Source organism: Pistacia vera, unplaced genomic scaffold, assembly GCF_008641045.1.
Source record: "Pistacia vera cultivar Batoury unplaced genomic scaffold, PisVer_v2 Contig503, whole genome shotgun sequence".
NCBI lineage: Eukaryota > Viridiplantae > Streptophyta > Magnoliopsida > Sapindales > Anacardiaceae > Pistacia > Pistacia vera.
In genome coordinates, this window is record NW_022196339.1 from 1,240,613 (window position 1) to 1,308,223 (window position 67,611).

At 33.7% G+C, this 67,611-nt stretch overlaps 4 protein-coding genes and 3 long non-coding RNA genes across 18 annotated transcripts in view; 5 read left to right on the plus strand and 2 right to left on the minus strand.

The window, feature by feature from the left end:
* LOC116105694 overlaps nt 1–3,956 on the plus strand; it is a 4,896-nt gene extending 940 nt beyond the window's left edge. The window contains exons 2-8 of the mRNA XM_031392104.1: nt 231–315; nt 427–496; nt 614–755; nt 1,070–1,527; nt 2,556–2,940; nt 3,080–3,138; nt 3,531–3,956. Of these exons, the coding sequence (XP_031247964.1) occupies nt 231–315; nt 427–496; nt 614–755; nt 1,070–1,527; nt 2,556–2,940; nt 3,080–3,138; nt 3,531–3,956 (1,625 nt within the window). The remainder of the gene's footprint in view (nt 1–230; nt 316–426; nt 497–613; nt 756–1,069; nt 1,528–2,555; nt 2,941–3,079; nt 3,139–3,530) is intronic.
* A 15,466-nt stretch (nt 3,957–19,422) lies between these two features.
* LOC116105696 lies at nt 19,423–32,829 on the plus strand. Its single transcript, XM_031392108.1, has 13 exons — nt 19,423–19,637; nt 19,763–22,187; nt 22,292–22,783; nt 23,051–23,569; nt 23,916–24,644; nt 25,771–26,427; nt 26,682–27,200; nt 27,547–27,654; nt 29,833–30,465; nt 30,583–31,080; nt 31,247–31,759; nt 32,493–32,666; nt 32,803–32,829. The coding sequence occupies exons 1-13, from the start codon at nt 19,423–19,425 to the stop codon at nt 32,827–32,829; spliced, it is 7,509 nt and encodes a 2,502-aa protein (XP_031247968.1).
* A 108-nt stretch (nt 32,830–32,937) lies between these two features.
* On the plus strand, nt 32,938–34,911 carry LOC116105749. Of its 2 annotated transcripts, XR_004124120.1 has the most exons (4): nt 32,938–33,092; nt 33,257–33,417; nt 33,599–34,513; nt 34,749–34,911. It is a non-coding gene; the product is annotated as an uncharacterized LOC116105749 (long non-coding RNA). The 2 variants fall into 2 exon arrangements; XR_004124119.1 differs by having other exon boundaries at nt 33,257–34,513.
* Nucleotides 34,912–35,542: 631 nt separating this feature from the next.
* Nucleotides 35,543–39,099, plus strand: LOC116105748. 6 transcript variants are annotated; one of them, XR_004124116.1, is made up of 7 exons: nt 35,543–35,686; nt 36,058–36,207; nt 36,304–36,341; nt 37,204–37,263; nt 37,503–37,662; nt 38,103–38,228; nt 38,333–39,099. It is a non-coding gene; the product is annotated as an uncharacterized LOC116105748 (long non-coding RNA). The 6 variants fall into 6 exon arrangements; XR_004124114.1 differs by having other exon boundaries at nt 36,074–36,207; XR_004124117.1 differs by having other exon boundaries at nt 36,074–36,180; nt 36,309–36,341.
* Nucleotides 39,100–42,287: 3,188 nt separating this feature from the next.
* On the plus strand, nt 42,288–45,844 carry LOC116105757. Of its 6 annotated transcripts, none has more exons than XR_004124129.1 (7): nt 42,288–42,431; nt 42,803–42,952; nt 43,049–43,086; nt 43,949–44,008; nt 44,248–44,407; nt 44,848–44,973; nt 45,078–45,844. It is a non-coding gene; the product is annotated as an uncharacterized LOC116105757 (long non-coding RNA). The 6 variants fall into 6 exon arrangements; XR_004124128.1 differs by having other exon boundaries at nt 42,819–42,952; XR_004124131.1 differs by having other exon boundaries at nt 42,819–42,925; nt 43,054–43,086.
* Nucleotides 45,845–49,747: 3,903 nt separating this feature from the next.
* LOC116105697 (putative receptor-like protein kinase At4g00960) lies at nt 49,748–52,699 on the minus strand. The gene is made up of 8 exons (XM_031392109.1): nt 52,420–52,699; nt 52,302–52,334; nt 51,986–52,114; nt 51,696–51,888; nt 51,125–51,336; nt 50,730–50,967; nt 50,402–50,552; nt 49,748–50,086 (listed from the first exon to the last, which is right to left on the minus strand). Exons 1-8 carry the CDS (start codon nt 52,697–52,699, stop codon nt 49,781–49,783), a joined length of 1,542 nt encoding a protein of 513 aa, XP_031247969.1. The 3' UTR covers nt 49,748–49,780.
* A 1-nt stretch (nt 52,700) lies between these two features.
* LOC116105698 (putative cysteine-rich receptor-like protein kinase 16) lies at nt 52,701–53,132 on the minus strand. The gene has a single exon (XM_031392110.1). The coding sequence runs from the start codon at nt 53,130–53,132 to the stop codon at nt 52,701–52,703; it is 432 nt and encodes a 143-aa protein (XP_031247970.1).
* Nucleotides 53,133–67,611: the final 14,479 nt, after the last annotated feature.

Here is a 67,611-nt window from a genome sequence, read left to right on the forward strand (position 1 = left end):
CCAATATCTTATCTTAGCCGCTCCTCAATAGTTTGGTTAGAATTTTGGTCAATCTCCATATAACAACAAGCCACCTGCCTTTGGAGGAATGTCACATGGCAGGGACAGAGGTTGAAATGCTGGGAGAGGCAAATTGATTTGTCAACTATGTAATAAAATAGGACATTCTACTAGTTAGTGATATCACATGTACAACTCTGCCTATAATGGCATGATTCAACACTTTGCAGCTAACACATCACAACAGCCAAGCCTCCACTATGAAAGTTCACCTCTTCCACAACACAACAGCCACTTTCACTATAATGCTCCTCAGTATAATAGCACTGGATAGAGTACACCTGGCAATCTTCAATATAGTCGATCTGGAAGACTGCCTCATTCTCAACAATCCTATACTTCTCATTTTGGAACTCCATCTGACAGGTTTAATTCTGGTGTTGTTCTATCCACTAATAATGCAACTGTTAATGGTTTTGGTGTCCCTCGTCAACAGGTGCCTAGTCAAAGCCAAGCTCATTTTGTAAATGCTAGTCCTCATTTAAACTCAGCACCTGATTAGCATTATCAATCTTCAACACCTCCTGCACAACCCTTTCCATAACCATAGCAGTTTGCTCTTACTACATCACTCACACCTCCTGATCCAATATGGTACATGGATTCGGGTGCAACTGATCATGTTACCTCAAACCTCAATCATCTGAATTTTAGCAAAAACTACTCTGGAAAGGATCAACTTCAAGTACGCAGCGGTGAGTGTCTCTCTATTTCCCATACTGGTCATTCTACTATTCCAAGTGTTTTTCATTTTAAGTATTTACACCTTAAAAACATTCTATGTGTGCCTAAGATAACAAAAAACTTACTTAGCATCTCTAAATTCACCAAAGACAACAATGTTATTGTTGAATTGACTCTAACTACTGTGTTGTTAAGGACAAGTACACATGAGCAATTTTACAACAAGGGGATCTTAAAGGTGGTTTGTACCAACTGAATTCCTCCTCCACTCAGCCCTTACTTGTCCCTCATTTGTTGTTTGCCACTGCATCATCCTCTAATGTAGCTTCTACTAATACTTCTGCTCTTGCTTCACAAGGTCTTCAATATAAGTCAATACATTGTAGAAATCCCTTTGTTTTAGTTAAGTCTAGTACTTCATTTGTTTCAGCTGAACCTGATGTTCAAGGTCACTTTGATGCTTCTTTCATGTTAGTTAAGTCTAATGTTCAGGGTCAATGTGACCTTAATAAAAACTGTAGTAATCCTATTAGTTACATTGAGTCTGATACTATTAATCAGTATGTGTCTAGCAAAAATAATGATGATGTAGTCCATAATTCTAATATTGGTCAATGTATTTCATCTCTGAATAATAAAACTTCGGGTTCTGATAAATGTACTGCTCAAACACATACTTTTGATTCATGTTCTGTTTTTGCTAACATCAATGCTTGCATATTCACTGCTGAAAATTGCATTGCTCACACACTTACCATTGCTCCACATTGTTTGACAGCAAGTGTTAACACTAATGTTTACTTACTGTGGCACAAAAGATTGGGTCATCCTCACTCACAAGTCCAACATCACATTCTAACCAATTTGCATATCAAGTTTCCTTCAAAACTAAATACTTCAGCTAGTTCTCATGTTAATTAATTTTTGTGATGCCTGCCAATTAGGCAAATTACACCACACCACTTTTCCAGCTTCACATTCTCATGCCTTAGCACCCTTAGAGTTAGTGCACAGTGATTTTTGGGGTCTTGCCCCTTTTACTTCCATTGAATGCTTTAAATACTATGTTCAATTCCTATATGACTATAGTAGATCACATGGTTGTTTCCTCTCAAAACCAAAGCTGAAGTTAGGTCAGTTTTTATAAAATTTCAGCACTTAACTGAGAGGCAGTTTTGATATAAGCTTAAAAGCTTATAGTCTGACCAGGGAAGAGCATATAAGGCTTTCCTACCCTACCTAGTTGACCAAGGCATCCAAATTAGAGAATCTTGTGCCTATGTTCACTAACAAAATGGTAGAAGTGAGAGGAAACATAGGCATATTGTAGAATCTAGATTAACATTGCTTGCTCATGCATCTATGCCTCTTCAATATTGGTGGCTAGCCGTTGAACTGTTGTATATTTGATAAATAAAATGCCTATGGCCACTCTTTTTAATACATCACCTTATCAAAAGTTGTTTAAAAAGGTTCATATTTATGATAGTTTGAAGGTCTTTAGATGCACTTGCTTTCCCTACATGAGGAACTACAATAAACACAAGTTTGACTTTCATACCATTAAGTGTGTCTTTGTAGGGTATAGTTTGATTCATAAGGGATACAAATGTCTAACTCCTGATGGTAAGATTGTAATTACTCCTAGTGTTCAATTCAATGAATGTGAGTTCCCTTTTGCTGTTAATTCTTTACACTCTTCATTTCAACCTTCTAGCTCTACACCCTCTAGTTAAGTTCATAATACTGATACTTCCACAAATACACACACTTCATCTTTTCACTTTTGGTCTATCCCTTATCCTTTGCAGTCTTCAATAGCCACTGATCCTTTTGCAGTAAACATCACTCCTGACAACCATGTTTCAGATGATACAACAATTGGTAAGAATTCTTCTCCTCTTAACTCTTCTTCCTTTAATCCAAATACATATTCTCCTTTACTACTTGCTTCCACTAATTGTAATAGTCCATCCTCACCTAATGTTACACCATTACCTCCAATTAATACCTCTCTTGATCAGTGTCCCTTACCCTGTAACAAACCTGGTTCTTCTGAAAACACTACTGCCATTAACCCAAAAATAGAAGCTGCTATCCCTACAAGGTTTGCAGATTGCTCGCTCATACCATGTCCGCTTGTAGTTGATCTTACTTCTTCTCAATTTGCTGCTGCTTTAGCTGGTTCAAGTCTGGGTACACAATACAGTCTCATGTCCTACTACTTCTGCAGCTGTCAACATACACCCTATGATTACCAGGTCTAAATCAGCTACTCAGACCTGTTGTTCACCCGATTATCAAGATGACTATCATTTAGCCTTTTTTGCTGAAGAGTTAGAGTCTACTAAACTGATTGAAGCTGAACCTACAACAGTCTTTGAAGCCCTTAAAGTACCAAGTGGAAAGCTACTATGCAATCTAAATTTGATTCACTTGTCCAGAATAGTACTTGGACTCTTGTGCCGTCTTCCTTTGATATAAATATAGTAGGAAACAAATGGTTTTTTTGCACCAAACTCAATGCTAATGGAACACTACAGAAATATAAGGCCAGACTAAAGGGGTTTCAACAGACCCCTGGTCATGATTACTTTGAAACCTTCAGCCTAGTAATCAAACCAGCCACTATACGAATATTTTTTACTCTAGCAGTAACTAATGGATGGGATGTGCAACGGATTGATGTTAATAATGCATTTCTTAATGGAGTGTTAACTGAAACTGTCAACATGAAGCATCCACCTGGTTTTGAGAATCCTGTCTTTCCTGATGCTGTGTGAAAGTTGAACAAGGCTCTCTATGGCCTTAAGCAACCTCTTAGAGCTTGGTTTGACAAGTTGAAAGCTGTCTTACAGCTCAAAGGTTTCCAGAATTCAGTCTTAGACTCAAGTCTTTTCACTCTTCAGCAAAATTCTAGTTATATATATGTTCTTGTATATGTTGACAATATATTGATTAGTGGTTCAGATGAGGCCTTTATAGCTCAGTTGATGAACGATCTTAATGACCATTTTGCGTTAAATACTTTTGGCTCCCTTAAGTATTTTCTAAGGCTGGAAGCAACCAGGAATTCAAATGGTATTTACCTAAAGCAGTCCAAGTATGCTTCTGACTTGTTGATAAAAACTAAAATGATGGAAGCACTTGCTTGTTCCACTCCGATGGATGTTGGTGTCAAGCTTAGCTCCACAGACAGTGAACTTTTTTAGGATCCTGGATTGTATCGCAGTACTGTAGGGGCATTGCAATATTTAACTCTTACTAGACCAGATATTAGCTTCACAGTGAATAAGCTAAGCCAATTCTTACAAGCTCCTACTGAGTTGCAATGGCAAGCTCGTAAAAGGGTGTTAAGGTATATAAAAGGTTATTTGCATTATGGTCTTCATTTTAAACAAGCAAGTGCTTTACATGTAGAGTGCTATGCTGATGTTGATGCTGATTGGGGTGGTAATTTAGAAGACCGCAGATCAACCAATGGCTGTTGTGTATACTTAGGACCGAACTTGATCTAGTAGAGTTCTAGGAAATAGAAAGTTGTTGCTCTTTCCTCCACTGAAGCAGAGTACCGAGCTCTTGTTCAAACTACCACAGAAGTAGCATGGTTACAGAGTATGTTCACTAAGTTAGGGCTGTCCTTTCATATTGTTCCTGTGATATGGTGTGACAACGTTAGTGCTGGAGCACTTGCATCCAATCCTGTGTTTCACTCCAGAATGAAACACATTGAGATTGATGCTCGTTACATTCGAGAACAAATTTTACAAAGAAAGTGGCTATTCAGTATGTTCCTTCCAAATTACAGATTGCAGATTTTCTTACTGAGGCATTGTTAGCTGCTTATTTTAATGAGTTAAGATCCAAACTAAATGTGATATCACTTGATGATAGCTGCAAATGAGTGTGAGTTTGCTGTATGTTAGTATGTTTTCAGTAGCCTTTACTGCAGTTAATTGGCTGTCTATAGACCAGTTTCACTTGGTAGTATTTTGCTCTGCCATCATAGTCTACTACAATCTTAAGGATCTATCAGTTGCTCTTCATTTCTGGTGAACTATTTCAATTTCTCTCTTATGGTCTGCAAATTTCTCTCTTATGATCTACAAATTTCTCTCTTATGATCTGCAAATGGTAGTTTTCTACTCTGCAATCATAAGTCTGATCCAGCTCTTTTGGTAGTTGCAAAATGAACAAGTAATTGATCTGTTGTGCAAGTTTGTGCATGCTTTAACAATATTTCCACAGATTGCTTATTAGTCTGCTTCAAGTGTTCTCTCAATAATCAGAAAGCTGCTGATGATAACAGCTCAGGTTATTGAATCAACATTTTTATTTAGAATAATTGAATTAGATGATTGAACTAGCGGTTTTAGAATTGTTGAATCAGCTCAGAAGGGGCTACCGGTAGAAGCTCAGATTAGAGGTAGTTTGGTTTAAGGTGGAATATTAACCGTAAAAAGTTAATACTCTCTAAATGAGTCAAAGTGTTAAGAATTGCACTCATACGCTGTCGTTTGGCTTGTTAAGAGTTGTATTATACACTGTCCTTTTGAGAATCAGCTAAGCTACTGAAGTAGCTATTGAGCTATACTTTATAAGTGTAACTGCTTTACTCTTCAATCAACTATTAAGAAATCATTTTACCCTTTTCTCTGTTCTTTTTCTGTTTCAATTCGATATCCATCTTTTGTACAATGCAGTTGATTTTTGTGACAATTAGTAAAGGGAGAGACATTTTGTATACAAGATAAGTAACTCTTCTGCCGGAAAATCCTGAAAATAGAAGGTCAGATCCTTGCAGCCTAATGAAACAACTTCCTTTAAGCGCAAGTAAGGAGTCTTTCAAAAAGATTGTAAGTAAATGCCTCAGGTTTCTATTTTAAATTTCTTATATTAGTGGAAACCACTTTTCTAGGAGTTCTATTACTATTTTTGTATTTTTATTCATGTACTTTGGTACTGTAGTGCAACACATGATGTACGGTTTTGGCGATGATCCTAATATAAGTAATGGTAACTGTCTTTCAACTTTTTTTTTTTTTTTCCGTCATCAACAGGATTGGGACGCTGAATTGTGTTGATGAACAATCTTAAATTTAATGATTTCGTTTGTTATGCATGGAACTGTATATGCTATTTGATGATTCTGTTATCTACTAATTTTATTTTGGTTCATGTGGATATGACCAAACCATAACTTTTAAAACCAACCTCTAGCATACCTGAATTAGCTCATTTCCTTGCATGCCCTAATTTTCATATGAAATTACTCTCATGTTTAGATTAAGATAATCTAAACATTAGATTGGCTTTAGTAATCCTAGGACAGTTTTTTTCTTCTTCTTTTTTTTCCCCTTAGGATGACTTTTGTTCTTCATTCCATAAAATTACAAATTGCTTTCATTGCTATGGTTACTTGTTGTTCACTCAGTTGACAAGCGGGTTGGTTTTGGGGGATTTTGTGAATTTGGTAAGATAACCTAGAAAATAGTTCACAAGAGTCTTTACATACTTTTTGAAGTTTACCTCAAAATAATGTGAAAATTGTTTGCAATGTTTATTACCTGTTTTAAGTAACCTGTAGCTTAAACTTTTTGTAGTCTGCATAATCTAGAAATGAAATAATCTTTTTCAAACCTCTTAAATGCATGTCCTGAAAATACATACCTGCATGCATACACATATATTATTCAATGGTGTATATTCTCTCTCTGAACAGATATCAGCTTCTTAATGAATTGATGTATATATCACTTGAATGACTATTTCATGCCATTATAATAATTCATGCTTCATTAACAACTAGAGACCTTAGTCTCCATGTGGTCAAATTTTACTTTTACATGATTCATATGGAACTGTTGTTATTTTGTTATTGGAATGTATAATGATATGCTTTCTGCTCGTTTAAATTTTATGTCTTGTTTGATGTATGTATGAATTTCTTGTTTTGTTTCACTCAGCCACTTCTAGAGACTTTGACACTTGTGGAGGACATAGTTGTGGAATATGTCACAGATTTGGTATGCGTTCTTTCTTATTAGTACTCATCTTTTTAATTTATTTGATAATATAACATCGTACTATTTATGCCACTTTTTGTAGAGGCAAATAAAGCACAGGGTATTGGCTCAAAGAGAGGAAAGTTATCAGTTGAGGATCTTCAATATTTAATCAGAAAGGTATCTTTCATGAGAGCTTGTTTAGTTCACCTTGTTATTAATGGAAAGTTGATTTTCCCACGTGGGGTTTTATATTTATTTTCTGCTTATCCAAAAAAATAAACTTCAATGCACCTTCATAAATAAACTTTCTCTAATAAAAATATCTCCATTGTTATGCCACCAGATGTCCATTTATTCTATACTGTAAAAGTATCTTAGCACAATGATTAAATTATTATCTTGAAAGATTTTAGTATGAGATATTTCCTTGGCTTTTGTGGGATATGGAAGGTGGTACAATGCAATTGTCTTTTTCTTGCTTTTTGTATTTGAGGAAGTTTGGTGCTTTAAAACTATACTTTATGGTGTTATTGAAATATTGGTTGAAATTTTATTGATTAACCCGACAGGATTTGCCAAAACTTAATCACTAAAACAAGCAAGGAAAGCTTTTGAGGTTGATGAAGAAAAACTGGCATCAATAGAGTGATTGACACATGAGTCAGACCTACAATTTCAATCACAAACAGAAGCATGCCACGCAAAACAAAATCCGTGGATTGTTTGAAAGGGCACTAACATATGAGAAAGTACTCTGGCTTTGGGATATTGTATATGAAGTTTACATTGTATGCAATCTATCTACTGCTAGAAGAAGGTTATTCACGCCTGCCCATGGTAAGAGCTTCTTCCGTCAATGAGGTTCATAATGAATTGTATATTAATGTTAGGAAGAACTAAGTAGGTATGCAACTAACCTAGCAACGCACCCAATTAAAATAATTTAGAAAATGAATATAATACTCATGATGGAAATTATTTAATTTTAATAATCTCAAAGAAGAATAGACAACGAAAGAGAGAAGAAGAGCTATTGATTTTTCATTAACTAAAACAGTTACAATCAGCTCATGCTTTTATACTCAAGGCTGAGCTTAAGCAGAGACGAGTTGAAGAAGGAGATACAAACAAGTTGAAGAAGAAGATTCAAATCAGACTTAGCTGTCGTTACAACCAATGTAAAGCACCAAGAGCAAAACGACATCGTACAAGATTAGTAAAAGCACAAATTACAAGAAGCTCCTCTACTGTTCATTTTATCACTAACAAATTTTCATATCTGCTTGTGCTACTTCATTCTATCTTTAGTTATTGTTTCATCTTCGTCTTCATCATTGACTTGTTATGCAATCTCCTCACTTTGAAATTATATCTTGGAAAGCAAGAGGAAGTCTCTCATTTTGGGCTTGGCTTGGGGGTGACTCAACTTAATTTAATGCCTGTGCTGTTGGGTGTCGGCCTTTCTAAGGTGGGCTTGTAGGTTTAGTGATGGGTGTTGTTGGGCTCTTTTCAAAACAAAATAAATGAAATAAATTCCAAGGTTTAAAAATTAGATTCATGGAATATTTAATTATGTTATAAAAGAAAAGAAAAGAAAAGAAAAAAGCACATGGCTGATGGCTCATCAAACTCCAATGCTTGTCCACTGGCATTCCTATCATATGATTAGTTTTAATCAAATAAGTATTTATATGAAATAATGGAGGTATTTTGATAGCTAATAAATATTTTATAGATTTTAGCTTAAGAAATAAGTGATTAAGAGAGAAGTTACACTAATTCCAAAAGCTAAGCTCCTTTTTTTTTTAATCATCAACATGCTTTTAAGATTTTGATAAATGTTTTATTAAAAAGCTTAATTTAATTAAAGTTACTATCATGTAACAAGATAATATAGTGACTCTAGGGAAATATTTTTATTCTATTTATTTTACTAATTTGTGAGACCTTTTAACCTTTAATTTCTAAAAGCCAATTTCGTTTTTCCTGTTGTAAATTTTAAATAAGCAATATTACAATTACAAAATCTTCTAACAAAGAGTTCAATTGAATATGAAGTGATGTGATATTATTCTTTAAATGACACATCAATTAATGAGTTGTCTTTGTATATTCACTTTACATGTTATATTTTGCCACATCATTTTGTTGAATATTATTCATTTTAAATGCTTGCATTATTAGTATTGAGTCAACACCTCTCTTGTGGAATTACAAAATCCAAAATTATTCTTCCTTTTATTGCAAGTTGGTATGGCAACGAACATGTTCTTTTTTATTAATTTCTAAGAAATTTCCTTGCAATAAATATGTAATTTTGGCAAAGTTAATTTGTTGATGAAGTTGCTGAATTCTCACATTAACTTGACCAAACTTGCATATTATGGTCCACCATCACTTTAACAATCTTAGATTGATTAACTTTGCTGACTTTTAGCAATCTTAGATTGATCAACTTTGTTGACTTATATATATATATATATAAATGATTAGTTTTAATCAAATAAGTATTTGTATGAAATAATGGAGGTATATTGATCATTAATAAATATTTTATACATTTTAGCTTAAGAAATAAGTGATTTAAGAGAGAAGTTACAATAATTTCAACTAAGCTCGACATTTTTTATTTCATTTCATTCTCCATATGATTTGAAGATTTTGATAAAAGTTTTATTAAAAAACACAATTTAATTAAAGTTACTATCATGTAACAAGATAATATAGTGACTCTAGGGAAATATTTTTATTCTATTAATTTACTAATTTGTGGGACCTTTTATAATAACATTTAATTTCTAAAAGCCAATTTCTTTTTTCTTGTTGTAAATTTTAAATAAGTAATATCACAATTATAAAATCTTCTAACAAACAATTCAGTTGAACATAAAGTGATTTGATATTATTATTTAAATGAAACATCAATTAAAGAGTTGTATTTGTATATTCACTCTACCGGTTATATTTTGTCATATAATTTTGTGTAATATTATTCATTTTAAATGCTTGTTTTATTAGTATTATGTACTGATTGATTTAACACAACTCTCTTGTGGAATCACGAAATCCAAAATTATTCTTCCTTTCATTACAACTTGGTCTAACAACAAACATGTTCTTTTTAATTAATTTCTAAGAAATTTCCTTGTAATTCATCTATAATTCTGGCAAAGTTAATTTGTTGATGAAGTTGAATTCTCATATTAACTTGACCAAGACTTGCATATTATGGTCCACCATCACTTTAATTTGATTTTGATATTTATCAATCATTCTTGATATTATAAAATTAGTTAAGGGTCTAATTTATTACCAATTTGAATTGTTTGATTATGTAAAGTTAACATGGTATCTTTCTAAGAAATTTAGTGACACTTTCTCAATAATTTCAGCCAAATTGGTAATTGCTTTCACCTCTAATGAGTTGAATTCAGTCATAAATCAGACATTTCATTTGGACTATTATTGCAATAATTGAATCTATTTGTCTTTTTATATGACTTTATGGGAAACATATTTTCTGATAAGATTCCTTTTTGTTTAATCATCTTTCATGTGGGGAAAGAGAAGATAAGGTTTTGTAGGGGTGCCACCATTTCCATCATCGTTGTTCTTCTCTCCCTGCTTTCATTCCAACACTATCTTACCTACTTGTCCTTAATGGAAAATTTTAAAGGAAGAATTTTAATCAAGTGGGTGACACTGTCGTTTTAAATTTAAGTCATTTACTCTGTTTAATATTTGCCAAGTGAAGAAGGTTAAAATCGTCATTTTATTCTGGAAGCCCTAATATGAAAAGGAAGAATCTTTTTCATATTGAGCTAACATTGATGAAAAGATCAATTTCATTATGATGATTATAGGGAGCTTGAAGATGATATGTAGGTGAAATTAAATAAAGAAGGTAATACGACAATCTCTCACATAGAAAGACACCCAATTTATGTGTTTCGGCACATCTTAGTTGCATCCCTAGATGTGAGTCAAATACTAAAATAAAGCATAATAGTACTAGTCTAATACACTCACGAGAAGCCCAAGCCCATTGTTAGATATATATAATACTTTTTTATTATTAGAGATAAGCTTCAAATTAAACTATCTTCCATTAATATCCATTTTCAGAATATAACTGTTATCAATATTCAGCATTTAATAACATTCTATTTGCTTATTGCTCATATGTCATCCATGGCCATGGAAACATTACTAACAAGATAAAGGAAAACTTGTTCATCTGTGAATTATTTTTTTTCCGAATATAAAGTGCTTTAAGAATACTTCTTGCAACAAGAGTAAGATTATTATTCAGAATCAGAAAAGGTTCAACCGATCTTTTCAGGTATGCTACAACTAATGTTGTGAGCAGCCTTCTCGCAAGCACAATGGATAGATAGTCTAGTGGTTTACTTGATGGTATTGATAATATTGCCAACGCGTCCTTGAAGACTCTATTCAGCCAAGAAGTTTTCAAATTTTCAAATTTTTTATATATAAATGATTAGTTTTTAATTAAATAAGTATTTGTGTGAAATAATTGAGGTATTTTGATAATTAATAAATACTTTATAGAATTTATCTTAAGAAATAAGTAAATAAGAGATAAATTGCAACAATTCCAAATTAAGCTCGATATTTTTTTTTCATCCTCAACATGCTTCTTAGATTTTGATAAAAAAATTATTTAAAAGCACAATATATATAATTTATGTTCCTATCATGTAACAAGACAATATGGTGACTGCAGTGAGTGATATAATAAGAATATCTTTCATATATCACAATCAATATTATATAAATTCTCTTTATTCACACAATTCTCATATTGAATTAGATATATTTGCTTTATATTTGAATTATGTTACTTAATTTAATTTTTCTTAATTAATTACATTAACTAATTTGAATTAGTTTTGTACTAAATATACATTATCAAGGTTTCTTTCATTCTCTCATCTATGCTAAGTACATAATTCTATTTTTTTAACTAATATTTCTCTCAATTATGTCATTAAGGTTCAGTCAATTAAAACAGTAAAGCAAAATCCAAATCCTAGGAGGCAATTTTTTTGTATTCATATTGATGTTTATAAGTTGTTATATTAAAATATTATAAGTTGTTTTGATTAATGTATTTATCATATGGTATTGTAGTTTCATTCTTATCCGTTTTACTTTATATCCACTTATCCAGTATTCATAAATATCCTTGAAAAAATATAAAACAATATCCCATCATTATTATTGACCTTATATATACAGTAAAACCTCTTTATAGTCCTAATGATGGGACTAACTAATTTTATTATTATGAGGAGGTTAAAACTTCATAGAAGTGTAGTTAAAAAAAAAAATTTATTTCATAATTCTTGTTTTAGTAGTACAATATTAGGATTTCAATTCATGTTTTAATAATATTAGGGTTTCAATTCAACGCTTCAATTGCCTACTTTTGAAACGGATAGAAGATCATGTTTTGGAACTAACAAAGATAAATGTCTTTGATGGAATTATAAATGCAGTTGCTGCATGACAACTGATGTGAAACCACAGACAATTGTCAATTGTTTTAAACATTACAAAATTAGGACCCCCGATGTCGATGAATTGTAAGTTACAAATAAAGTGGATGAGCAGAATCAAAGAGTACTCATTGTAGAATTGAGTGATCAAATTCGACAACTTTACTACACTAATCGAACAAATATTAATGTCTTCCTTAATCATCCAAATGAGTAACAAGTCATGTATGCTTTAACAAAAGAAGAAATCATTTCTACAATTAAACAAGAAGAGAAATGAAATAATTATAAGGATGATAGTACGGAAATACAAAAAGTTTCATGTCAAAAAGCTCTAAACATACTTGAGAAGCTAGAAATGTTTTGGCTTTAACAAGAAAATGTTCATGCTAGTGATTAATATACATGTAAGTTAAAAGATGTAATAACAACTCTAAAACATAAATTATTGTCCCAAACAACTTCAGATAAATATTTTATTTCATCTTAAACCTTTAATGTAACATTTTTTTTTTTTACAATATACAGATAATTATTACTATGTAGAGGCAACTTTCCTTAAGACGGAAATTATAACTTATTACAGTATAGAATTTATTTTTATTTATAACAATCCCAAATTGGGAATAGTAATTTTTATGACTATATAGATTTTATTCATATATAGAGTATCATTATAAAGAGGTTTTACTGTATATAGATGTTCCAGTATTCATAAATATATTATAAGTTGTTTTGATTAATGTATTAATTTATTAGAAAATGGACTCACAGATTTTTTTTTGATATCAAGATTAATTGATTTCTTTCAAAAATGTGAATAATTCCCATTTATTTATAACAAATCAAATGTATAAAAGTTTGTGAATAATTCCATTAATATGAATAATTGTTTTTCTTTTTATTGGAAGTAATTAATGCTTAGATACAATTCTTAAATCTCTTATTAATTGTACTAGTAATATCTCACATATATACTAGTAATATATAACATCTATCATTAGCATATGCATGTAATATAACAATCCAGAACACAGTCATAGTATTGTGTATTTATATTTGTCCCTCTTTATTCGAACCTAGGACTTTATTTTTGGAAAAAAAATCACGAGTACCAATTGGGTTACATGTACCAAAGAAATGATAGCAATGTGAAAAGTATAACAAATAAACCTCTTCAGACTTTCAAGCTCATATTAGAAAACGTTACAATATCAATTATGGTTTTTTCTTAAAGTTCTTACGAAAAATTGACATTTAATGTATTTAATGTTGACTAAAAACACGCTATTGAAAAACTTGTAAAGTAAAATCTACAATAATAACACAGACTGAGATAAATTAAAAATAATTGATAAAAAAAGTAGAAATGTAGAGATTAACACGGTAAAATATTGGCAAGAAAGTTCTTGGACAGTTCTCAATTTTTCTTCCACGCAAAGTGTTTAGACTTCGGCATTAAACATCTAAATTGTTCAGAAGTTCTTGATATTGAGCTTATCATTTTTATTTATTTGATTATTTGTTTATTTATTGTCTTCCTTGTATTTAGATCAGTGCACGACCGGCTAAATTTAGTCGGTTGGGCACTATTTCGGTAGATTCCGGCTATCTTCCGGTGATGAGGGTCAACTGTCGGCAATATGTGAATGAGTAAAAGTGTTTTTGTCAATTTATAAACTTTTATTATTAGGGATGGGAGCATTAAAAATAATCTAAATATTTTGAGTTGAATAAAATATGATTAGATTTTAAGAATATTAAAACAAGTACTTTTTTTAATTTTATTTTTAGGATAGGATAGTTAGAAAATAGTGTGTCAAATGGACCCAACATTATTTGTGGGCTCTACAAGCTTAAGCGTGCCAGTTATGATTGGAGATGCTTTATAATTCATTCCTAAAGCCTAGAGGAATAAGATAAACCTCATATACAAACATCTCAGATCTCCTCTCCCCACGTCTATATAAGCGTGTACTCGTATGGTCTTAGTTAATTAATTTCTAATAAATTTCCTTGCAATTAATATGTAATTTCAGCATAGTTAATTTGTTGATGAAGTTTTTGAATTCTTATATTAACTTAACTAAGTCTTGCATATTATGGTCCACCATCACTTTAGTTTGATTTTTATATTTATCAATCATTCTTGATATTATAAAATTATTTAAGGGTCTAATTTATTACCTATTTAAATTGTTTGATTATATAGAGTATGAAAGTAACTAGTTAACATAGTATCTTTCTAAGAAATTTCTTGACACTTTTTCAATAATTCCAGTCAAATTGGCAATTGCTTTCATCTCTAATGAGTTGAATTCAGTCATAAATTAAACATTTCAATTGGACTATTATTGTAATAATTGAATCGATTTGTATTTTTATACGACTTTATGGGAAAGAGAAGATAATTTCTGAGAAGATGGGTCCTTTTTGTTTAATCATCTTTCATGGTGGGGTGTATCTCGTGGGAAAATAAACTAGGATAAGGTTTTGTGGGGGTGCCACCATTTCCATCATCTTTATTCTGCTCTCACTCTTTTTCATTCCAACACTATTTTTACCTAACATTTATGAGCAAGCGTTTGCCACTTGTCCTAGTAAATGTAAGTTCATTAATATAAGTTCATTAATGCAATTATATATTTTGTGTATTAGATACTCAAAACAAAATCAAAGTTTTATTTTATTTAATACAGATATTTTCACTATTGTTCAAGCGTTGGCTAATTGAACTTTCTCCTAGCAAATGTTCCTTACCTTTTGTTTTGGCATTTCCCAATATAAAGTGATGTAAGAATATTTTGTGCAATAATAAGATTATTATTCAGAGTCAGAAAAGGTTCAGCCAAGCATTTCTGGTATGCTACTTGCTAGTAGCCTTCATGTAAGCACAATTAACAGATTGCCTAGTGATATACCTTATGGTACTGATAATGTTGCCAACGCGTCATTGAAGGCTACTCAACCACGTCCAGTGGTTGTTGATTGACATTCCTAGCCGACAAGTTTTCAATTTTTTTTATATAAATGATTAATTTTAATTAAATAAGTATTTGTATAAAATAACAGAGGTATTTTGATAACTAACTAATACTTTATAAATTTTAGCTTAAGAAATAAGTAATTAAGAGAGAACATACAATAATTCCAAACTAAGATCAATATTATTTTTTTCATCATCAACATGCTTTTTAGATTTTGATAAAAGTTTTTTCTAAAAAGCACAATTTAATTTATGTTACTATCGTATAACAAGATAATATAGTGATATAGAACATTTAGTGGATGAGTTCTTGGAGAGAGTCAAGTGTTAAAAGCTCAAATATAGGCGTGCAAACTTAAAATAGTCATAACTTTTGATATAGGATGAGTTACGAGGCTCATAAGATATCAACAAAAAGCTCGTTTCAAGCCCGCCAACGTGGCAACCTTTTCCCTAGGTAGGTGTCGTTTTCAAGCCCAAAATCTACTATTTTGTCATGTTTTAGCGCTATCTAAGTTTTCTGTAAGTTTTTCCTATTTTATTTAGAGTCTTTTTTTATTTTATAATTATTTAACAGTTAAGATTTTATTTTCTTGTTTATTGGGAGTCTTGTTAGGATTGGTTGTTATCAACCTACATAAACATTTTTAGTCTTTTTTTAAAGATATAAAATATTTTCAGAATTTCCTTTAATCTTTGATTTAAGTTTTTACGTTTAAGACTTGTTTATCAGTCCTGAAAGACATAGTCGAGTGCTAGTTTTATTTTTACACTAAGTTGCTGCGTCATATAATGAGTGATATGATAACAATATCTTCAAATAATATTTTTGTCCCCATTTCATTTCATTTAATTTTCCTTTTGATTAGTCAAAAGTGGGCAGCCAACCGGTTGAATTAGATGGATATTTGTATTTTCTTCTTGGATAGTTTCATGTATTCGCGTGCATATATATATATATATATATATATATATATATATATAGAGAGAGAGAGAGAGAGAGAGAGAGAGAGAGAGAGAGAGTCTTCACTTTTCTCGTTTCTCACAACACACAAAATAATTAAATTATCTGTCAGCTTAACATCAAGTAGTGTTTGGTTAAGAGAATTTTATATTGTTGAGAATGTTATATTATTAAGAAAATAGATTACTTTGAAAATTACTGAAAATATTATATAAAATGTATTTGGTTAGATTAGAATAAATTGTTGGGTATGTTATATTGATATGTTTGATTGAAAGGAATAAACAAGTAAGTATGTTATATAGATTACTTAATTGCCTTTCTTAATTAATATTATAATTTAGATTGTTTTCCTAATCTTCTACATTTGAGAATTTAGCTAAACACAATCACAATAAAAGTTTAACAATTAACAAAAACATCCCAACTACCTAAGAGGACGGTCGATCACCAGCGGGCAGTCGGCAGTCAATAATTGTTGAAACGGTGCACGACCAGTCGGATCTGGTCATTTGTGCATCGATTTGGCTAGAAGCTGGCATATCTCTGGTTGTTGTTAACAACCAAATTTGGCCGTCAATGCTGGTTAGAGATCTAGCCGTTAATGACCATAATAGATTTGGCTGTTTCTAGCCAAATCCTCTGCCATTTGGCCATTTTTAACCATTGATCTGGTCGGAAACATCCAACTAGATCTGACTGGTTGTACGTGTTCTGACGACATCTGCCTGTCAGTGGTGGTGGCGACCAAGTTCGACATTCTTGTAAAATATTTTCAATACAAGGGCATTCTTGTCCAATAGTCGTGTGCAAGGTTAAAATAGTCCATAAATATTTTTGTAAATTGTTTGCAAAACAAGGGCATTCTTGTCCAAAACTTTTAAAGTTAAGGATAAAATTGTAACATAAATAAGACTATCAAATAATCTCAGAATACTTAAGAAAATGATGATATTTAGATTACCACCTATATAACCAACAACGATTACTTAGTTTTGAAAGATTACCAAAATCTTATATTACTTGTCAACTAAATATGGTAATGTAAGTAATATAAGATGGCAAACATTTGGCTTTTTGAAATGATAGAAATATCATGACTATGATGTCATTATTTCTAAAATAAATAATCAATATACAATTAAAAGATTAAAAGATAATGATCAAGCCACCAATAGTGGCCATATGGCCGGCTTCGATCTCGTCTAGCGGCCATATCTATGCCATGTCAAGCCGACCATGGCCATGTGGCCCCGCTACAGCCAGAGCTATTTTTTTCAATTTTCTTAATTTTTTTTTTCTATACATTAACTTTTTATCATTTTTTAATTGAAACGTTCACAATTTTATGGACTTTTTTAAAATTATTTGATTTATAAATTTTATTTTAAGTGCTTATTATATATAAGCTTATATTCATACCCTTACCTATGTTAAAGTTAATAGTTTTTCACCGTTAATTGTTTCTTTTTGGAAGAAAATGAAATTTATGTCCTTTAACATTAGTTTCTGAGAAAAGTAATTTTTAGTGAGACTTCATATTATTCAATCAAAGCCGCTCACCTTACTAATTTGGGTCCAATGAATTCTTAAAGACATTTCAAAGTAAGGATAAATGGTCACATATTATTTTTTTCTTGCCAATTGAATCTTCACTAAATCTTGTAGGTAGGACAATGTGTTTTCCAACCTTTTTTTTTTCCATTTTACAATCAACTTTATTAAAGAGAAATTATATTTGACCCCACTATTGTCTCACTATATTCTTTTATAATTTGATTCATTTGGACTACATTAGGTTGAACGGTGATTTTTGAATAATTTATGAAAAGTTAGGGCTGGTTTTTTATGAGTACCCCATATTGGGCATACTGCTAATAATTTTTCAGAACTTAAGAGTGAATTTTGAAATTAATATCATTTCATAGTATCCAGGTAATCATCCTAAACTAAATGCTGAACTTTCTTTTATTGCCATTTCCAAACTTTGATTTAGGTGACCGCATGTTCTTATCCCATGCACCAAGACATTTGTTGGGTGAAGTTTCGTCAGAAAGTGTTGGTTTTCTATTAATGCACAATATTTTATCATAAGGCCAGGCATATAATCCAAGACATTTGCTATGTGAAGTCACGTTAGAAAGAAGAGTTTCCTAATTAATTAAAGATGTTAATTTTATACTTGAAGACAATTTAGTCTTAAATATTCAACGATTTTTAAGGTTAAAGTATTAAAATTGAAAATTCCTATGTAGAGGCTGTTAATAATTGGAAGAGAGTTTATGATACTTTTTTAAGGGGTTTTTGTTAATTTCAGGAAAGTAATTAATACTTTCCAAATATCAATGAGATATTTGCGGCTTAGAATTATCTCAAGCGGCGGATGAGATTAAGCTGTTAATATGCATAAAAATCAATCATTGTCATAAGGGACTATTACAAATTTTGTATTGGTGCATACAATTAATTTCCAATAATTCAATATATGGAAAGAAAAAGATAATATAAAACAAAACCTGAAGTTGAAAATTGACCGAATCAGACGAAAAACAATGATTTGCACTAAGGCCATGAAATGGTACTAAAAGTTTTGAGTGTTGAATATATATTTTTTCTTCCAATCTCTGTTGGTCCTTACTCTCCCAGAAGAAAAGCAAACAGAGCACTCTGGTCCTTGAACACAGCTCTTAGACAAATATAGCGATTGAGGTGCCATTTCTTTATACTTCCAAACAAATTCCTTTGAATACTCTTTAACTATTCTTAATTTTCTGTCATTCTATTAGCCTTGCTTTGTATCCATAACTATCTTCAAACCAAAAAAAAAAAAAAAAAAAGATTTTTTGTTCATCGAGCTTTTTCTCATAAACACATTAGTTTCTGCTGTGGTTTCAATATTATTAATTTTCTATCATATTATTAGCTTTGCTTTACATCCAGTATCAAACATTGTTTTCAACTTCTCTTAATCCTTTTTTTGATCATATTCCCCATATTTCTGGTATCTGGCTTTTTTTTTTATTTTTTTAAACATTAGTTTTAGATTTTTTTTAATCTCATAAACATTTCTAGTATATCTCTTTTGTTAGTATTTTTTTTTTTTCTTGTCCTCCTAAGTAGCATTTGTCAGTGGCTTTCCTTGTTTAAACCAAAAAGAAAGAAAAGAAGAAAAAAAAAAAAAGTTGCAAGAATTAGGTAATGGCTGAAATAGCTACTGCTGCTGGTTCCAAAGCTGTAGAAAAAGTTACAGAGACCGTGTATGATTCCATTTGTCAGAAGATTTCCTATGTGTTCAAGTACCAGAACTATATGGAGAAGGCAAAGGAACGAGTTGAGGATCTCAAAAGTAGAAGACAAGATGTGGAAGCAGAGTCGACGTTGCTGAAAGACAAGGGGAAGAGATTTACAATGAAGTTAAAGACTGGCTGAGAAGCGTGGAAGGTTTTACGGAACGTGTAGTCAAGCTCGTTGATGATGAAGATAAAGCAAAGAGGCGCTGTTTCAAAGGACTGTGTCCTGATTTGATTAAACGATACAGGCTTGGCAAGGAAGCAGAGAAGGTTGCAGAGGATGGTGCCAAGCTCTTGGGCAAAGGAAACTTCGCAAAAGATTCCCATCTCCCTATTCTAAGGAGGACAGAATCCATATTTGTCGGCGAGGAGTGTGAGCGCTTTGACTCCAGAGAGTCCAATTTCCAGGACATCATCGAGGCGTTGAAGGATTCTAAGGTTAGTATGATTGGAGTGCACGGGATGGGTGGTGTGGGCAAAACCACGCTGGTCAAAGAAGTTGCTTGGAGAGCCAAGGAAGATAATTTATTTGATGAGGTGGTATTTACTGAGGTAACACAAACTCCCGATCTTAAACAAATTCAAGCCGACATTGCTGGTCAACTGGGCATGGTATTTAGGGACCAGGAGAGTCTATATGGAAGAGCTGATCAATTATGTGATAGGTTGAAGAAAGCCAAGAGAATCCTTGTAATAGTAGATAATATTTGGGAGAGGATTGACTTGAAGGCTGTTGGGATTCCTTTTAGCTACGATGATAAAGATAGCATCCAGCAATACAGGAAAGAAAGCAACGATGATCAAGTGCGATGCACAATATTGTTAACAGCTAGAACACTAGTTGTATTAAATCAAATGAAAACTCAGAAGTATTTATCTGTTGAGCCTTTAGCTGATGATGATGCAAGAAATTTGTTTGTGAAAATTGTTGGTGATTTAACAGATAAACGTGATATAGCTGCTGAAATAATAAAAAAATGTGCAGGTTTACCACTTGCAATTACAACAATTGCAAATGCTTTGAAAGGTAAGAGTGATCCTGTCTGGAGAGATGCGTTACATCAATTAAAAAGTTATAATCCAAGATGCATTCCAGAAATGAATAACACTTTATACTCAACTATTGAATTGAGTTACGCATTGTTGAACAGTGAAGAAGCAAAATTACTACTTCTACTTTGTGCTCTATTTAATAATAGACATGTCTCTTTCCTCTTGATATTTGGTATGGGGTTGGGCTTGTTTCAAGATGTTCATACGATTAATGACGGGAGGAATAGACTCAAGTCGCTGATTGATTATCTCGAAGATTCGTGTTTGTTGTTGAAAGGTAACAATAAAGAGAAGGTCAAAATGCATGACGTCATTCATCTTGTTGTTGCATCAATTGCCAAAGAGAAACGTATGTTCAATATTCAAGATGCTAATGGCTTTAAAGAAGTGTTGGTGAAGGGAAAGTACAAAGATTCGATTGCAATTTCTCTGCCTTGGATAGACATTGATGGGCTTCCTGAAAGGGTAAACTTTCCGAACCTTGAGTTATTTACTTTGCATCTTAAAAAACATCATTTTCTACAAATCCCAAACCACTTTTTTGAAGGGATGAAGGAACTCAGAGTTCTAGATTTGTATAATTTTCATTTACTACCACTACCTTCATCCTTTCTTTGCCTAACAAACCTTCAAACATTGGGTCTGGTGAATTGCACTTTAAGAGATATAACAATGATAGGAGAGCTAAGGAATTTAGAGATTCTTTGTTTTCTAAATTGTGAATTCGAACAATTGCCTGAAAGATTTAGTCAGTTGACACAACTGAAGTTATTACAACTATCTCAGTGTCCAAAGCTTGAAGTAATGACACCAAATGTCATAGCCAGCTTGTCTCGATTAGAAGAGCTATATATATATAACAGCTTTGAGCGATGGGAAGTTGAAGGACGGAATAACGCTAGTCTTGCTGAGTTGAAGAGATTGTCTCAATTGAACACTTTATGCATACATATCCTGAATCTGCAGCTTATACAACAGGACTTTATCCCTGAGAATTTAGAAAAGTATAAAGTACATATCGGAGATGCATGGGAGTGGTCTTATGAATATGAAACCTCGAGAACATTGAGACTCAAGTGCAATGGAAGTCTTCATTTGAGGTATGGGGTTGAAATTTTGGTGGAGAAAGCTAAATATCTCTATCTAGATCAGCTGGATGGTGTCAAGGATATACTTTCGGAACTTGACAGAGAAGGTTTCCCAGAATTAAAGCATCTCTCTGTACAAAATAGTTCTGAAATTTTGTATATTGTCAACTCAATGGCGTGCATTCCGTCTAATGATGCCTTTCCAATCTTAGAATCAGTGTTTCTTAAAAATCTAAGTAATATGGAGAAGATATGTTGTGGCCTAGTCGATGCAAAATCTTTTAGCAAATTAAGAATCATAAAAGTAGAAAAATGTGACAGGTTGATGTATCTCTTCTCTTCCTCCATGGCTGGAAACATCTTGCAGATACAAGAAATCGAAGTAACTAATTGCAAGGAGCTAAAGGAGATTATTGGTCAAGAAAATGCAGACCATTTTGATGAAAACGAACGGAATTGTAAGGTTGAGTTTAAACAATTGCATTCCCTAGTACTACAATGCCTGCAACAGTTCATAAGTTTTGGCTTGAAGGTATGTTTTGCCTTTTCTTTTCCCTTTTATTTTATTTTACTGTAAAATTAGGTGTTCTTTAATTAGTTTCTACGTTATTTATGGAATGAGATTTGTTTATGCAGGTTGTGTTGCCAAGATTGGAGAACTTGAAATTGTCGTCAATTAATATTGAGAACATATGGGTTGATCAACCTCAACCAAGAATTCAATGCTTAAAAAGCTTAACTGTGGAGGAGTGTAATGGTTTGAAGTTTATGTTTTCATCCTTTATAGTCAAAAGTCTCGTGCAACTCCAAAGGCTTGTGATATGCAACTGTAAGTTGATGGAAGCAGTAATTTTTGACTTAGAAGGTTTAGAAGGAGAAGATAAGATAATTGATTTGAGTTTTCCAAAACTATTCTACCTAAAGCTTGTCGGTCTTCCAAAACTAACAAGATTTGGCACTGGAAATTCAATTGAATTCCCCACCTTGAATGAACTTCACATTGAGAGTTGCTCTAATTTGAAGACATTCTTCCACAACTCTTTTGGTGTAGACACGTTAAAAAAAGAACCTGAAGAAGTGAACTTGGAAAAACATATTACTGATATAAATCCCCTCTTCAATGAAAAGGTAAAGTTATTTCTTATAACTGAAATTTGATGTAGTCTATTGGCCTCAGAATTTTAAAATTCTTTATAGCTATTAATGTCACCATTATCTACAAATAATTAGTAGAAATTCACTTATAACGCTCTTCTTTTGTTTTCATTTTTTCTTTTACGAAAAAGTCCAAATCTATTTGATATGTTTTTATTGTCTAATGGTCTCAAATTATTATTTTATTATCATTGTCATTATCATTATCAAAACATTAACACGAGGAGATGTTTTTTGTAGGTTGCTTTTCCAAGCTTGGAGAAGATGATACTCTTACACTTGGATAACATGAAATTGATATGGCACAACCAACTCTATGGAGATTCCTTTTCCAAACTAAAAGAAGTGAGAGTCGAATTCTGTGAAAAATTGATGACTATTGTTCCTTCTAATTCTACTAAGGGACTTCTTACCTTTCACAATCTGGAAACATTAACTATTAAGAACTGTTGGAATATGAAAATTTTGTTTCCAGTTTCCATAGCTACTGGTCTTTTGCAACTTAAAAAGCTTTGGATTTCCTCTTGTGGGTTGGGGGAAATTGTTGCCAAGGAGGAAGTAGATGGGACCCCTAGATTTTTGTTTCCTCAATTAACCCACCTCAAACTTGATAGTTTACCAAAACTCAAACATTTCTACCTGGAGTTGCATACAATAGAGTGGCCAATGCTTAAACAGTTGTTCGTTTATAATTGTGAAGAGCTAAAAGTACATGCTTCAGATGGAGAGAGCCAACCTGCCCTTTTTTCGTTTGAAAAGGTATGATTCTCCTGTTGCCACTAAAAAAGGCAACATAATCATTTATTTGTGACATTTCTTTCTTTTTGTTATTACTTCATTTTTCTCTTCAAACCAATGGAGTGTGGATTTATTGAACATATTGATCATGTTTTAAAGTAAGATACAAATTTTGTTAATTAATATAGTTCTTATATTTTTAAAGTACTTTATAATCAGGTTGCCTGAATTATATTTATTTGGAACATATAAATAATATAATTAATTGAAAAAGTTAAATGGCTAAGAAGTGGCACCCTTTATATACCAAATTTGACTTGTGAACTAGTTGATGAATGGATATTCTTGTTTGTTCATTAATTTTCAGGTCATACCCAATCTGGAACAGTTGGGTTTAAATGCTGACAACATTGCATCTAGATGCTTGGATCGTATTCCAGCTAGAAGCTTTAAGAAACTTAAATTTCTTAGGTTGGTTAAGTGTGATAATGAATCAATAGCATTTTGGTTTGGCGTTCTTCAAAAATTGAACCAGCCAGAAACACTCTATCTAAGTGCTGGTACTTTCCAAGAACTTGATTACCAGGTTGACACATCTCTTCAAAATCTTCAAACTTTGGGATTACAGAGATGTCATCGTTTGAAATATCTAATGCCATCTTCAACAACTTCCTTCAAAAACATTAAGAATTTGGAAGTCCACAATTGTAATGGATTGGCATATATATTAGCATGCTCAGCAGCAAGAACTCTGGCCCATCTCACAAAAATCAAAATTGAAGAGTGCAAGTTAGTGACAGAGGTAATAGCGAGTGAGGTAGAGACAACGGAAGAGGAGATTGTTTTCAGCCAATTGAAAATTCTAGAGTTTCATAGTTTAGCGAGCCTCACAAGCTTTTGCTCGGCCAATTACGCTTTCGAATTCCCATGCTTAGAACAAGTAATTGTGAGCCAATGCCCCAATTTGAAGATCTTTTCTCAAGGAGGCTTAAACACACCAAAATTGAAAAGGGTACAACTAACAGAGAAGATCAATGGAGAATATTTGTGGAACGATGACCTTAATTCCACTATCCATCATATGTTTACAAATATGGTATGTACTTATTCACAAATCTTTTTCTTTTCTTCTGCATCATATTCATTGCTATTAATCTCTCTCTCTCTCTCTCTCTCTCTCTCTATATATATATTTGTGCCCCTAGCTACCAATTAGCTTAAGCTTTTTAGATAAAGATAAAGTAGTAGTTTAACATTACTTTGGGTCTTACGTGATAAGGTCCAAATGTTATAATGCAAAATTGGGTATTAAAAGTTTATTAGAACAATTTATTACTAAACAATGTACATAAATTTTTGGTTCATCAATTTTAGTGTAGAATGTATAAAGCCTAACCAATGGAGAAATTAAAATTGAGAAACCAAATCATGCTGTTTGTTCTTGTTCTGCAAAATTGCCAGAATAATATCACTTTTGTAATTTTGTACTGTTCAGCATAATGTTTTTAGACATAGAAATGTATTTTATATTCTTCTTTTCCACAAAGTTCCTTTGCATTTGTTGCCGTTGTTGTATATTTCTATTGAACATGCAAAATTTTTTATTATTAATATATTTGAAAATTTACTTTCTCTCTCTCTCTCTCTCTCTCTCTTTTTTTTTTTTTTTTTTTTTTTTGTTATTAATCTGAAAAAACAATGTCTCTATAAGGCCTTGGCATTAGTCCTTCAAACTACCAGTATTTAATGTTTTAAAACCATAGTAAAGGGATCAGAAGTAACTTTTTGGGTGGGCTAATAATATTTTAAATATGCATTAAAATAGTATTAATCTTGTTGATATGAACAAATTGCATTCATAGAAAAATAAGAGAAACACACACTTATATTATATATATAGAGGCAGAGGAAGGTAGGACTAATTAAAAAAAAATAGATGACAAATTTACCAAAAGTATTTGACAAATTAAGGAATTAATTTTTTTATTAAGACCAGGAGATTCCTTTTTAATAAATTAAAGATAATAACATGTAATAAATTCTAAATTTAGATATAATTAAATTTTTAAGATAAATTTTTTTTTTCTAAAATTTTAGGATTGATGTGAATTCATATTGTTAAGCTTAAAATACCTTTTTTAAATTTTTTTACACTTCTGCCTTTTCTAACACGTTTTTACCTTTTTTTTTTTTTTTTTTTTTTTTTTTTTTTTTTTTTGTAGCTTGGTTTTCACAACTTAGAACATTTGAAACTCTCTGAATACCCCAGATTAGGAGAAACAGTTTGGAATGTTCAAGTTCCTTCTGGCATATTCAACAATTTGAAGTCGTTGGTTTTGGACGTGTTTTTAGATACCTTAACTGCAATTCCATCGAGTGTGTTAAGCGCCTTTAAAAATCTGGAAACACTAGAAGTAAGAAGTTGTGGTTCGCTAAAAAAAGTGTTTGATATGGATACACAACAAAATGCTGATGGACATACATTGAAGAAAACTAATCAAGAAGCTTTGGACTTCAACAACCTGAAATCGCTCAAAGTTCACAATTGCTGCAACTTGAGATATATATTTTCTCCGTCTATCATCTCAAGTCTTGCTCAACTCCAAGAGATAGAAGTTAAAAATTGTGCTTTGATAGAAGAAATCATCACGAAAGAAGAAGAAAAGGAAGCACACATTGAGGAAATTAGAATCCCCCAACTAAACTCCATTGTTCTTGAGTCATTGCCAAATTTGACAAGCTTCTGTTCAGGAATTAATGCTTTGGAATGCCCAGCCTTGAAAGCTATTACAATGGCCAAATGTCCAGAGATTGAGACATTTATTTTCACTAATATGAAGGACCAATCTGACAATATTGCACCCCTTTTCAGTGAAAAGGTCAGTATATCTGAAACTCTTTTAGCACTCTTTTAATTTTATTATCTTTATAATTATCTATGTTGTTATCACCATCTACAGTTATTAGAAATTCGATTGTTATGCATGGTTGAAAATAATTTATTGTTTAGCTTCAATATACTTTTGTTCAATGGTTTTTACGAAGATAAATTTTTTTTTTTTTAATTTAATAACCTTAAAATTATCACTTTCCAATATATTTTGGAAAGCTTACCTCGAGATATTTTTTATAGGTTGCTTTTCCAAGCTTGGAGAAGATGATACTCTTACACTTGGATAACTTGCAGTTGATATGGCACAACCAATCCCATGGAGATTCCTTTTCCAAACTAAAAGAAGTGAGAGTCGAATTCTGTGAAAAATTGATGACTATTGTTCCTTCTAATTCTACTAAGGGACTTCTTACCTTTCACAATCTGGAAACATTAACTATTAAGAACTGTTGGAATATGAAAATTTTGTTTCCAGTTTCCATAGCTACTGGTCTTTTGCAACTTAAAAAGCTTTGGATTTCCTCTTGTGGGTTGGAGGAAATTGTTGCCAAGGAGGAAGTAGATGGGACCCCTAGATTTTTGTTTCCTCAATTAACCCACCTCAAACTTGATAGTTTACCAAACCTCAAACATTTCTACCTGGAGTTGCATACAATAGAGTGGCCAATGCTTAAACAGTTGTTCGTTTATAATTGTGAAGAGCTAAAAGTACATGCTTCAGATGGAGAGAGCCAACCTGCCCTTTTTTCGTTTGAAAAGGTATGATTCTCCTGTTGCCACTAAAAAAGGCAACATAATCATTTATTTGTGACATTTCTTTCTTTTTGTTATTACTTCATTTTTCTCTTCAAACCAATGGAGTGTGGATTTATTGAACATATTGATCATGTTTTAAAGTAAGATACAAATTTTGTTAATTAATATAGTTCTTATATTTTTAAAGTACTTTATAATCAGGTTGCCTGAATTATATTTATTTGGAACATATAAATAATATAATTAATTGAAAAAGTTAAATGGCTAAGAAGTGGCACCCTTTATATACCAAATTTGACTTGTGAACTAGTTGATGAATGGATATTCTTGTTTGTTCATTAATTTTCAGGTCATACCCAATCTGGAACAGTTGGGTTTAAATGCTGACAACATTGCATCTAGATGCTTGGATCGTATTCCAGCTAGAAGCTTTAAGAAACTTGAATTTTTGGTGGTGGTAAGTGTGAAATGAATCAATAGCATTTTGGTTTGGCGTTCTTCAAAAATGAACCAGCCAGAAATACTCTATCTAAGTGCTGGGTACTTTCCAAGAACTTGATTACCAGGTTGACAAATCTCTTCAAAATCTTCAAACTTTGGGATTACAGAGATGTCATCGTTTGAAATATCTAATGCCATCTCAACAACTTCCTCAAAAACATTAAGAATTGGAAGTCCACAATTGTAAGGATTGGCATATATATTAGCATGCTCAGCAGCGAGAACTCTGGTCCATCTCACCAAATCAAAATTGAAGAGTGCAGTTAGTGACAGAGGTAATAGCGAGTGAGGTAGAGACAACGGAAGAGGAGATTGTTTTCAGCCAATTGAAAATTCTAGAGTTTCATAGTTTAGCGAGCCTCACAAGCTTTTGCTCGGCCAATTACGCTTTCGAATTCCCATGCTTAGAACAAGTAATTGTGAGCCAATGCCCCAATTTGAAGATCTTTCTCAAGGAGGCTAAACACACCAAAATTAAAAAAGGTACAACTAACAGAGAGACAATGGAGAATATTTGTGGAAGGATAGACTAATTCCACTATCCATCATTGTTTACAAATATGGTATGCGTATTAACAAATTTTTATTTTCTTCTGCATCATTGCCTTTAATCTCTCTCTCTCTCTCTATGATATATATATATATATATAATTATTATATATATATATATATATATAATGTACGTGAATTTTTAGATAAACATTAAAATTGAGAAACCAAAAATCATATATATATATAATGTACGTGACTTTTTAGATAAACATTAAAATTGAGAAACCAAAAATCATGTTGTTTGTTCTTGTTATGTAAAATTGCCTGAATAATATAACTTTTGTAATTCTGTACTGTTCAGCATAATGTTATTGGACAAAGAAATATTTTATATTCTTCTTCTCCACAGAGTTCCTTTTGCCTTTCTTGTTGTATTATATTTCTATTGAACGTATAAAATCGTCATTATTAATATACTGGAAAACGTTTTTTCTTTTTCTTTTGTATTAACCGATATATTAATATGAAAAAAAAAAAGACTTCATGAGGCCTTGGCATTAGTCCTTAAAACTACTAATATTTAATGTTTAAAACCATAGTGAAGGGATTAGAAGTAAACTTTTGGGTGGGCTAATAAAATTTTTAAATACGCATCAACAATAAAGATACGGACAAACATTTCTCACAAATGCGACATGACAATTCGTAATTGGTTAGGACTCATTGTTGAGCAAGTGGGACCCATTACGAGCTTATCAATTGTAAGCTGACATGTCACATTTGTGAGCGAAAATTAGTGAGAAATGTTTATCAACATAGTATTATTCATGCATTATAAGTTAGTATTGATCTTAAATTGCATTAGTAGAAAAATAAGAGAAATAATTTATTTATTTTTTAAATTAAGAACTTAAAAAAATGCAGGAAAAGAAATGTAGAACTAAACAAAAAGACAGTAGACTATATAGGCCAAACCAAATCAGAAAATTAAATTTAAGATCAAAACCATGCAATTATATTTCTCCTTCTGGCATTTCAATGTTATTATATATACAACTATTTGATATTTTCATGTTTTCTTTGTCTAGTGAGTAGTACATAAATTTCAGAACGTTCCACGGTATTTCATGCCTAAGTGGTGGGTGGTCTTAATAATTAGGGCACACAATTTAAGACTTAAAAAAAAATTGTATTAGAAATTATATATGAATAATGCTATAGTTACAACAGAGTCATACGACCAGACAAAAAACATAGGATAGAGTAGTCATTTTACATTAATTTTACGCAATTTTTGTCTGATTGCATGACTAAATTGTAAGTATAATATTATTCATTAAATATATACGGCCATAATCTCAATAGTTTTTGTATGACCTTAAAATGTGTCTTAAAATGCATGTAAAACCACCCACATTAATACTTTTATATGAGTAGTTTGTAGAAGACAATTATGTTAAGGAATTTAAAACTTGTTAATTAGGAGTTACTACATCCTTGTCAACCTTCGGTATTAAAATTTCGTTGACAATAATATGAATTCTGTGCTTAAACGTAAAATAGTATTCTTATGCTTAAACATAAAAGAAAACATATGGAATGTGCAATGTTTTAACTAACTCAAATATTTTGGATTTTGTAGGTTGGTTTTCGTGAATTTGGATATTTGAAGCTTGGTGAATTTCCCACTTTAAAAGAAAACATATGGAATTGCAAAGTTCCAATTGATTTGTTCTGCAATTTGAAGTCACTAGTGCTAGATGGGCTTTCTGATAGTGCAACAATTATTCCATCCAATGTGTTAAGCTACTTCAAAAATGTGGAAACGATAGAGGTAAAAAGTTGTGATTCACTGAAAGAAGTGTTTGATATGGAAGAGCAACTAGATTATGTTGCAGCAAAGAGAAGTCATCATGAAATTTTGGACTTCAAAAATCTGAGATCATTGAAAGTTGATAATTGCAACAACTTGAGATATATATTTACTGCATCTTTAGTCTCAAGCCTCGTGCAACTCGAACAGATAGAAATAAAAAGTTGTGCTTTGGTTGAAGAAGTCATTACAAAAAAAGGGGAAAAGGATGCGGGCATTGATAAAATTAAAATCCCTCTATTGAAGTCCATTAGTCTTGAGTCTTTACCAAATTTGACAAGCTTCTATTCAGGAAGTAATATTTTGGAATGTCCTCCCTTGAAAAACATCATCATAAAAGACTGTCAGAATATACATTTGAAGGACTTCAGCCTCCATCTTCCATCCCTTTTCAGTGAAAATGTAAGTTTGTTTGAGTTTTATTTCCAAGATTAGTTTTATTAAAGAAATTTACATAGTGTAAAATAAATTGAAGTATCATAGATAATGTTATTCACAAAACAATCATAATATCTGCAGGTTGAGTTTCCTACCATGGACGACTTAACATTACCGTCAATCATCACTGAGTGGATATGGCAGAGCCAACTGCCAGCAACATCTTCTTGCTTTGAAAAGTTAACAATCTTGGTCATCGATGGCTTTGATCATTTAAAATATTTTTTCTCTTCTTCAATGGTCAAAAGCCTTTTCGAATTGAAGGAGCTTGAGATATCCAATTGTAAGTTGATAGAAGGAATTATAGTTGAAGATGAAGAGAGGACGAGTACAATGCTGTTTCCAAAATTATACCAGCTGAAGCTTAGAGATCTTCCAAAACTCACAACATTCTGCAGCTCCACTGGAAATTTTGTTGAATTGTCCTCCTTATTCAGATTGTGGATTGACAATTGTCCTGGTATGAAATCATTTGTCTCCATTTTTAAATGGAATGACAAGACATCAACCAAGAAACTTGAAGAAACGAACTCAAATGAGAACCTCCACGCTCACATGCAATCTCTTTTTGATAAAAAGGTGATTTGTCTCTTTTTTCTTTCACATTTATTCCCTTCCTTGTTCACACTTTCTGGAGATTCAAGTTAATCTATTTTCTCATTTTTTTTCATCATATCTCATATCGATGTTTATAAGTAATTGATAATCGGTATATTGTTATTGTAATTGTAATTGGATTCTTCAGGTAAGGCTCCCTTGTTTGGAGAGATTGCAAATCAGTTATGCTGATGAATTGGTAAAAATATGGGACGATCAGGTCTCTTTGGATTCCTTCAGCAGTTTAAATCGTGTGCTTGTACGGTTTTGTAAAAAACTTGTAAATGTTTTTCCACCTAACATGCTTGGGAGACACCAAGAACTAGAGTGGCTGGAAGTACAAAATTGTGATTCAGTTGAAGAGATATTTGAATTGCTTGAGAAAAGATCTGTCTTGGTGGAGGAGATTGTTGCCAGTGAAGAAGCAGGTCATAGATTTGTGTTCTCCAAATTAAAAGGCTTGTATCTACAGATGCTTCCAAATCTCAAAAGTTTGTACCCAAAAATACATATTTCAGAATGGCCGGTTTTAGGCAAGTTGAAGGTACATGGATGTAACAATGTGGAGACTTTAGCTTCAGAATTTCTGAGCATCAGAGAGACTCATGGACAGAGTCAAAATGAGACCCCAAATCAAAAACCACTGTTTTTGGTTGACAAGGTATGTAGAAGGCATTGTAACTAAATATTCATTGACCCTATAAAAAATTTGGTTCTCTCTTCTACTTGTATAATAATTTAACCCTATAAAAATTTTAGTCTTTTTTTTAAACTCCAAATTGACTTAGAGAAGGATGCTTATCTATGAACTAGAATAAGTGCATCAAATTCAAGTGACTTGAGTTTTTCTTGGTATTTCCAATCATTTAGTGTGATATTCGGTTGCACAACACCTTTGTATAATCAATTTACTTCTATTTATTTATTTATTTTTGTTTAATAAGAATTCCGTTTTTGTATTTTGCATTTTTCTATATAGAACAAATAAGAAAAAAAAGTCTATTTCAAATTGATTACCTTTCTATACTATTAGAAGCCTATTTCAAAGTGATCACCTTTTCATACTACTAGTCTATTTCAAAGTATCTAATAAACTTTTATATATTACATTAGGTGTTGTTATCAAGAAATTAAAAAAAGAAAAAATCATACTAGAAGCCTATTTGAAAGTATCTAATAAATGTGTAGTGTTATTTGCATTTGAAAGTATTTTTTTTTTTTTTTTTTTTTTTTTTTAATGGGATAAAACTAAGTCCCCAAGTATCTCTAATAACGACACTATATTTAAGGGGGCCTAGATTGGAAGAGCTTGAGCTATGTGATTTGAAATGCTACCCACCTATACTAATCATCTCTTCTTTTTTGTTTCACGTTACTTTCTTGTGATTTTTTAGGATGCATTCCCTAGATTGGAAGAGCTTGAGCTATGTGAAATGCCCAGATTGTTGCATCTATGGAGAGGAAATGCTCAACGTAACAATGCCTTTCAGAATCTGAAGACTCTAAAACTATCAGAATGTGGCAGTTTAGATAATTCATGGTCATCATTAGTGTCTTTCCAAAATTTGGTGAGTTTGCAAGTATCAAAGTGTGATGGATTGAGATATTTACTAAGCCTCTCAAAAGCTAAAACTCTGAAGTGGCTTACAAGTATGAATATATCTGAGTGCAAAGCGATGGATCAAATTATATCCAATTTGGAAGGTGAAGTGGTGGAGGATTCATCAGTAGCTTTCAACTATTTGAATAATTTGGAAATTCATTGTTTACCAAGCCTTACAAGCTTTTGTGGTGGAGATATTAGTCTTGATTTTCCGTCACTGAGAAAAGTAATTGTCAAACAATGCTTGAAGATGGAGACTTTTTCTCTTGGAGTTTTAAGCACGCCTAAGCTGCAAACGTTACAATTGATAGAAGGAGAGGATGAAGTAGAAGAATTTGGGGAAGGCAACCCTGAACTTAATTCTGCCATACAGCAATTGTTTAATAAAAGGGTATGTAGTGATTCACAAAATTATCACATGCATTTCCCTTGCACTTTCTGATTTGCTGAAAATATTTCTTCTTTGGTATATTATTGCGATTGATGTATTAATCAATTGCTTTAATCCTCTTTCTTTTATTTTGTGAATTCAATATGCTTTGGCTATGATTACAGAATGTGCAAAGTTCTAAGGAAGATTAAAGCCATTCTTCGTGTGCAAGATCAAATTTGTTTATATTGCTTCAGATAGACTACAGCTCCATTTTCCTGAAGATGAAGAGGATTTTTCATTCTGCTATCTTCATTGATGTTGTCTTGAAATTTGGTTGAATAGAGTAATGCCCTCTTATTGCACATTCATCCTATTGCTTTACTGCTTGGATTTGTTTTATGCATTTTGATTTCTCCAGTTGTCGAACAATTTTTCAATACATTGTTTTGTGAATTTCTGTTTTAACACATTATTGGCTCTATCAACACTGAGTTTCTGGAAATCACAAGTTTTGTTTGCTGTAGGTGCTCATGAACTTGAAGATCATCTAACAGGTTAAGTTGTTTCAAACAACTTGGCATCCTTGTTTAAGTTGTTCTTTTTTGTTCATTGGTGTAACTCCAATGCTTAAAGAAGCCATCAGAGGAGCGTTTTTCTATTGTAAAAAAGGACATCCTTTTTTGTATCATTTCCAAACAAGTTGACAAACTTGCTGGATACGTAAAATGGATCCTTTCTTTTCCATCCATCACTTTTGACATGTTTAAAAAGAATAGTGTGCCATCTAATTTCTTATAGCATGTTCAAATTGGTTCTCTTTTTTTTTTTTTAAAAAAAAAAATATTGAAATGGATGATTCTGTCGTTTATAGTCGAAAAGAAGAGTCACAAGAGTTTTCCAAACCATAATTACATATTTCCCTTTTAAGTATTAGTGAGGACTATAGCATTTATTCTAGTGTTTTAATAAGTTACAGTTGGTTTTCTGTGTTTGTTGGACAGATATCTCTTTTTCTAATCAGAAATGGGGCACGATATAAATGTGGAAGGCAATGATACACTCTGCCTGGGGTCCTTAATTAGAAGATTTAGACCAAAACTAGTAGATGCCACAAACACTATGCTTCATCTTGAACAATGAATTTCTTCGGTTATTTTGCAAATTTTGACTTCAAAAGTTATTTATAGTAAGAGAAGTGAGCATAATTGTTGCATTTGTAGTTGAAGATTTAGTTGGATTCCCACATTTGCAATTTAGGAGGTTTTTGCTACTGCCTTCTGAAATTTTTTGGGAGGTGTTGGTGATCAAATGTTGAAATTTTGGTAGCTGGAGAGTTATGGGGATGTTTGTGAAATTCTGTTGAAGCCTCTACAAAGCTTATGATTTTCAAGCCTACAGGCATGGTTTGTGGAGACTAGAAGGAAGCTGTGATTTCAGAGGTATATTTTTTATTTTGAAATTCTTTTTTTTGCAACAAATTTTCATTTTCTAATGTTGAAATTTTGATATTCCCCAATCATTTCTGTTTACTAGTCTAATTGTTTTACTTCTAATTTTAACTGTTTTCATTTCTAAACTAGTGTAAATTCTTTAATTGAACTGATAATTTTTATATTCTTATTCTCGAACTTGAAATATCCATGTCCTAAGGGTTAAATCTTACCTCTCTTGAAGGGCTCCTGAACTTTGGTGGAGATCAGCAGCCCTTATACTGTACACGATAAGCTGTGCAACAAGGTGAGTGAGGAGGCACACAGCTCATAATCCATGGATTGTTTGAAAGGGCAATGGCAGATTAGCTATTCATGTCTACCTGTGGTAAGAGCTTCTTCCTTTGATGAGGTTCTGAACATGCATTATTGTTTACTCATCTTTGAATATTGGAAGAACCAAGAAGATATGCAACTAATTCAGTAACAGACCAAATTTAAAAAAAAAAAAAAAAAAAATTAAAATTAGAGGATGAAAATTTCTTGCTCATGATACAAATTATTAAATTTTGAAATCCTGTTTGTGCTACTTCATGATGTGGGTGTTGTTGGGCTCTTCTTTCTTGGGCTTGCAGGTCATCAGTGGCCTGGCTTGATGAGGGTGTTAGTGGGCTTGTCTTGGGTGGGTGGGCTTGCAGGACGGGATGTTGCATTTAGGCAAAATTACTTATATCTACTTGAATATCACAAGTATAGCTTTGATTTGCTGTTGTAGAATGCTTGGGTGCTTGATTTAATTAAAAAATTTATTGTATGTTAATGTATTGTATTTTGTTGTGTTGATATTTATTTGCTTTGGTTGATTAGTTAAATGGGTTCATGATTTCTTGGGTTTGTTAATTTGCTTGTGAATGGCTATCATGTGTTTGACAAAATTCCCCATTGAGAAACACACCCATACACTCAATTAATTAAAAGTTTGGCCACATCTTTGTTCACAGATTATTAAATTTGCATTAATTAACGTTTCCATGCTTTTCATAGAGGAATTAGATTGGTTACAATGATCAAACAAAGCAATTCCATTTGTCATATCACTTCCTTGCTGTCTGCGTTGTGATATTCTTTGCAGAATCTCTCGTTCGCACACGCTCTCTTTGTTCGGTACTAGAAGATATTCAGGTAAATTTATTTTTATGTCAATTCTTGTTCCATTTTTCTTGATGTTATAAGGTTTACTGCGATAACTTTTCTGGGGTTTTGATTTTCTTTGGCGTTTTCTAGAAATTTATTTATAGAAAAGGAAGAAAATGAGTTTTTTTTTTTTTTTTGGTTGGCTTATGGAAATTTATATGTTTATTTACTTTGAATATGATAGAAGATTTAGGAGAAAGTTAGGGATTTTGTTGTAGGTAGGATAGAGCCAGTGAGATGAAGAATGCTTAATGTTTGTAATTAGGATGAACAAACTGGAATGTATTCTTAGTATTACAGTTGAAATTATATAAATTAGTTATTTCTCTAGTCATGTGGTATGTGACAGTTCAATGTAGTTGATTTTTGTGACAGTTAAAGGGACAGACATTTTGTATGCAAAATGACTAATTCTTCTGCCGGACAATCCTGAAAACAAAAGGCAGGATCCTTACAGCCTAATGAAACAACTTCCTTTAAGCGTAACCGATGAGTCTTTCAAAAAGATTGTGAGTAAATGCATTACGTTTCTGTTTTAAATAACCTCTTTTCTGGGAGTTCTATTACTATTTTTGTATTTTTACTCATGTATTTTGGTACTGCAGTGCAGCACATGATGTACGATTTTGGCAATGATCCTAATGTAAGTAATGGTAGCTGTCTTTCAACTTTTTTTTTTTTTTTTCTCCCCTTATCAACAGGATTGGGACACTGAATTGTGTTGTTGAGCAATCTCAAATTTAGTGATTTGGTTGTTGTGCATGGAACTGTGTATGCTAATTGATGAATCTATTATCTACTAATTTTATTTTTTATTCATTTGGATATCTCCAAATCATAACTTTTAAATTTAAGCTCTCTTAGCAGCCTCTATCAGACCTGAATTACCTCATTTCCCTGCATGCCCTAATTTTCATATGAAGCTACTCTGATGTTCAGATTCAGCTGATTGCCGTTGTCACTTGTTGTTCATTCGGTTGACTCTAGCCAGTTGGTTTTAGGGGATTTTGTGAATTTGGTAAGATAAACCCAGAAAATAGTTGGCAAGAATCTTTACATACTTTTTTAAGTTTGCACCAAAATAATGTGAAATTTGTTTGCAGTGTTTATTACCTGTTTTAAGTGGCCTGTAGCTGAAACTTTTTGTAGTCTGCATAATCCAGAAATGAAATAATCTTTTTCAAGCCTCCTGAACGTATGTCCTGCAAACACATACCTGCATGCATAGACATATATTGTATATACTCTCTCTCTCCCTGAACAGATATCAGCTTCTTAATGAATGGATGTATATATCACTTGAATGACTATTTCAAGCCATCATATAATCCATGCTTATTAACAGCTAGGAACCTTGGTCTCCACATGGTCACATTTTACTTTTACGTGATTCACGTGGAACTGTTGTTATTTTGTTATTGGAATGTATAATGATATGAATTTTTGTCTTTTAAATTGTGTGTCTAGTTTGATATATTATGAATTTCTTGTTTTCTTTCATTCAGCCACTTCCACAAACTTTGACACTTGTGGAGTAAATAGTTGTGGAATATGTCACAAATTTGGTACGCATTCTTTCTACTTAGTACTCATCTTTTTTGTTTCTCTGATAAGATGACACTGTAGGTGTGATGGCTATATATGCCACTAACATATTTACTCATTAATTAGGTGAAATAGAGGTATTGTTATAAACTGAAATTTTTTCTTCTTTGGTATATTATTGCGATTTATGTATTAATCAATTGCTTTAATCCTCTTTCTTTTATTTTGTGAATCCAATATGCTTTATTTATGATTACAGAATGTGCAGTGTTCTAAGGAAGATTAAGGCCATTCTTCATGTGCAAGCTGGAATTTGTTTGTATTTCTTCAGATAGACTGCAGCTCCATATTCCTGAAGATGAAGAGGATTTTTCGTTCGGCTATCTTCATTGATATTGTCTTGAATTTGGTTGAATAGGGTTAGTGCTCTCTTATTGCACATTCATCATGTTTCTTTACTGCTTGGATTTATTTTAGGCATTCTGATTTCTCCCGTTGTTGCACAATTTTTCAATACATTGTTTGTGAATTTCTGATTTAATGCATTATTGGCTCCATTAACATTGAGTTTCTGGTCTATTTCCATGACTTTGTGATCAATTACTTTGTTTTCTCTGTTTCTGTCATCATATTAGAGCTTTTAAATTGACTATGCTTAATCTTGAACGATGAATTTCTGGGGTTATTTTGCAAAGTTTGACATCAAAAGTTATTTTTGGTAAGAGAAGTGAGCATAATTGTTGCATTGTATTTAAAGATTTAGTTTGATTCCCTCATTTGCATTTTAGTAAAGGTTTCTGCTACTGCTTTATGAAAATTTTTTAAAGGTGTTGGTGATCGAATGTTGAAATTTTGGCAGCTGGAGAGTTATGGGTTATGGGGATGTTTGTGAAATTTTGCTGAAGCCTTTTCAAAACTTATGATTTTCAAGCCTATTGCCTATAGGCATGGTTTGTGGAGACCAAAAGGAAGCTGTGATCTCAAGGTATATTTTTCTCTGAAAGTCTTGTTTTTGTAACTAATATTCATTTTCTATGTCAAAGTTTTTAATCATTTTCAGTTCTAACACTGGCATAAATTCTTTATCAGTATCAAAGTTTTCTTAAAATCCAGTCAGTTGTGTTCGGTGGACAGTTGCTCTTCTTCTGATAAGGCATGGAGCTCCATTTTGATTTGGGAGCCAATGATCGATGCACTCCCTTATTAAAGAGTTGTCTTATGAAGCCACAAGAAGGATCCCATTGCTTCACCTCCTTAGAGAGCTATATATGGCAGAGCTTCCAGAGCCTAATGTAATGCCATAATCCTAAGATGAGATGACGAGTTGAAGTACAACAATGTATCAGCACCTAAAAATTGATGGTGGTTTGCTTCTCAAAAATATGCATTGCAAGAGCCCAATTTCCTTCGTCTCTAAACCCCTCTTGGTTGAAAATTGCTAATAAGAGGTGAGTATTTGGGATAATAAAGAGTGTACTTGTAATTAGTGGGGGTGCGACATTCTTTCAAGAACAAGATACTTCCCACCTAACATCACTTTCTGTTTAGGTTTAAGCACAGAATTCGTGGATAAAGGGCACTGGAAGATGAGAAAGTGCAGTGTTCAGTTGTTCTGTGGGGTTGGTATATTGCATATGAGGTTGTTGAGTCCAAAATAAGAGTTGAAATTTATTTTAACAAAACAACTCTCAGAGCAAACAAGCTAGGAATTTAAAATTCACTGGCCCCTTGTAACTCAGAAAACCATTTTCCAAAGTCACAAACTCTCAAAGGCCTCACGCTTTTCACAACTTAAATATTCATTTATGCATGTAATAGTTTCTTCTTAGTACAATAAAACAAAAATCTCCCAATTAGCAGAGAAAGTGGTACAAAAATTTGAATTATGAATCCCAATTTTTTACTTGTTTTGCAATCCTCAATCTTGTATTATATCTTTGAAACAAAAACAAGGGCCTAAAATGACATGAGACCATGGAGAGTTTACATTACGCTTTGACTTTAGGCAAGAAAACCCTATAAATTAGTACAAAAACATGAATAATTATTTGAAAATTTACACAAGGTTGTGAATTTTAAGCTCCATTTTTTAATTTTTCAATTTTGACTTTAAATAAAATTATTGTAAAAATCTTCGCATCAATATATATATATATATAGGGATTGTAATTTTAATCAAATTTTATTCTAATCTTATTTCCACATGTAAAACCTAATTATTGGATCGAACAAATAAAAATTAAATTCTTTTGTATAAAAAAACTGGGGCAATTTTAAGCTTTAAATATTATTTGAACTCTTGTAAGTATTTTGTTTTGTTTGCATTTTAATTTACATCTGCAAAGAGAGTAGAAAGCCAATAACAAAGAATAGGGAAGAAGTAAAGCTTAGAGAGTGAGGACAAGACAAATCTTTTTGTTTTTAGAAGTTTGAATGATAATATGAGAAAAATGTAAGTTTAAAAGGGTTATCATTGGTTTTAATTGAGGTTTAAAGGGATATTTTAAAACGTAAATATATGATGTACTTAATGATGGGTGATACTAATATATTATATGTAACAAAATCAACACATTTACCACCATTGCAAACAACCATCGATTTATACAATTTATTGAATATTACATTAAACAAAATATATTATACAATTTTGATGATATTAAAATAATTTGATATTAAACTATTGTTCCATAATGAAAAATGTTTAGTTCTCTCTTATGGGCTTAATGGCCCAACACGGGCTCTACTAAAATGGGCCATCCACCACATGGAGGGAAATCAAACCCGACAATATTTTCATTATATGAGATCTTCTTCACATTTGAAAGTTCAAAGGATTACTGAATCCTGCTGGATCATCCTTCAGGCGAAAAGGGCAATTTATGTTTTTTACGTTTCGCACTTGTTAAAAGTTTTTTTGCTTGTATTTCAGTAATGACTAACGAATAGAAAGATCAATAGAGAAAATATAAATCGGAAAGATGCATTATGTTTGAGTAACATGCAAAACTGATGATAAAGCTGAAAAAAATTGTAGAAGTAATATTATGCTTAACTAAGTTATCCAAACATACAAAAAATAAAGGACAAAATAGTCATTTTATATAAATTTTATGTAATTTTTATATGTTTATATGACTCAATTGTATGATTCAATTATAAGCAAAATATTATTGAAATCTGACTGTACGAGAAGTTGTATAAGGGATATTACAATTAACACCTCACGTAAAGACCTAAATTTTAGTGGCTAGTAATGAGGAATATGACATTTTTTTTGTCTTTTAAATTGTGTTCTAGTTTTATATATTAGGAATTTCTTGTTTTCTTTCATTCAGCCACTTCCACAAACTTTGACACTTGTGGAGTAAAGTTTGTGGATATGTCACAAATTTGGTACGCATTCTTTCTACTTAGTACTCATCTTTTTTGTTTCTCTGATAGAATGACACTGTAGGTGTGATGGCTATATATGCCACTAACATATTTACTCATTAATTAGGTGAAATAGAGGTATTGTTATAAACTGAAATTTTTTCTTCTTTGGTATATTATTGCGATTTATGTATTAATCAATTGCTTAATCCTCTTCTTTTATTTTGTGAATCCAATATGCTTTATTTATGATACAGAATGTGCAGTGTTCAAGAAGATTAAGGCCATTCTTCATGTGCAAGCTGGAATTTGTTTGTATTTCTTCAGATAGACTGCAGCTCCATATTCCTGAAGATGAAGGAGTTTTCGTTCGGCTATCTTCATTGATATTGTCTTGAATTTGGTTGAATAGGTTAGTGCTCTCTTATTGCACATCATCATGTTTCTTACTGCTGGATTTATTTTAGGCATTCTGATTTCTCCCGTTGTTGCACAATTTTTCAATACATTGTTTGTGAATTTCTGATTTAATGCATTATTGGCTCCATTAACATTGAGTTTCTGGTCTATTTCCATGACTTTGTGATCAATTACTTGTTTTCTCTGTTTCTGTCATCAATTAGAGCTTTTAAATTGACTATGCTTAATCTTGAACGATGATTTTCTGGGTTATTTTGCAAAGTTGGACATCAAAAGTTATTTTTGGTAAGAAAGTGAGCATAATTGTTGCATTGTATTTAAAGATTTAGTTTGATTCCCTCATTTGCATTTAATAACCGGTTGTAAATTCTTTAATTGAACTGATAATTTTTATATTCTTATTCTCGAACTTGAAATATCCATGTCCTAAGGGTTAAATCTTACCTCTCTTGAAGGGCTCCTGAACTTCGGTGGAGATCAGCAACCCTTATACTGTACACGATAAGCTGTGCAATAAGGTGATTGAGGAGGCACACAGCTCATAATCCATGGATTGTTTGAAAGGGCAATGGCAGATTAGCTATTCATGTCTACCCATGGTAAGAGCTTCTTCCTTTGATGAGGTTCTGAACATGCATTATTGTTTACTCATCTTTGAATATTGGAAGAACCAAGAAGATATGCAACTAATTCAGTAACAGACTAAATTTAAAAAAAAAAAAAAAAAAAATTAAAATTAGAGGATGAAAATTTCTTGCTCATGATACAAATTATTAAATTTTGAAATCCTGTTTGTGCTACTTCATGATGTGGGTGTTGTTGGGCTCTTCTTTCTTGGGCTTGCAGGTCATCAGTGGCCTGGCTTGATGAGGGTGTTAGTGGGCTTGTCTTGGGTGGGTGGGCTTGCAGGACGGGATGTTGCATTTAGGCAAAATTACTTATATCTACTTGAATATCACAAGTATAGCTTTGATTTGCTGTTGTAGAATGCTTGGGTGCTTGATTTAATTAAAAAATTTATTGTATGTTAATGTATTGTATTTTGTTGTGTTGATATTTATTTGCTTTGGTTGATTAGTTAAATGGGTTCATGATTTCTTGGGTTTGTTAATTTGCTTGTGAATGGCTATCATGTGTTTGACAAAATTCCCCATTGAGAAACACACCCATACACTCAATTAATTAAAAGTTTGGCCACATCTTTGTTCACAGATTATTAAATTTGCATTAATTAACGTTTCCATGCTTTTCATAGAGGAATTAGATTGGTTACAATGATCAAACAAAGCAATTCCATTTGTCATATCACTTCCTTGCTGTCTGCGTTGTGATATTCTTTGCAGAATCTCTCGTTCGCACACGCTCTCTTTGTTCGGTACTAGAAGATATTCAGGTAAATTTATTTTTATGTCAATTCTTGTTCCATTTTTCTTGATGTTATAAGGTTTACTGCGATAACTTTTCTGGGGTTTTGATTTTCTTTGGCGTTTTCTAGAAATTTATTTATAGAAAAGGAAGAAAATGAGTTTTTTTTTTTTTTTTGGTTGGCTTATGGAAATTTATATGTTTATTTACTTTGAATATGATAGAAGATTTAGGAGAAAGTTAGGGATTTTGTTGTAGGTAGGATAGAGCCAGTGAGATGAAGAATGCTTAATGTTTGTAATTAGGATGAACAAACTGGAATGTATTCTTAGTATTACAGTTGAAATTATATAAATTAGTTATTTCTCTAGTCATGTGGTATGTGACAGTTCAATGTAGTTGATTTTTGTGACAGTTAAAGGGACAGACATTTTGTATGCAAAATGACTAATTCTTCTGCCGGACAATCCTGAAAACAAAAGGCAGGATCCTTACAGCCTAATGAAACAACTTCCTTTAAGCGTAACCGATGAGTCTTTCAAAAAGATTGTGAGTAAATGCATTACGTTTCTGTTTTAAATAACCTCTTTTCTGGGAGTTCTATTACTATTTTTGTATTTTTACTCATGTATTTTGGTACTGCAGTGCAGCACATGATGTACGATTTTGGCAATGATCCTAATGTAAGTAATGGTAGCTGTCTTTCAACTTTTTTTTTTTTTTTTCTCCCCTTATCAACAGGATTGGGACACTGAATTGTGTTGTTGAGCAATCTCAAATTTAGTGATTTGGTTGTTGTGCATGGAACTGTGTATGCTAATTGATGAATCTATTATCTACTAATTTTATTTTTTATTCATTTGGATATCTCCAAATCATAACTTTTAAATTTAAGCTCTCTTAGCAGCCTCTATCAGACCTGAATTACCTCATTTCCCTGCATGCCCTAATTTTCATATGAAGCTACTCTGATGTTCAGATTCAGCTGATTGCCGTTGTCACTTGTTGTTCATTCGGTTGACTCTAGCCAGTTGGTTTTAGGGGATTTTGTGAATTTGGTAAGATAAACCCAGAAAATAGTTGGCAAGAATCTTTACATACTTTTTTAAGTTTGCACCAAAATAATGTGAAATTTGTTTGCAGTGTTTATTACCTGTTTTAAGTGGCCTGTAGCTGAAACTTTTTGTAGTCTGCATAATCCAGAAATGAAATAATCTTTTTCAAGCCTCCTGAACGTATGTCCTGCAAACACATACCTGCATGCATAGACATATATTGTATATACTCTCTCTCTCCCTGAACAGATATCAGCTTCTTAATGAATGGATGTATATATCACTTGAATGACTATTTCAAGCCATCATATAATCCATGCTTATTAACAGCTAGGAACCTTGGTCTCCACATGGTCACATTTTACTTTTACGTGATTCACGTGGAACTGTTGTTATTTTGTTATTGGAATGTATAATGATATGAATTTTTGTCTTTTAAATTGTGTGTCTAGTTTGATATATTATGAATTTCTTGTTTTCTTTCATTCAGCCACTTCCACAAACTTTGACACTTGTGGAGTAAATAGTTGTGGAATATGTCACAAATTTGGTACGCATTCTTTCTACTTAGTACTCATCTTTTTTGTTTCTCTGATAAGATGACACTGTAGGTGTGATGGCTATATATGCCACTAACATATTTACTCATTAATTAGGTGAAATAGAGGTATTGTTATAAACTGAAATTTTTTCTTCTTTGGTATATTATTGCGATTTATGTATTAATCAATTGCTTTAATCCTCTTTCTTTTATTTTGTGAATCCAATATGCTTTATTTATGATTACAGAATGTGCAGTGTTCTAAGGAAGATTAAGGCCATTCTTCATGTGCAAGCTGGAATTTGTTTGTATTTCTTCAGATAGACTGCAGCTCCATATTCCTGAAGATGAAGAGGATTTTTCGTTCGGCTATCTTCATTGATATTGTCTTGAATTTGGTTGAATAGGGTTAGTGCTCTCTTATTGCACATTCATCATGTTTCTTTACTGCTTGGATTTATTTTAGGCATTCTGATTTCTCCCGTTGTTGCACAATTTTTCAATACATTGTTTGTGAATTTCTGATTTAATGCATTATTGGCTCCATTAACATTGAGTTTCTGGTCTATTTCCATGACTTTGTGATCAATTACTTTGTTTTCTCTGTTTCTGTCATCATATTAGAGCTTTTAAATTGACTATGCTTAATCTTGAACGATGAATTTCTGGGGTTATTTTGCAAAGTTTGACATCAAAAGTTATTTTTGGTAAGAGAAGTGAGCATAATTGTTGCATTGTATTTAAAGATTTAGTTTGATTCCCTCATTTGCATTTTAGTAAAGGTTTCTGCTACTGCTTTATGAAAATTTTTTAAAGGTGTTGGTGATCGAATGTTGAAATTTTGGCAGCTGGAGAGTTATGGGTTATGGGGATGTTTGTGAAATTTTGCTGAAGCCTTTTCAAAACTTATGATTTTCAAGCCTATTGCCTATAGGCATGGTTTGTGGAGACCAAAAGGAAGCTGTGATCTCAAGGTATATTTTTCTCTGAAAGTCTTGTTTTTGTAACTAATATTCATTTTCTATGTCAAAGTTTTTAATCATTTTCAGTTCTAACACTGGCATAAATTCTTTATCAGTATCAAAGTTTTCTTAAAATCCAGTCAGTTGTGTTCGGTGGACAGTTGCTCTTCTTCTGATAAGGCATGGAGCTCCATTTTGATTTGGGAGCCAATGATCGATGCACTCCCTTATTAAAGAGTTGTCTTATGAAGCCACAAGAAGGATCCCATTGCTTCACCTCCTTAGAGAGCTATATATGGCAGAGCTTCCAGAGCCTAATGTAATGCCATAATCCTAAGATGAGATGACGAGTTGAAGTACAACAATGTATCAGCACCTAAAAATTGATGGTGGTTTGCTTCTCAAAAATATGCATTGCAAGAGCCCAATTTCCTTCGTCTCTAAACCCCTCTTGGTTGAAAATTGCTAATAAGAGGTGAGTATTTGGGATAATAAAGAGTGTACTTGTAATTAGTGGGGGTGCGACATTCTTTCAAGAACAAGATACTTCCCACCTAACATCACTTTCTGTTTAGGTTTAAGCACAGAATTCGTGGATAAAGGGCACTGGAAGATGAGAAAGTGCAGTGTTCAGTTGTTCTGTGGGGTTGGTATATTGCATATGAGGTTGTTGAGTCCAAAATAAGAGTTGAAATTTATTTTAACAAAACAACTCTCAGAGCAAACAAGCTAGGAATTTAAAATTCACTGGCCCCTTGTAACTCAGAAAACCATTTTCCAAAGTCACAAACTCTCAAAGGCCTCACGCTTTTCACAACTTAAATATTCATTTATGCATGTAATAGTTTCTTCTTAGTACAATAAAACAAAAATCTCCCAATTAGCAGAGAAAGTGGTACAAAAATTTGAATTATGAATCCCAATTTTTTACTTGTTTTGCAATCCTCAATCTTGTATTATATCTTTGAAACAAAAACAAGGGCCTAAAATGACATGAGACCATGGAGAGTTTACATTACGCTTTGACTTTAGGCAAGAAAACCCTATAAATTAGTACAAAAACATGAATAATTATTTGAAAATTTACACAAGGTTGTGAATTTTAAGCTCCATTTTTTAATTTTTCAATTTTGACTTTAAATAAAATTATTGTAAAAATCTTCGCATCAATATATATATATATATAGGGATTGTAATTTTAATCAAATTTTATTCTAATCTTATTTCCACATGTAAAACCTAATTATTGGATCGAACAAATAAAAATTAAATTCTTTTGTATAAAAAAACTGGGGCAATTTTAAGCTTTAAATATTATTTGAACTCTTGTAAGTATTTTGTTTTGTTTGCATTTTAATTTACATCTGCAAAGAGAGTAGAAAGCCAATAACAAAGAATAGGGAAGAAGTAAAGCTTAGAGAGTGAGGACAAGACAAATCTTTTTGTTTTTAGAAGTTTGAATGATAATATGAGAAAAATGTAAGTTTAAAAGGGTTATCATTGGTTTTAATTGAGGTTTAAAGGGATATTTTAAAACGTAAATATATGATGTACTTAATGATGGGTGATACTAATATATTATATGTAACAAAATCAACACATTTACCACCATTGCAAACAACCATCGATTTATACAATTTATTGAATATTACATTAAACAAAATATATTATACAATTTTGATGATATTAAAATAATTTGATATTAAACTATTGTTCCATAATGAAAAATGTTTAGTTCTCTCTTATGGGCTTAATGGCCCAACACGGGCTCTACTAAAATGGGCCATCCACCACATGGAGGGAAATCAAACCCGACAATATTTTCATTATATGAGATCTTCTTCACATTTGAAAGTTCAAAGGATTACTGAATCCTGCTGGATCATCCTTCAGGCGAAAAGGGCAATTTATGTTTTTTACGTTTCGCACTTGTTAAAAGTTTTTTTGCTTGTATTTCAGTAATGACTAACGAATAGAAAGATCAATAGAGAAAATATAAATCGGAAAGATGCATTATGTTTGAGTAACATGCAAAACTGATGATAAAGCTGAAAAAAATTGTAGAAGTAATATTATGCTTAACTAAGTTATCCAAACATACAAAAAATAAAGGACAAAATAGTCATTTTATATAAATTTTATGTAATTTTTATATGTTTATATGACTCAATTGTATGATTCAATTATAAGCAAAATATTATTGAAATCTGACTATATGAGGAGTTGTATAAGGGATATTACAATTAACACCTCACGTAAAGTCCTAAATTTTAGTGGCTAGTAATGAGGAATATGACATTGATACTTTTGCGCGAATACATTATGTTATGCCTAAAAATACAAGGACTGACGTCAGATCCATTTAGCCTACAAAAGTTAGATCATTGGAATAACCACCGTCTGCGTCCGTTAGGATAGTGGGTGCACGTCAGGCTAGTCAGGAGGCTGTGGTGCTCCCGCGTGTCCAATCCCTGCTCTAAATCGCGCAAATCACTCTGGAAGGTGGGTAATGTGACATAAAGAAGGATTTGCACGGATAATCCCACCAACTTACAGATTTAGTGATTATTGCCTCATAACATCTGACTATAAATTGGAAATTCATCTCTCATTAAGGGGGATTCGCACATTTTACACTTGATTAATTACTCTCTCTCTCTCTTTAGAATTCTTAGCATTTAATACCTTATAATATCATTGTAAAGTCAGTCAGCTAATAGTGACCTGACCCTTATCATCAATATAAGCATCAGTGGACATAGGACTTGCTACCTTAGCATCTAAACCACTTTAAAAATTGTCTCCATTGCATTTACAATCTCTTTATCCATCACATTCACGTGTGACTTCTGGGTCTATACACCATTTCACAGCGTTTCGTTAGTGCAAAATTACGCATCAACACATTAATATAGGAAATGTTTGGTTTCGGTATTAGACTGGCAATGGGATGGAAATGTACCAAGGGATATGGAATAGTAAATTCTATTATTATATGTATATTCTAAATTTCATTACTTGCTTGTAATTAGGAATGCTAAGGGAATTGAATAAAATTTGTGATTCTGAAATGAAATTACTTCAAGTCTAAATTTTTATATATGTATATTCTATTACATCATGAAATCCATTAAAAACTAATTAGATAAGTACCACCTCAATAATTTAAAATATTTCATAAAAAAATAAAATTAAATATTATAAATAAATCTTAGATTATATTACTATATTTTATTTAATAATTATTTATTATTATAATTATTATTTTTTTTAAATTGATAAAATGGAACCGATAGCCAGCCGACATCACCAAGCAACAACCATCCCTAACTTGCCTACGCGTGGAGGCCCAACGGCCGACGATTTGTTAATCTAGGCAACTCCCAACCACCGAAGACCAATGATGTAACATTTTTCCACCATTAAGTGTCCTTTAACTATAGTTTAAGAAACTTGTGTTCCCTCTCTTTTTTTTTTTTTTATTGGGATTGTCCAAGTTTTTTTTGTTACCGGGATTGTCTAGGTCAACTCACATGCATCTCGATTAGTCTCTTTATCTCGAACAAGGCTTCCGAAACAGGTAAGTCCGACGGTCCGTGGATAACAATATTAACAACCGTTCTTATGATTCAAACATGAGATCATAGAGGGAGTAAATCCCTTGGCTCTAAGTCATCACTACTCAGCCAATCCATTATTGGTTAATCATCCCTAACATTGCCAACGCATGGAGGCCCAAGGGCCGACGATTTGTTAATCTAGGCAACTCTCAGCCGTCAAAGAACAATGATGTGACATTTTTCCACCATTAAGTATCCTTTAACTATAGTTTTAAAAACTTGTGTTCTCTTGATGTTGTTTTAAGAACACATATTTTTTCAGTGATAACATCTTTTTTTTTTTTTTTTTTTTAAATATATGCTATCATTTTAAGTTAAAGTTAATACACAATCTTTTAGAAAGCTTTTATAATTTTGTAGACGTCTCTCTTTCTTTTTCGATAAATACATTATACCTTCAATATCTTGATTAATTCAACTGACTTATTTTTTCGCTTATGTAAAATTAAAAATAAAAATTCATTTTTCTAAGTACTTTTTCTTTTATTTAAAGTAATTTGCCAAAAATATTTATATTGACGTCCTCTTTAATTTTAAATCTATTTGATAAACATACTATATGAAATTATTCATTTTTGTCCTAGATACTATTTAATAAGCTGTTAAAATATCTTTGTTGGATACCCGTTAAACTTCCTTTTTTTTTTTTTTTTTTTAATTCTATATGTCTTAAAATCCTTTGGAATATGAAACAAATTTTGTTATAGGTTCAATTAACTTTATAATTATTCATCAAGTACAAATCAATTATCAAAACACATTCTATAATAATTAGATAAAGTAAAATAGAATTCAATTCCCATAAAAAATGAGAAAAATAAGAAGATATATATATATATATTAAGTTGAAGCAAGATATATATATGGAAAATTGGAAAAAAGGAAAAGGCTAACATACATATAATATATTAATATTACAATCACAATTTAATGATGAAATGGTGGAAGATGGTCAATAACAAAGTGGTAGCAGGACGTCATTCACATCTCTATAAGATAAAACAATGTTTGTCTCTAATAACGATTCACAGACATAATTGCAACAATTACGTAGGTTACTACAAAACTTATATAGACCCTCTCTTGGTATAAATGGTGGCAAATGTCCACTCGGTGGCAACTTTCTACATCATATTTGTTTATGAAGATCATTTAACAACGTAAATAACAACAAAAAATACTTAATCAGTCAAAAATTGTTAACGAGGTGTCATACTTGAAAAAGTTACCTCGTTAACAGAACAACTTTTACCATTTAATGAGGACTGAATTGACTGAGCAACTCGAACAATAGAAAATGCAGGTTGGCTAGGCTTAGGAAGTGTTACATTATCACTTACTAACATAAAAACTACAGATGACATAGTAGGTCTATATGTTGGATCTTCCTGAACGCACAACAACCCTATATGGATAAATTTCATTACTTCAACCGGAACATATGCTTGCGCAAGTACGGGATCCATTAACTCTAATGCATTTCCTTCACACCATAGTTTCCACGCCTGAAACATATAAATTTAAGTTATAAACTAAAATTTTCGAAAAGATAAATTGATTTAGGTCCCTAATATTTAAGAGTAAATTTTGGGTCCATTAATATCACTAACATTTTGATCCCGAAAAATGAAACTTTGGTCCCTAAATAAAACATATGAAAGTAACATATTTAGGTCCCTTGGATAAGAGTCAAAGTGTTACTTTTGGATTTTAAACGACCAAACTGTCTCCTAACCTAAACTTCAAGGACCTAAAATGTTTACTTTCGGTCTCTCATTAGAAATTATTTTTCAAATTCAATGATATATATATTCACATACATAAGCAAGGAGGCTGCGGCCAGTTTCTGAAAGATGAAAGCTGGTATTCTTTCTTCCACTTATAATCTCTAGTAGAAGAACTCCGAAACTGAAGACATCTGATTTAACTGAAAATATTCCGTCCATAGCATATTCTGGAGCCATGTAGCCACTGTTTGAATTTCAAGAAAAAATTTGAGAAGAGAATTCAACATCATGTGCATCTTTACACTAGCAAATTTCCATATAAAAAAATGTTATACACAGGAAAAAAAATATCCAAAGCAATTTTCCATTATTATCTTATAGTATTGAAGGAATTGAACCAAACGGGAAGATATATGCTTACTATGTTCCAACTACTCTTAGGGTATTAGCTTCACTTTGATTTCCACCAAATATTCTCGCCATACCAAAATCTGATATTTTTGGATTTATCTCATGATCTAATAAAATATTACTAGTCTTTAGATCACGATGAATGATTTTGAGTCGAGAATCCTCATGCAAATACAAAAGACCTCGAGCGATTCCATTAATGATAGCTACTCTCCTCTTCCAGTCCAGTTGTACACTCCTTGTTGAATCTAACAACAGAGTAAAGGAAAGGAAATACAACACCAATCACCAACTTTGTCATTCTTAATTTATGGCTAAGTAAGGAAATGTATTCAAGTTTTAGTTCTTATATAATTATGCAACAATGAGTAAGTAGTTAAGTAGTAAATGTTTTGAGAGGCAAACCAAATAGGTGCATATCAAGGCTCTTGTTTGGCATGTACTCGTAGATGAGCAGCAATTCTTTCCCCTCTAAACAGCATCCCAAGAGTCTTACAAGGTTTTTATGTTGTAATTTGGCAATTAAAATAACTTCATTCTTGAACTCTTTTAGTCCTTGCCCAGATCTTCTTGAGAGCCTTTTGACTGCAATTTCCTTACCATCTGCTAATATACCCGTAACCAAAACTCAATTGCTACCATCAAACAAAAAACACAACGAAGAAAGTAATAATTATATCATGCTTTATATCATGACATTAATAACGAAGATGTTTGGTAAGTGATATATATAACCATACAAACTAAAATCTTCCCAGTCTTTAAGCTTGATATAAAATTGTGATTAGTGTCTAGTGATCAATAAAAAAGATTTAAACAGAAAACAAATCTCAACTAAACATGTTCATTCATATACACGTATTATAATTCATAAGGTTTGTAAAAGCTCAATAAAACTCATATATGAAAAGAATCCGTGTTCATAAAATAATTAGTTGCACCATAGAGAAAAGGAACCACCGTTTAGTTAATTACCTTGTACACAGGACCAAATCCTCCTTCTCCAAGCTTATATTCATTGGAGAAATCTTGTGTAGCCTCTAATATTTGACCTAACGGGAAAAGAGGGAAATCTGGAGATTCTACCTGCTTCTCTCCACCTAAGATATTATGCTCGCTGTCATCTTCGGAGAAAAGTAATTGAATTGCTCGTCTTCTTGCTTCCTCCTCTGCATGTCAGACTGAATTAGTCTAGATTCTGAAAGAAAGAAAGGAAGGGAATAGCTTCAAATTTGTAAATGGCAAGCTTATAGAAGAAGTAATTACCATTTTTTCTTCTCCAAATACGCCAAAAGAAGAAACCAAATAGTATGATTACCAGAATTGCTGATACAACTGCCCCGATAACTATCCATTGTGATTGGCTTCTTTTTCCTTCTTCAAAGAAGCAAATATCTGTCAATATTTAATTTTGCATGTAACCGATATGAGGACTACATAATGTACTTCAAAAAATAAATTAATGGTTATGAATGATGGAATAAGAATGCTCTTAAAGGATCTACTACTACTGTACAAACTTAAAAGAGGACACTCAAATGAATGTTTAATTTGAACTATTTTCAATAAAATGTAAACTTACCAGGTGCCATTGGAGGAGGCAGTGACGGAGTACCTGCAGTAACATTAAAAAGTTAAATATTAATGCTGGTTAAAATACAAATTTTAGTTATAAAATTTCGTCAACGCTGTCAAGTTACGGGGTGGAATCGGAGGGGACGGGGACGGAGATTCTGGAGTAACATTACAGAATGGATACATCTGCCAGAGAAAAATACATGTAGGTATGCGAACAATACCTCCTTGATCCCCATTGCAGCAAGCCTGATATTGAGCCGCAGATGTACGTAGACAAATCTCATAATCACTTTGAGGTAAGTCTGCAGTACACTGCATTAATGCATACGTACGTACAAAGGCTGTCACATTTACTTCTTCAGTAACAAATTTTTTCTCAGAACTAGAGGCCTTTAATACCATTCTAGAAGCCAAATTCTTTGAAAAATGAGTATTTTCCATAGCGTACAAAGCAGGGAGAATCGGAATCCCTTAATCCCCAGGAAAGACCTTCTTTCTGGTTCGGACACTTTGCAATAAGACCATCAGTTGCTGAACTGACGCAACTGGCGCAAGATACGTTCGTAGAATCTCCTCTGCAAACCGCACGAGCATAAACTCTGTCAGAGTGTTGGCCAAGGACGGCCATGTAAGAGCCGTCATTTATTTCGACATTAGTAGCAAGAGATGAGAGGAAGGCATTGCGGTTCTTTTCATACTCGCTATTTCTTGTGAAGTTTCCCTTCTCGTAACAAATATCAGCAAATTCATCTACAGTAGAAACACTGATGCTTATAATAAACATATAAAGAATAATGGAAAGCAAATATGAAGAACCCATTGCAAGTTTCCGCATATATTGTCAAGTTAAAATAAATGGTTTGGAGAAGATGAAGCAGCACACGGTCATTAGATAACTCCGATGTTGGAAACTTTTTATAAGACAATTGTCTAATCTATATTTTCTTCACGTAACTTCCTAAGAAAGTTCTCTGATCTCTACTTTTCTTGGCTTCAAATAATCGTTTAAAAGTAAAGACTTGACTAGTAAATGTCTTTACATAATACAGAGAATACTGACGTGAAACAAATTAAATGGAGGATTTTTCTCCAATTTAAAACTTAATTAAGTTTTTTGTTTTACACTTTTTTTTCCAAATCAAACTTAATTATGATTTTTCTTTGTACCTTTTTTCTCCTATTTCCTAATTTCAACTTACTTTTTAATCTTTCGATTGAAATTCATCTCGTTATGTTTTCTATAATTTTAGTATTATATTTTTATCAAACAAACAAATATTTAAAATAAAACAAAAGTTATGTATAAATATGATTATTAAAATTTAGGATTAGATTATTAAAATTTAACGTTAGGACAGGGGCAGATGCTACTCTAGTATGGCCCACCCTCGAAATTTTTTAATAAAAATATTAATATTTATAATTTCTGAATTTTGACCCACCCTAATAAAAATACTAATAGATAAAAATATTAATTTGTAATTAATTTTTATTTTAGCCCATCCTCATAAAAATTTCTAAATCTGCCCCTAGGTCAGGGTTTATGTAATCAATGTTAAAAATCAAAACAAAAAAATAAATAAATAAAGGAGGAGTATATTTTGATATTATAATGTTATTTTTAGTTATTTAAATTAAGGTTAATTTTCTCAAAACAAAAAATAAAATTAAAAATTACTTACCTTAACTTATTTGGGTCTAGTTGTTCCCTTTTAAGCCGATAATCTAAGTGCTGGTATTAGTTTTGAAGAGGAGTAATGTCATTTAAGTCTGTTAAATCTTTTCTAAACCCCATTAATATTTTTTTTCAAGTTATGTATAATTTAAATTAAAATTACTAAAAAGCACCTTTTTATCACAATTAATACAGTTCATGAATTACTTATTCCACTCTTTATTTCAATGAACTAAAATCTTTTTTAAGCGTATATATATTACCTAATTTTAATATCTTCTCTGACAATGAATAATGATACAATTTGCTTTGTTTTCTCTACACATTCATTAAATTTGACATTAAACCTTTAATGACTAATAAGATTGTATGTTAGAACCACCCTTTAGTGGTCGCGTAGAGCAATATGAAATCTTGGGTGTATTACTCAAAAAGTCTTAAATTCAATTCTCTTCCATTTGTTAATATGGGTAATCACTAGAAAGTTTATCTAATCGTTAACTTCATGACGTTGGAAAGATTAGTTGAAATGCACGCAAGCTAACTCAGACACTCTCGATCACCGAAAAATGTTGTGTGCTAGAAACCATAAAATATAATTTTAATTCTCTAAGTTTCTATCAACTATATATATATTTGATTTATTTTTAATATTGATAACAATCTTTATTATACGTCATATTCAAAATATAAATGAAACAATTATAACATATTAAATAAATATTGAAATTATTTTATTTTAGCCCTTCCATATTAGATTCCTAGCAACTAACAAGTAGTCAAAGTCTTTGAACCAAACAACTAATAAGTAGTCAGAGCCTTTTAATCAAACAAGATGACCTCTGGACAAGTCCATTAAAAAATTGGGGAGTAAACACATGTTCCCAGTTCCTGCCCAAGCTTTCTCAAAAGAAAAATGCTATCCTTACAAAGATAATACAAAGAGAGTTATAAAGTGACATCACCAAGAAGGAAAAAACAAAGAAAAAATGAAAAAAGAGGGAGAGAGAGAGAGAGAAATCATGAAGATGGAGGGTGGAAATTATCTTTGTATGGTCTCTTTGTTTTTGTCTTTGTAAGAGTAGTATTGCTCTTCTCAAAATGGCAAGTTCTCACCTGATTTCATAAATCTCATATTCTTACCCTCAAAATAACAGCGTCAGTAATCATTAAGTTCTGGCAATGCAGGGGATACTATTACCAAACTACCCTCCCATCATGTTCTTCTTCATCTCCCCCTCCTCCCGTCTTGTTCTTCTTCATCTCCCCCTTCTTCTCTTCCGCCGCTTCTCTCTTCCTCCCTCAGCCAGAACCTCCCATTTCTGTCCCTAACCAGCAACCACGCTCCTCTATCCGTCCCTAACCTACAGTCGCCAGCTACCGTGGCCTAGTCAACTCCTCAGTCGCGTGGTGAGCCGCGACAACATGAGGCATGATCGATAGCGATCAAGGGAGGCACGATTGAAGTCTTGTTGGTAGATCAGCAGCGAACATGAGCGACTTTGCTGCTTGTGGTTCGTCGGTGAACAAGGAAGGTAACGGTTGTGATTTGGCATCGGAAAAGCGGCAAAACCATCGACGCGACGCCACCAGGATTGATTTCCATCACCGCCACTTCTTGCTTCGTTCTTGAGGTAGGATTTCAACAGGTTTAGCCCAGCCTGCGCCACTGCTGAAGCGCGGTAGCTTTGGTTGATTTTCTTGATCAGTTTGGGCTTTTCAGGGATTTCTAGTTGTTTGTTGGTTTGGGTTGTGGAGTTTCGTCTTTGGTCGTGTTTTTGTCGGCGATTTGTGATGGCTCATTTGCAGAGGGGGTTGCCTTGAAAGAAATTTAGAGAGTTGCGTGGCTGGGCAACGGTGGTGGTGGTGGCGGCTGTGGCTGGGTGACGGTGGCCATGGCTTGTAGGGGGGATTTGGTTGTCTGGGATGTTGTTGTGAGATTTGGTTGGAGTCGGAGGTGGAGGAGATTGGTTACTAGAGGAGGAGATTTGGAGAAAATTTAGCTGCCCATCATCCCAAGTATGTATTTAAGAAAATGGCTTTGAAGCTGTTCATCAAATTTTTTTAAATTTAAAGAAGATGATGTGTCATAGATAGGATTAATTAAACACGTAAAATGGGTTAAAATGAAAAGATTAAAACATATGTAGGTCGAATCAGAAATAATGAAAGTTTTTAAAATTTGAAATTTCGCAAAACAAGCCCCATAACTATTCACCTCGCTTAATCGAAATTCATCAGTTCAAAAAGCGATTTCATGAACGAAAGGGAGAGACGATTTTTTTCTGATCGAACACCAATTGATTTACCAATTGATTTACACCCTAAATCAATTTCTTGAACCCTAAACCGAATACAGTCGCGATTTTCGGCGATATAGTCGCGATTTTCGATCAATTTGTTGAACCCTAAAATCGATTTCCTTAACCGTAAACGAAAACTGTGCCATTTTCGGCGATACAGTTCAGATTTTCGATCGAAACTGCAAACTTTGACACCAAATTCAATCCAAAACCACGAGTGACACTGACAATGAGGAGGAAAGCCCAACGCCACTTCGAATCCTAGATTCCGGTGGTGCAAGCAGTTCAATGGCTGCTCCGGTGGATCATCTGACCATTGAAGGTAGTCCACACGTAGAGGGGGAAGAACCAGCAAAGGGGTCTGAAGACGAGGAGTCAGGCGAGAATTCAGGCCAGGAGGAGGATTTCGGAGAGAATTCAGGCCAGGAGGTAGATTCCGACGAGAATTCAGGCTAGGAGGAGTCGCCGGAGGATCCAGGCGACGAGGAGAAAGCCGGCAAAGATAGGGTACGTAGTTTGGGAATGTTGCTTGTAATTTCGCTTAAGCGATCATTTGTATCGCTGTAAGCATTATTTGTTTTACTCGTGATCGCAGCAATAATCGCTTAAGCGATAAAAAGGATCGCTTAAGCGATCTGAGATCTGGGCAATTGATTTTGCCCAGACCTAAGATCGCTTAAGCGATCATGAGTGTTTACTCTTGGTCGCTTAAGCGATCTTAGGTCTGGGCAGAATACAGATATTAAGAGATTCTCATTTAACTTTTGGTCGCTTAAGCGATTAAAATCTCTTAAGCGATCTTGCATGAGACAGTAAAGACTCTTAAGCGATCCGAGATCGCTTAAGCGACTACAGTGGTTTTTGTTATTTTGTTGATGACATTTATTTAATCGATTGTGCAGATTGGGAACCGTAAACGTAGAGAGTACGAGTTGGAGCCTATAAGTGAGAAGGTACCCTACTTCCCTGCAAGGGTGACGGTGAGGTCGAGCTGGGAGGTTTTTGACAGAATAAGGGCCATTTTAGCTGAATGAGGCATGGTGAAAGAGATTTGGTGGCACTGTGTCGGCAGTTTTTAAGAATCGGAACAAATTGGAAAAAGTCATTTTGGGGGCAGGGAGTGCATTACATGTTGATGCACTCAGTAAAATGCAACAAAAAAAATGAAATGTGGTTCGTGGTGGACGGAAAGCCACTACAGTTTGGGATGATGGAGTATGCCTTGGTGACGGGCTTAAGATGCGAGGAAGTGCCAAATAAGGAGGAGGCAGACGCAGTAAGGACGAGTCCGGGAGCCATAAGGTTTCGTAATAAGGTTTTGTAGGGGGCAAAGTCTATTACAGGACACATTTTAGAGGAGAGGCTAGAAACAGTTCGGTTTAATGATGGAGAGAAGATAAAAGTGTGCTTGCTTTTGTTTTTACATTCTATCTTATTGGCTGGTGACTCAACAAAAACTATTTAGAAAGATTGGTTGTTGTTTGCAAGCAACTTGGAGTTCTTTAATTCTTATCCGTGGGGACAAATATCAGTTGAGCGAACCATCAAGAGCCTGAAAAAACTAGACATGGCCTTAAAGCATGCTGAATGGGGCGGGAAGGCTAAACCAAGCACGTATAATTTGTTTGGCTTCCCATGGGCAATGTAGGCAAATATTAATAGCTCTCTGTTATATTTTTTATATATATGTGTTTGACTAATGACATGGACTATTTTTTTACAATGTAGGCTTGGATGTACGAGGCCATCCCTGTCTTCGCTAAGGCGGGGGAGGGGGGGAGGAGCAACAGTTTGGATGTGCAACAGCAATTTCCTAGGATGTTACGGTGGCATGTCAGGAACTGTAACCATTGGGATTATGGCCAATTAGAGATTGAGATTCAAGCGGCTGGGGTCAAATTGAAGGATTAACCTTTTGAATATCCAGTTGCTTTTTGATTTTGCTTCAATTTGATTTGATTGATTTTTATTTCTTATTGCAGGGAGTCATCCATCCCTTTCTCACCGCTATTGGGGATGAAGCAGAAGAGGACTATGTCACATCTTTCAAAGCAATGGAGGATGAAAGGGATGAACGGATAGATCGCCTGATGCGGGACCTAAAAGGGGTCACGCATTTGACAGCAGTTGCAGGGCCATTGCTTGACAATGTTGTTGATGTTGAAGATTATGAAGCTCCAATGGGCGGGAGGCCCGAGGATGAGAAGGAGAAGAGGGAGGAAGAGGTTCGTATGCCTCAGCAAACCGGTACAACAAGTACAGCTTTGTCGAGACATCAGCGTAAGAAGAATAAGGTTGTTAACCTCATAAACAGCCTTTTTAAGAGTTTTACAATAGCCGTTTATGCAAGGTTTGACAAGATGGAAGAGTGCATGAAAAGGGTGGAGGAGAAAGTGGATAATCTAGGAGAGAAAGTTGGTACAGTGGAGGCCGAAGTTGGTACAATGGAGGAGGAAGTTGGTGGAGAATTAAAGGCGGTTGAAGTGCAAACTGACTTGAAAAGAGAGAGCCAAAAGAGCAAGTTTGTGAAATCACCTTACATGGTAGCGACACAGGTAAAGAAAAAGAAAATTAAGAAACAAATGGAGGAAGAACCAGAAATGGAGGAGGTTGAAGAGGTCGGTGGTGGAAGTGGGGCGGTGATAATGGAGGAAGGCAAGGTGGGAGGCGAAAGAAGCGGGGATGTAAAAATGGAGGAAGGTGGAGGAAGTGGGCAAGGGAAATTGGACTCAAATGTCGATTTGTATAGGCCAATAGAGGAAAAGAATAAACTCTTCTATGCCTATTGCAATGGATCAGGAAGTAATGGCCATATAAAGTGTAAGACAGGGGATTATCCTCGGGAATGGTTTCAAAAGTTGTTGACGATAGGCACGTGGCTTGAGGACTTGGTGAGTTATTTTCACTTAATTTTCCTTATTTTTGCTTGTGTTTTCCATACTTATCTTGTTGTTTTTATTTGATGCAGCACATCGATGAGATATTGGCACTGATAAGGCTACGATAGACTAGTGATGGTGATCTGTTGTATCCTGACTGTGCTATCACCAATGTGTCATTTGGACAAACCCTTGTTTTGGCATATCGCACTTTAATTAAAAATGCTGTTGCTAGTGGTGTAGCAAAAGGACCAAGCGAAAAAGATTGGCCGCACAACAGTTGGACTACATCCCTGATTATTTCAAGTTTGATGACAGGATTATGCACGTAAGGGGGGATCGGCCCAAATATGGCCACGGTTGGGCCTTTGTTAAAAGAGTGTGCTGCATCATCCTCGTCAAACAGATGCACTGGATAGCAGTCGTTGCGCATTTAGATGAGGGGTTGTTGAAGATCCTTGACTGCAACCCAACTATTTGTCGAGACAAGTAGTTAGAGGTCGAGTTGGAGCCACTGTTCAGGTTTTTCCCACGGCTGTTGCGTGACATCAGGATGTTTGGGCACTTGGGTGATCAGGTACTAACCAGAAAGTGGCCAATTAAGTGCTATACCTGCCCAATAAATGAGTCAAGGTAAATTTTATATAAAACTAACTTACATAATACAATTGTTCTATAAGTTTATTCTAGTGCTAATGTATTCTTCCTATTGTAGTGCTGAATGTGGCGCNGCTGTTGCGTGACAGCGGGATGTTTGGGCACTTGGGTGATCAGGTACTAACCGGAAAGTGGCCAATTCAGCGCTCTACCTGCCCAATAAATGAGTCAAGGTAAATTTTGTTTAAAACTAACTTACATAATAAAATTTTGTTTAAAACTAACTTACATAATACAATTGTTCTATAAGTTTATTATAATGCTAATGTCTTCTTCCTATTGTAGCGTTGAATGTGGGGCATATGCCCTAAAATTTATTCAGTTCGACATGACCAACAGCCCGATGGACAACTTAAATGACGAAACAATGAGAGATTGTCGGGAGCGCTGGGCTGTCTACTGCTTCCATGGGCAGATGAATCCATTTTGAGTGACCAGAACCCAATCAAAGGGTATGAAGTTGGACGCTGAATTTTGTAGTTTATGTGATGTTGATGTTCATACTTGAGTTTTTTAAGTTGATTGTATTTATTCTAAACCATATAACTTCAGCTCCTGACACTGAGTTTTTTGACTTGTAGTTTATGAAAGATGGAATGGTCAATCTCCACAGAAAGTCAATCGAGGCACCATATTAGCCGCCCTTATAGATATCATCTTGAATTTGTTGGATGCTAGTGCAGAACCAGAAAGCATCGGGAATAATGATGTCGTGGGCATCTTTTCAAGCATGGACTGCCCTGATACCATTCACTGTGGATTCTAAACTCTTTGGCATCAAAAACTAAATTAAAGGCAGTGTACAGGAAATTGTAAATAATTTACTATGTATGGTGTGATCATTGTAAAGAATTGGATCTGATATTTGGGATATATTTTTGTTTGTCCATATAAGATAATTCATTAGCAGTTTCAATTTACTATGTATGGTGTGTCCATATAATATATTTTTGTTTTCACATATCTCTCTTAACACCAGACTTAGTTGTCCAGAAACGATCGCTTAAGCGATCTTAAATCGCTTAAGCGACCAAGAGTCTTTTAACAAAATCACTTAAGCGATATAAATGGATCGCTTAAGCGATCATAGATCTAGGTAGATTCATTCTGCCTCGACAAGATCGCTTAAGCGACCAAGAGTCTTTTACGAAAATCTTTTAAGCGATACAACTAGATCGCTTAAGCGACCAGGAGTAAAAGCTAAGAATCGCTTAAGCGATACATATGGATCGATTAAGCGACCAGAGTAAAAGCAAAGAATCGCTTAAGCGATCCTATGTATTCGGATATTATTTATTGTATTTCAGAGAATTAGTTAAGCGATTAACGCTATACTAAACATATGGAGTTTACGATTCGTTTAGTGGACCTTGACCGTTATTATATTTATATCAAACATATAGTTCTTTTACGTCAGTATGAAACATAAAGGGTGTAGAATGTTTACATCTATGCTAAATATATGGAGTTTACGATTCGTTCAGTATATTTTTATATTTGTTTGTTTAATTATTTAGGAAATATTAGTGTAATTTTTAATTAAGTTTAGACCCATTAAGTAAATTAATTTCATTAATACCGAAGAAAAAGTTTAAAAATTAACAAAAACACCCCTACCCACCCAACTTCCCAGATTCTGGCTATCGTCGACAGCAACAAACGACCGAAAATGGCCGGTAATTGCCAGTTGTGACCTTTTCCAGCCAGGTCCACGGTGGATCTGGCCGGGAAAGGCCACATCTAGCCGTTATCAACTTTCAAAGAAATGGCCAACGTTGACGGTCAACGACGGCCAAATCTTGGGCATCGTTGACCAACAACGACAACTAGATTGATCTAGACTTTTCCATTCGTCTACGGCCAGATCTGGCCATCATCTGGCCTTTTCTGGGCATGTTCATGGTCGATCTGGCCGGAAAAGGCCATATAGAGGCCCTATCGGCCAGATTCGACCACTGTGCGTCGTAACACCCTTTCCTGTTAAGATTTTTGTGGTGGTGGCCGGAATCTGGCACCATGGGTAAGTGGGGGTGTATCTAATAAATTTTAAAACCATTTGCACAAGAATCGCTTAAGCAATCCGCGATATTGCTTAAGTGATTCTACGATCGCTTAAGCAATCATGTGATTTGCAGAAGCAAATCTGCCCATGTGTATGATCACTTAAGCGATCCATAATATCGCTTAAGCGAATCTTTTTTTTTTCACATGGTCGATTAAGCGATCGTGGATCACTTAAGCAATCATTTGATGAGCAGAATCAATCTATCCAGGAGCATGATAGCTTAAGCGATCCGTGATATCGCTTAAACGATCTGGTTTTACAAACCCTTTGTTGCTTAAGCGATTCGATTTTACAAACCCTTTGTTGCTTAAGCGATACACTTAGTCGCTTAAGCGATCATGGGCAATATATACTTTTCCACCCTTTCTCCTGAATTTTGACAAACTAAAATTACCAACACGTATTAATTCCATACTTTTTCCTCAATTTGACAACCTAATTCAAGTGTATTGCTTAAGCGATCATGGGCAATATATACTTTTCCACCTTTTCTCCTGAATTTTGACAAACTAAAATTACCAACACGTATTAATTCCATACTTTTTCCTCAATTTGACAACCTAATTCCAAACTAAAATCACCAACAAATATTTAGACCATGTAATAAGAATACTAAATATAAAGAATGATTTATTAAAGGTAACAATAAAATTTAAAACATCAATAATTGAAAACAATAACTCATCAATGGTTGGCCTTCGCAACTCCCTGAATTTCATCCTTCTTCGAACCTAATTATCTGGATTTGCATGTGATTACTTCTGGCAACTACTTCTCTTGTGGCTAGGTTGCTTGCAAATTAAGCACTTATTCATCTTCCGGGGAACCTCAAAGGCTAATGGAATACGCTTAACTCTTTTTCTCCCCTTTGGTGTCTTCTTGAATGGTGGCTGGATGATAATGTCAGCCATCTCTGGCGGCACTACCCACTGCTCTTCTGGAGGCACCAGATATATCGTTTCTGAATAAGCTAGCATGTAGTGATATGTCATATAGAGAGGGGAGCAAAGTTCCATGTAAATTCTTGAACCAAAATCCAGCTTCTGTTGGTGTTTTAGTGCTGCTAGTGCATGAGGACAAGGTAAACGTTGAATGTCAAACACTTTACAGCTGCAAGTTTTTCTAACAAGGTTAAGCTACGATGGATCGCTTAAGCGATGCATGTGATGTGAAGAACAAATCTGCAGGTGCATGACGTTAAGCGATCGGTGATATGTTTTACGGAATTTCTTTTTTTCCGCATGGGTTGAGTAAAGGCTATATACTAAAATCGTAAGTGATCTGCGATATCTTGGAGTTACGAATGTTGGTCTGTTTCCCAGGATGATTATGCGAATCAACGGATTCGTAAGCGATCATGCAACCTGGCAGAATCAATCAGTCCAAGGCACGATCGCTTAAGCGTCTGTGTATCGCTTAAGGATCCTCGTTACGAAAAAACTTTGTCGCTTAGCGATACAACTTAGCACCTGTTCCGTTATTACATTTATATTAAACATATAGTTCTTTTACACGTCAGTATGAAACCTATAGGGTTTACGATTCGTTCAGTGCACCTGTTCCGTTATTACATTTATATTAAACATATAGTTCTTTTACACGTCAGTATGAAACCTATAGGGTTTACAATTCGTTCAGTGCACCTGTTTACGGCTATGCTAAACATATGGGGTTTACAATTCGTTCAGTATATTTTTATATTTGTTTGCTTAATTATTTAAGAAATATTAGTATATTTTTAATTAATTTACGACCCATTAAGTGAATTAATTTAATTAATACCGAAAAGTTTAAAAATTAACAAAAACACCCCCACCCACCCAACTTCCCAGATTCTGGCTACCGCCGACAGCAACAAACGACTGAAAATGGCCGGTAATGGCCAGTTGTGACCTTTTCCGGCCAGATCCACCGTGGATGTGGTCGGAAAAGGCCACATCTTGCCGTCATGGACTTTCAAATATATGGCCGTCGTTGACCGTCAACGACGGCCATATATTTGGCTGTCGCAAATGGCAAGATCTGGACTTCTCCGTTCGTCTACGGCCAGTTCTGGCGGATCGTCTAGCCTTTTCCGACCACATTCGTGGTCGATCTGGCCGGAAAAGGCCATATAAAGGCCCTATCGGCCAGATCCGACCACTGTGCATCGTAACGCCCTTTCCCGGTAAGATTCCAGCTCCGGTGACTAGAATCTGGCACCGTGGGTAGGTGGGGGTATATATGTTAAATTTTAAAACCATGTGCACAAGAATCGCTTAAGCGATACAATGGATCGCTTAAGCGATCATGTGATTGGCAGAAGCAAATCAGTCCAGGTGCACGATCGCTTAAGCGATCCTGTTACGAAAACACTTTGCCGCTTAAGCGATACACTTAGTCGCTTAAGCGATCGTGGGCAATATATACTTTTGCACCTTTTCTCCTGAATTTTGACAAACTAAAATTACCAACACGTATTAATTCCATACTTTTTCCTCAATTTGACAACCTAATTCCAAACTAAAATCACCAACAAATATTTAGACCATGNCTTGGCACCATAAAGGTAATGTCTCCAAATCTTCAATGCAAAGACCACCGCTGCCAACTCTAGGTCATGAGTAGGGTATCTCGTCTCATACTCTTTCAATTGCCAAGAGGCATATGCTATCACCCTACCTAACTTCATTAACACAGCGCCAAGTCCTTGCAAAGAGGCATCTGTATAAATGTCATAATCTACACCCTCCTATGGTAACATTAACACAGGAGCTGTTGTTAATCTCTTCTTCAACTCTTGAAAACTCTCCTCACATGCTTTTGACCATGTGAAATGAGTTCTTTGCTTGGTAAGAGTTGTCAACGGTTTAGCCAATTGGGCAAACCTAGCTACAAATCGTCGGTAGTAACCTACTAGGCCCAAGAAACTTCTAATCTCTTTTACTGTCTTCGGCCTCTGCCATTCAAGGATTGCCTTCACTTTACTCGGATCTACCGAAATCCCTTCCTTAGACACAGTATGGCCTAGAAACAATACTTGATCAAGCCAGAATTCTCACTTGGAAAACTTAGCATATCATCTATGAAAACCACTATGAATTCTCCTTTCCCTTAATTGTTGCAACACTAATCTCAAGTGTTCCTCATGCTCTTATCTCGACTTAGAGTAAACCAGGATATCGTCTATGAAAACCACTATGAATTGATCCAAACAATCATGGAATACCCGGTTCATCAAGTCCATAAAAACTGCTGGGCATTAGTCAAGCCAAAAGGCATCACTACAAATTCATAATGCCCATACCTTGTATGGAAAGCCATCTTTGCTACATCTTGCTCGGCCACTCTTGCTTGATGGTACCCTGGCCTCAAATCAATTTTGGAGAACACTGCTGCTCCTTTCAACTGATCAAATGGATCACCAATATGAGGTAATGGTTACTTTTTCTTCACTGTTACTTTATTGAACTCTTCATAGTCTATACACATCCGTAGTGACCCATCTTTCTTCTTCACAAAAAAGATTGGAGCTCCCCAAGGAGAATGACTCGGTCGAATAAAGTCTTTATCCAAAAGCTGTTGGAGTTGGTTCTTTAATTCCTGAAGCCCTTGAGCGTTTTCTATTTGGTATAATCAATACTATGTTTACCTAGACAACATAGTGGATCTCGCCAAAAACTTGATGAAAAAAAGACCAAAAAGCTGCATAGGGCCTTTATGCCGTTTTACTTAGTTTTTTACCCACCAGTAATAGGTCTCGATAGTGGGCGAATCGAGCACTGGTTTTCAAGCGTTTTCTATTTGGTATAATCAATACTATGCTTAGAGAGACAACAAAGTCGATCTCGTCGAAAACCTGATGACAAATAGACCAGAAAGCCCCATAGGGCCTATAAGCCATTTTACTCAGTTTTTTCAGCCACCAGTAATGGGTCACAATTGTGGGGGAATCGAGCACTAGTTTTTTAGCGTTTTCTATTTGGTATAATCAATACTATGTTTACCTAGACAACAGAGTCGATCTTGTCAAAAACCTGATGACAAAACGACCAGAAAGCCACATCAGGCCTATACACCGTTTTACCGAGTTTTTTCAGCCACCAGAATGGGTCTCGATTGTGGGCGAATCGAGAACTGGTTTTTGAGTGTTTTCCATTTGGTATAATCAATCCTATATTTAGGGAGACAACAGAGTCGATCTCGTCGAGAATCTAATGAAAAAACGAACAGAAAGCCGCATAGGGCCTATATGCGATTTTACTCAGTTTTTTTAGCCACCAGTAATGGGTCTCGATTATGGGCAAATCGAGCACTGGTTTTTCAGCGTTTTCAATTTGGTGTAATCAATACTATGTTTACCTAGACAATAGATTTGATCTCGCTGAAAACCTGTTGAAAAAACGACCAGAAAGCCGCATAGGGCCTATACGTCGTTTTACTTAGTTTCTTCAGCCACCAGTAATGGATCTCGATTGTGGGCGAATCGAGCACTGGTTTTTGAGCATTTTCTATTTGGTATAATCAATACTATGTTAACCTAGACACCAGAGTCGATCTCACCAAAAACCTGATGACAAAACGACCAGATAGCCGCATAGGCCTATACCTCGTTTAACTAAGTTTTTTCAACCACCAATAATGAGTCTCGATTGTAGGCAAATCGAGCACTAGTTTTTGAGTGTTTTCTATTTGGTATAATCAACACTATGCTTAGAGAAAGAACAGCGTTGACCTCACCGAAAACCTAATGACAAATAGACCAAAAAGTCGTATAGGGCCTATAAGCCATTTTACTCAGTTTTTCAGCCACCCGTAATGGGTCTCAATTGTGGGCAAATCGAGCACTAGTTTTTTAGAATTTTCTATTTGGTATAATCAATACTATGTTTCNTCTTAAATGCTGTACTAAGGGTTCAAATATTTTAAAAAGAATCTGCACATTCGCATATTTGGTCTGATGTATCGCTTAAGCGATCATGGTTATTTATACTGGATCACTTAAGCGATCAAGTCGCCATAACATGGTGTCCCTACCATCTCTAATACAAGTCACAATAAGTCCCCAGCACCAAACCCTACTAAGTAAAATCTTCCTCCAAGCCCATGAAGCCCCAGAAGTAACTCGGATATGCCAAAAGGACCGACCACGGAGGAGAACCGAATGGGCCCAAGAAGACCATATAGAAGATCTATCAGTAAGTAGCCTCCAAACATGTTTGAGAATAGCCGCCCTATTCCAATCTTGGATCCTCTTAATCCCAAGGCCACCCTCCGTCAATGGATAGCAAACAGAAGACCATGCAACCTTAGCACCAGAATGGGACAGAGAAGTACCCTTCCAAAGAAATGAGGCCAAAATACTCTCAATCCGTCTAACTGTAGCTACCGGCAAGAGAAACATGGAGGACCAATAAACCTGTATGGAGAAAAGTACCGACTTTATCAACTGTAGTCGGCCTGCATAGGTCAAAGATGCCGACGTCCATAGTCTAATCCGAGAGAGAATTCGTCCATAGTATAAATAACCATGATCGCTTAAGCGATCTTATGCCATTTACTGATCGCTTAAGCGATCTTCTCCCATACAACAGACTTTAACCAGATCGCTTAAGCGAGCTTATGCCACATACCTGATTGCTTAAGCGATCTATCTGCTGCATTACCAGACCTACCAGATCGCTTAAACGATACACCAGATCGCTTAAGTGATCCATCATACCCAGAACACATTTTCAGTCATCTCCACCTACAAT

Bases quoted from the DNA above. Each gene is read 5' to 3' on its own strand.
- LOC116105696 (XM_031392108.1), top strand. From the start codon at position 19,423: ATGGCTGAAATAGCTACTGCTGCTGGTTCCAAAGCTGTAGAAAAAGTT. The intron at 22,188-22,291 runs GTATGTTTTGCC...TTGTTTATGCAG, and splicing joins TCATAAGTTTTGGCTTGAAG to GTTGTGTTGCCAAGATTGGA. The intron at 24,645-25,770 runs GTATGTACTTAT...TTTTTTTTGTAG, and splicing joins ATCATATGTTTACAAATATG to CTTGGTTTTCACAACTTAGA.
- LOC116105697 (XM_031392109.1), bottom strand. From the start codon at position 52,699: ATGGTATTAAAGGCCTCTAGTTCTGAGAAAAAATTTGTTACTGAAGAA. The intron at 50,968-51,124 runs GTTTGCCTCTCA...CTCTGTTGTTAG, and splicing joins CCTTGATATGCACCTATTTG to ATTCAACAAGGAGTGTACAA. The intron at 50,553-50,729 runs GTAAGCATATAT...AAATTCAAACAG, and splicing joins CTAAGAGTAGTTGGAACATA to TGGCTACATGGCTCCAGAAT.
- LOC116105698 (XM_031392110.1), bottom strand. From the start codon at position 53,132: ATGCGGAAACTTGCAATGGGTTCTTCATATTTGCTTTCCATTATTCTT.